Source organism: Notolepis coatsorum (assembly GCF_963971535.1).
Source record: "Notolepis coatsorum genome assembly, chromosome: 7".
NCBI lineage: Eukaryota > Metazoa > Chordata > Actinopteri > Aulopiformes > Paralepididae > Notolepis > Notolepis coatsorum.
In genome coordinates, this window is record NC_140171.1 from 12,660,262 (window position 1) to 12,732,350 (window position 72,089).

At 41.9% G+C, this 72,089-nt stretch overlaps 1 protein-coding gene across 1 annotated transcript; it reads right to left on the reverse strand.

Moving 5' to 3' along the window:
- Window positions 1-10,300: 10,300 nt before the first annotated feature.
- LOC311232626 (pentatricopeptide repeat-containing protein 1, mitochondrial-like) lies at window positions 10,301-34,025 on the reverse strand (the record flags this gene model as incomplete). Its single annotated transcript, XM_084319486.1, has 10 exons — window positions 10,301-13,766; window positions 17,202-17,384; window positions 20,112-20,228; window positions 21,443-22,168; window positions 22,350-22,451; window positions 24,016-24,234; window positions 25,404-25,544; window positions 26,926-27,024; window positions 27,311-27,493; window positions 33,861-34,025. The coding sequence occupies 10 exons, from the start codon at window positions 34,023-34,025 to the stop codon at window positions 13,524-13,526; spliced, it is 2,178 nt and encodes a 725-aa protein (XP_084175612.1). The 3' UTR covers window positions 10,301-13,523.
- Window positions 34,026-72,089: the final 38,064 nt, after the last annotated feature.

Genomic DNA, 72,089 nt, shown 5'->3' on the forward strand with positions numbered 1-72,089 from the left:
ACATTACACTGGAACAGACACAGGAAGTCACTACAGAACACACACCACACCTTACACTGGAACACACACACAGGAAGAGTCACTACAGAACACACACCACACCTTACACTTACACTGGAACACACACACACACACACACACACACACACACACACACACACACACACACAGGAAAAGTCACTACAGAACACACACCACACCTTACACTGGAACACACACAGGAAGGGTCACTACGGAACACACACACCACACCTTACACTGGAACACACACACAGGAAGAGTCACTACGGAACACACACCACACCTTACACTTACACTGGAACACACACACACACACACACACACACACACACACACACACAGGAAGAGTCACTACAGAACACACGCCACACCTTACACTGGAACACACACACAGGAAGAGTCAGTACAGGCCTCCAACAGTGTACTAGAACACACAGGAAGACAGTACAGGCCTCCAACAGTGTACTAGAACACACAGGAAGACAGTACAGGCCTCCAACAGTGTACTAGAACACACAGGAAGACAGTACAGGCCTCCAACAGTGTACTAGAACACACAGGAAAAGAAAAGAGAATTCAAATATGTTATTTCCATGGCCTATGAAAGTTCAATCCATATTTGTGAACATGGGCTCCTCTCTCTCCCAAAGCCAGAAACCAGAGAGGTGAGACTCAACCTTGTGATGTCATCAGGTAGAAATGGGAGACTGATTTTGTGGACCCACAGAATGTTTGTTTGAGTTTTATACTCCAATGAGCTTTATTCCATCGTAGCGTTTTCTAGGGCTGACCTTCGAATTTTCTTTTGGAATTCGAAGCTTCGGGGCAGAGATTCGATTTTAATTCGAAGCGTCGAGATAAAAAAATAAAAATAAAAATAATTTATGTATTTAAAAAAATAAAGTATGTTGTGGGACTTGTACAGCACTTTGTTCAACTTTGTCAGTGCTGTAAAGTTTAAACCATTTTAAATCTTAGACAAACGAAACACTTTGCTTTCATGAAATATTGTAAGCCGTCATGAGGCTTTATAAAAGCAGCACAATGAACACAAATCTGTCAGTGCCGAGTCCGACCTCATCTTAAATAACAAACAGCATTGCTTGTTGTAATTAACAAAGAGAGGCAGAGTTGATTTTGCACAAAAAAACTAAAATATATAGATTTTTCTCTTTTTTATATATTCGGATTTCGGATTTTATTTTCATATTCGAATCCCATGCCCATCAAACGAAGCTTCGAAGTATTTAAGACAGCCCTAGCGTTTTCACTTCTGAAACTGAAAATGTCTCCATCGCCCTGGGCGCTTTCAGTGTCAACCTTTACTATCTCTCCCAATTCATTGTCTATGGAGCAGCTCCAGACTTTATACTTGAAGTTTGAGTTTTAACAAGTCCACTACCACACTATAGAAGGTTAACCCTGATAGTTAATTGATTGAACATTTTATTAACAGATTGCAGAATGGGTACAATACAGTACGGCTCAATACACACAATTGTTAAGGGGATGCAGACCAGAGAAAGACTTTCGTCTTGTTTACATCAGGGTCCCCCATTTTCAATTCATCATAAAGGTTAAAAGTTAACCTTCTGTAGTGTGGTAGTGAAAGCGTTAACCCTTTGTAGTGGGGTAGTGAAAGCGTTTTTATGTTTTTGGATCAGGGAGGGAGTTGTTCTCACTAATATTTCTGGACCGTCTTAGACCATAGGAATAACACGTATGAATTGTTAAATTGGGTGTAGCTCCCCTTTAATCAAATGTCATCTTCCACATCTAGTTTTGTAATCCAACTGGTAAACATCATTTCAATGTCATCAAATAGCACGGCACCCCTTCAACCTCTCCCCAGAGGACCAACAACAAGCACCCATTCAACCTCTCCCCAGAGGACCAACAACAAGCACCCATTCAACCTCTCCCCAGAGGACCAACAACAAGCACCCCTTCAAGCTCTCCCCAGAGGACCAACAAGCACCCCTTCAACCTCTCCCCAGAGGACCAACAAGCACCCCTTCAACCTCTCCCCAGAGGACCAACAAGCACCCATTCAACCTCTCCCCAGGAGGACCAACAAGCACCCCTTCAACCTCTCCCCAGAGGACCAACAACAAGCACCCCTTCAACCTCTCCCCAGAGGACCAACAACAAGCACCCCTTCAACCTCTCCCCAGAGGACCAACAACAAGCACCCATTCAACCTCTCCCCAGAGGACCAACAACAAGCACCCCTTCAACCTCTCCCCAGAGGACCAACAACAAGCACCCATTCAACCTCTCCCTATGGACATTAGGGAGGCTAGATCACTACATATTTTTAAAGGTAAGCTAAAAACGTACCTCTTCACCTTCGCCTTTTAATACACTGTGCCGCTTGGGAACTATTTTATTGCACTGCACTATTTTACTCCATCGTATGCTCTTGAGATAATTTATGTCTATTTTATTGCACTGCTCTTAGTCTATTTTTATACTCACTCCTTTCTTTTTCATAGATTTTAACACTTTGGTTGCCTTGGGTTAAATTCATGATATACCATAGATTGCCAGCTCTATTTGTCTATGGAGAAGTACCCCTTCTTTGCAGGGCTATAACTTTTTAAATTCTATTGCTACATTGCCATTATTAGGGCCCATTCAAAGTCCTATATGTATTGTTCATTGTGTAGCAACGTTAAACTTTTTCATTCACATATTCATAGTAAAGTATGGTCTAATGTATAAGTATGTTTTCATCTCTTTCTGCAGCTTTCTCCAGAACGTGATCTATAGCCCCAAATGCATTATATTGATGATGCAATACAGTTTTATAGCAATCAGCGCGATATAAAAAATTCCAACTAGACGTACTTCTAGAAGTTACTACACGTCATCTGATGTTGACCGGATGAGCTAGGGGGCGTTTATAATTCCGTGGGCAGCGTTATACCAATCATCTAATGTGGGTCAAATGTTGATAATAGCCGTTAGTATCGAAGACGGTAACGTTACACGCTGAAACTCACCCCAGTCTCCGCGCGCCGTTGGGCGATCATCGTAGAGTTGAAATCTTATCATTATGGGATGTAAATTTACCCGGTCCATCTCCAGCTTGTATAATGGTATATACGTCCAAATCATGTTGTTTATCGAGTTATTGGCAATCGATCACTGTGTAGCGTGACGAGCCAGAGTCCCGGGACCTATAGCGAGCGCCCGGAAGTACTACGGACGTCTAGCACAACCTCTATGCCACTTCCTGTTAAAGCGATTGCGCCGATCGGCCACCAGATGGCGCTCCTGAACCGCCAGAGAGCTCAGTGGGTCCTGCTGGTGGATCTCAGGCCAGCGGAGGGGACATATGAATCCGATCGCAGATTTTTGAAATATTGATATAAGGACGCTGTACAGCGTCCTCCGGCAACTTGAGCATGGCCCGCAATGACGTCAAAACACGTTTCATGGCAGTCAAAGTGTTAATGACAGAAATCGATTACAATATCAATTATCTGCTAATTGTATGCCCGTCTACAATTATATAAAATGTTATTCAAATTGTATGCCTATGCCTAATTTGTCTCTACGTCACTGCTGTGGAGTACTTTGGGCTGCAATTCTTGTATGAAAGGTGCTGTACAAATAAAGTACATTATTATTATCCTCAGTTTCACTGGTAACAATTAACCTATCCCAAGCCCTGCCCTCTTCCCTTGACCCGCCTATCACAAGCTTTGCTTTCCTCGCCAAGAGAGGGCAGAGCTGTTGGGATTGGTCAATTAAGAGCGGTTAACCCTTTCACTGCTGCACTACCAAAACGGTTAACCCTTTCACTGTGACAATATACAGAAGGTTAACCCTTTCACTGCCACACGACAGCCGGTTAACCCTTTCACTGCCACACGACAGAAGGTTAACCCTTTACTATCACACAACCGACGGTCGCGTGGCAGTGAAAGGGTTAAGGGCTGACACAAGTATCATTGCACCACTAACACACACACACACACGCTCCCCGTCTTTCACTCACATGGATACACACGTACCATTGATGCTAGTTTGTCGCAGACATAGCAGAAGCATTGATCACAGAACAGCCGGTTACTGCCGACTGGACCGAGGACGTCGTGATCCGTTGGCCTGAGGACAGAAGAGACATTGCAACTACTTGAAGCCCTGAGGAAGAGACACACACACTTACAGACGGTGTGCTTGTTTAGCATGTTGCACATTTTGGGAACCTGTGCACTTAGGGCTGCATGATTAATGAAACACGGTCAACTGCGATATTGATTGTCTGCCCTTCTACATCAAATCAAGTGCTCCCCGTTCCTCAGGTACATTGTCTGACCATGTGCAGCTGGTCCTGTGCGCTGCGAGCTCCGTCCTGTTTAGGGTTGGGCACCGAAAACCGGTTCTAATAGGAACCGGTTCCTAACTTAAGTAACATATCGCTGCTGTCGGGACAAAACCTCATAACTCCATTTAATTTTTTTTTTTTTTTATATAAATCAACTCCGTAGATCATCCTCCATATGTGTGTGTGGGTTTTACAAAGTTTAAACAATGGGAAAGCATTAAACCGATCATCTGTCTAAACCTCCTAACTCTATTCACCCTCAAATCTGTGTTCGTTTTTTTCATCTGCTGAAAAGTTGGGTTTTTGGAGTTATGAGGTTTTGTCCCGACAGCAACGATATTTGCATTTCGATTCTTAATTTCGATTCTAAAAAGAAAAAAATTATTTGTTTTTTGTTAATTAATACCCTAGTTACAGTACAGTACAGCAACCAAATTAAACTGTATCAAGTCAACTGAAAATGTGAATAGTATGAAAAAAGCTGTGACCTGTACCTCAAAGAATCGGAATCGAGAATCGTTTAGAACAGGAATCGATATGGAGAATCGGAATCGGAATCGTTCAAATCCAAACGATGCCCAACCCTAGTCCTGTTGGCAGGTATTTTACATCAATGTAAATGTGCTAGAATTAGTTAATGAGCCCGTTTTCATCTGTAGTCCCTGCCTACCACCATGTGCAGCATGTGCAGTACCGTAAACGTAATTTCCATTGATCATACTTAATAATCCTGATCACAATATCAAGAATAATAAATGCAATGATTGTTTTTGTCGTAATCGTGCAGCCCCTACCTGCACTCGTCGACTGATCGGGGTCGGCCCTAATTTGATGGTTCCCATTGTGCCAGTCAACCTATATGGAGGGTGTGTGCCTGAAGTGTATTGCACTCACGTGAACAGGTGTGTGGTGCAGTCGTAGTGAGGGAGTATTCTACTCACGTGAACAGGTTTGTGGTGCAGTCGTAGTGAGGCAGTATTCTACTCATGTGAACAGGTGTGTGGTGCAGTCGTAGTGAGGGAGTATTCTACTCACGTGAACAGGTGTGTGGTGCAGTAGTAGCGTGAGGCAGTATTCTACTCATGTGAACAGGTGTGTGGTGCAGTCGTAGCGTGAGGCAGTATTCTACTCACGTGAACAGGTGTGTGGTGCAGTCGTAGCGTGAGGCAGTATTCTACTCACGTGAACAGGTGTGTGGTGCAGTCGTAGCGTGAGGCAGTGTTCTACTGTGGTAACATTGACTGTGTATTTCATAACTAATATGTGTGTATAAATTAGAAAACCAAAATGCAAGAAATCTGGGGTGCCGTTTGGAACAAACAGTATCAGGTTTCAGTGTTGTGTGACATTCTGGGGAGAGCCTTCAGGCCAACCTCCACACAAACAGATTACTCAACTGTTAGCAGATTTCAGAGACAGTCAACCAAACCCCCGCTGTTGTTGAAACTGTATTTAGGAAAGTCATTTCAACAAACCCCCACTCTAAACAAATGTACTCAACTGCTTAGAACAGAAGGAAAACAGCCACTCAACCCCCACTCGTGTGACGGAGGCCTGTATGTAAATGTGGCCACACCTAACAGATTACAGGCAGAGAAACAGAGGTCTGGTCACAGACCTAACTTGCTTTTGCTAAAGGTTCATGGAAATGGTCATCAACAAGATCATATTAATTAAACTGACGTATTAGATAAAAGGTATTTGAATGTCATTTAGAATGTCAAACTGATTGAAGGTAATAGTGTCATTTCACTCCTGGTGTAAACCATATATATAAAATAAGTCTCAATTACAAAGGTTTAGTTTGGTAAATCCATGTATCATGTTTAATATATAGACAAACTCCAAATTGGGTTAATGCTGAATACATATGTAACTTCTTACATTTAAGGTACAAATTAGAAAAGGTTTTAGTGTTAAACTGTCCATTCATAAAAAAGTCACATGAAGACCCCCCGCTGTTGATACTGGAAGAAGACCCCGAGGAGGAAGACAGGGGCGGACTGCCCCCAGAAGACAAACCTGATTGGACCAAAACGTACTACTAGACTGCTATTATTGGTGGATATCAGGGTATATAATAGAAAACGCAGTGTTAGAGAGACAGGCCAGACTCCCCCTAGGGTCTGCGTCTCTCACTACCGCCCATCCAGAGACTACTGTGAGCTGATTGCATGTGAGTAAATCATGGGAAACACCATTGTTGTTTAGGTTAGAGTAACATGTATACAGATATCCATCTGAAACCAGGTTTACTCATGTGTAATGCTCAGTAAGATTCTCTATTTCATTTGATAACCATGACTACTGTTTATGTGCATACTAGGTTTGATGTGCAAACCTTATTAAGCCTATGTACAAACATGTTTGATGTACTATGAAATAATTCTTGTATGTAAACAACAACCTTCTAATTCACATGAGTTTTAAACTATAGCTCTGTTGTCTGGTTGCACAAGCTTATTTTCTCTACTGGCTATATTTGAAGTCAGATGAGGAGACCATTCTATCATTATGATCTTCCTTCCTTTCCAGATAGCAACCTCATTGTACTGTAATAATCCTTGGGTATGTGCTTAGAATATACCACACTACTCATGTGAACAGGTGTGTGGTGCAGTCGTAGTGAGGGAGTATTCTACTCACGTGAACGGGTGTGTGGTGCAGTCGTAGTGTGAGGCAGTATTCTACTCACGTGAACGGGTGTATGGTGCAGTCGTAGCGTGCGTGAGGCAGCACCTCGGCTTTCCGAGAGAAGGTGATCACCAGGTCTTCATCCAACTTACTAGGAGACAACGTATAGTCTGGCACCATCACAGACACACACACAGTACAGTATAAATACACAGGGAGGGAGAGATGAATAGATATAGGTACTCCAGTGTGGGACAATGGTACAATACAGAGGAGGTGCATAACAGTGCTTTTCTGTGCATTAGGGCTTCAGAATAGTCTCTAATATATCACTACCTTTGTCTATAAAGACAAGTATATCATTAAGTTACTGGTCTCATTTCAAAAGAAAGTATAAACACGCCTATAGATATTTATACTATGGAACAACACACTGTGACATGACCCATAACAGCCCCCAAAAGAGCATTACCAACTTCAATTGACCTGTGCTCCTTTGACGCAAGCTCCAGGTATTGACAATGATGCTACCAACCCTAGTACCACAAGAGACACCAACGTTACCTGTGCTCTTCTTCTCGTCCACCTCCACGATGTCGTCTTCACTGTCGTCTTCACTGTCGATGATTATTAAGCTCATGTCCATGGTGAAACAATCAAGTGTCGGCTCCTTTTCTAGATGGGGTACTGAGCAGAAGAAGGAAGACTGACATCAGTCACACAGGTTGGCGCCGCGGTTTACTTTCAGTGGACAGCGTCAAGCAGGGTTGAGTTCAGTGGACGGCGTCAAGCAGGGTTGAGTTCAGTGGACGGCGTAAGGCAGGGTTGAGGCCGTAGATGCTAGATCCCAAGGATGTAGTGAGGAGAACATAATGGGAAATTAGCTTACCATCTTCTATAGTCCGACAAGAATATAGTTACCAATTTCCTCTCTGTGCGCTCAGTAGAGAGTGCTAAGCTAGGCAGCACAATGACTAGAAGCGGGGGGTTGGAGCGGCTAGCCTAGCGGTGGGAGTTTTAAGCTAGCTGCTTAATGCATATTGCTAGAACTAAATTAAAAGCTTGGGGAAACGGCTTAGTGAGGCAGCCTCAGCACACACACGTACTGTATATGTGCTAAATTAATCATTCCAGCAAAGTAGGCTTCTATTATTCTAATGACTTGTTTTATTAGGTATTATAGTAGTAAGTCCTACTATAGAACATGACATCTCATTTAGTAATGTCAATACTGAAAGACTGCACGATTGGCTCTTGACAAGCGTGCAGTAATTCAGTATTGACATTACTGAATGAGATGTCTGGGTTTCATCACCTGTGCATTGTAGGTTACTATTGCACTCTGGTTGGATGGTGTATTGTACTTGTGCTGTATAACGACAATGCATTTGAATCTAATCTAATTTTGAGATCAGTCGCAAATCGCTTCTGTGCTACCTGTTGAATGGGTCAGCATGGTGCAGATGCAATGTTCTGGTGCTCTGCTGTTTTGCACACGCCTCCTTCTCCTTATAAGGAGCTGGCGGAGTGTGTCTGTATGCAAATTCAGGTGTACGAGGACACGCTTTGCAGTTTAAGAATTTCTGAAGGTCCAGATTAACACTGAAAGTCTGCGTTTATTATTTTGTATAACTTATATATTGTTTATATATATAAGATATATATCTTTACGTCATCTGTTTGCCTAACAGTATTCATCATTCGCTTATTGTATGTCCCATTCTTAACGCCGTAGGCGCCAGGGCGCGCGCCCCCCTAGACAGGTTTTCAGAACATGTTCAGGCATGCCCGGACAATCGAGAGAGCGCATTGATCTGTACAGGTGAACAGGCTGAGTCCACAGGGAACTAATATAGAGTGTGTGGGGAGAAGACGTGCAGCGGCAGCATTAACAGGAAAACTAACAGAGTGAGAGAGAGGACGTCTGGTGCAGTTGTACACAGACCGAGAGCAGTGTATCGTTATAGAGAGCCGTATGGCTAATTAGATACCACTATAATATTGTCGAGCCATTATTGGCACAGTATAGTGACTTGTGTAAGCGAAGTAACGTGGAGAGACTTATAGTTAAACCCAGCGACGTTCTGGACATAACTACTCATTGGAGACCGCCTGCGGGTTAGCTTCCAGTACAGACGGAGCTAACTAGCTATAATCTATGCCAACGGGCTTTTGGATTAATAGCTATTAACCCTGCCATCGGGCGCTAGGAATACAAGGACCGGTTCCGTACGAGACCCCTTCTCCCAGCGACGACAGGATTATCCCAACAGTCTACAGTTTCTCTGGAGCCGGAGCTCTAGAGAGAACCACCGTCTCCAGCCACCATCTTGCTTTTCCCTGTGCAGCCTCGCTTCGTCTCACTCCATTCAGAGCTCCACCGGTCGAGTATCCGTAGTATAGGAACTATCGTTACCGCTGACTTTGTTGCACTGACATTCTATTATTAAAGGAGAACCGTGATAAATAATATGTATGTTTGCTATTGACATTAAAATTATGCTTGTTCAACTTGTATCCCTGTCCCCGCGCAGTCAATGGAGTGTCCGCCATTTTGTCTAACTGTACTGTCTGGCCATTAATATTCTTTAGTAGTGGTTTAATCTAAACAATCTAAATACAGTCAGGGTTGTGTAGCCCCTTAGCTACAATGAGTGACGTACTTCATTCATGGGAACCCAGCTGCGAAGATGTTGGCCACTTAGGGAGACCGTTTCAGGAATCCGGAGGATTTAAAAAAAATTAGGGCTGTCAGTTTATCGCGTTAATTAGATTAATTAATTACACAGCAAATTATCACGTTATGAAAATTAACTCAAAATTAATTACAAAAAAACTTTTTTTATCTCATTCATTCCATAAGAACGTAGAATACACATTTACAGACTTTTTTTTATATGGCCCATTTGCATGTTCTCTGATTCTAGGGACATTTATGGATCTCAGGGAATGTATTCCCAGTGTCAGAAATACTGTGTCTGTTACTATGATTGAGTAAATTGTAATGAACCAAATGAGAATATCAATAAAAAAAGATTTATCTTTGACTGTGAATAACACCATGCTCAAATTGACCAGACCAGAAAAATCTAAGCAAATTAATCAATGGAAGATGCTTAAACAGAAGGTTTTGTAGATACAGTACTATGAGGGCCGACATTCCACTCTACTGGTTAAAATTACTTACTCGTGAGTAGTACGTTCGTTGATAAAGAAAAATAATGTCCACAGCCGCTCCAGTGTAAAACAAAGATATCCAAATGGTTTATTTCTCTTCCACAGCGAAGTCTTTCTTTACAGAAGTGGTCCTAAATCTATTTACCTAAATATTCACTACTCACTACTACAAGGTAAGAAAACTGTATTTTCCCAGTCTCCAAAATCACCGCCGACTCGACACATGAAAATTCCTCCACACTGGAAAGCCGAAAATCTATGTTGTTTAGTCTATCTGTTCAGTACAGCTCAGCACGGTTTCAAGCTGCACACTGACCTGGCTGATACACAAATGTTCTAGATGGTTCGGTCATGACATCACCACAAATGTTCTAGTATGTTCAATGTTCTAGAATGTTCGGCTATGACATCACCACAAATGTTCTAGAATGTTCGATGTTCTAGAGCAGGGGTGTCAAACTCATTTTCACAGAGGGCCACATCAGCATTATGGTTGCCCTCAAAGGGCCAAAGACCGTATAAATGTTAATGTAAAATAAATGTAGCTATTCATTTACATATTGTTAAACATGTTGTTTCTGTATTTATTACTTATTCAAGTTATTACATATTGCATATGCATTTGCATAGATGTAAAAATATGTTAGCTTATGTTATTTTAACAAATAATTTTTGTTTATCAGAACCCCATATTACTCCATCAATCAATGATCAAACCATTCAAGTAAATAACAAAGAAGAATATCATCAAATACAAGCTATGACATTAAGTTTGTTCAAAACCTTTTTGTCACAGTCAAGAGGGGCAGAACTAACAACTGTGAGCTGCAAAGAACGTGTGGGACAGATGTAGCAGATGTTACAAAAACAAATGGCTGCACACAACCTTGCAGAGGCCATACATCCAACTAATGGAAGATTTTAATTTAATTAACAGATTGCAGAATGGGTACAGTACAGTACAGCTCAATACACACAATTGTTAAGGGGATGCAGACCAGAGAAAGACTTTCGGCTTGTTTACATCAGGGTCCCCCATTTTCAATTCGTAATGAAATTGCTATTATGTGTCTGCATGAACACACAACTGTAACTGTACTCAAAAATAACAAAATAAGGGTTGTCTCAGTTCACAACTATATTGGTCAAGTTTTGGGTGGGACTTGTTTGCGTCCCTACAGCTTCTTATTCAATTGAGCGAGATGCTCGGTTATGTCACACAGCCAGCTTGCATCTGACAGTTCAGACAATATTTCTTCAACCCTTTGTTACCTATTCCGCCTGGATCTTTTTTGTATTTTGGGCTGTAAAATTGTCAAAGAATGTCTGAGGAGTAAGTGCTTTTGGCTTTTTTCCTTTGTTACTTCATCAATACCTCAGATGTTCAACACACATGTATGTGTAAGAATGTGTAATAACTAAGGCTGTCAAAGCTTTATTAACGCATTAACCCACAATTATTTTAACGCCGATATTTTTTAACACAAGATTAATGTTAAAAAAAAAAGAAAAAAAAATCTTTTTTTACCAGAGCTCTTGGGGGGCCACATCAAATGACGTGGCGGGCCGCATTTGGCCCGCGGGCCATGAGTTTGACACCTATGTTCTAGAGAATGTTCGGCTATGACATCATCACAAATGTTCTAGAATATTCAACCATGACATCATACTGTGACATCACAAATGTTCTAGAATGTTCTATTATGACAATTATATAATACAATAACCTAAAATATATAGCTTTGGTACTGAATTCTGCCATCCGGACACATGCACTTTGAAATATGAATATAGAATATCAGGCATAAAATGGTTATGCAATTAAAATGAGATTAATTAATTTAATTAATTAATTAAAAATGTTGCTTTTCGCATCAAATATTGATATGCATTTAATTTAGATTAATTAACTAGTCTCGAATGATTTTCGATAAAAAAAAATTATCGAGTCCCACCACTAGTCACAATAGTAAGTGACTCCCTCTATTCATTTCTTCCTTAATTCAACAGTAAGTATAGACAGAAAACAGAAAACATTATACATAACATAACTACTGTATATACAGAAATAAGTGTCAATTGTTCACATTTATTTATTTGTAGTTTGTGTTCCAGGGAATCAAAGGCCTTATAAAATAGACTGAATGCCGTCTTCAGTGGTCTCCGACTGTGATCTTAAAATAAGTCATATGACACTTAATAGATAAGGTAGGCAAGAAATAGTGTCTGACCATAGTGTAATGAGTCTATCTCATGTCTCACTCACAAACAAACTCACCAAGTAGGCCTAGGTTATAGCTAGCTAACGTTAACTTGCCAGGTCTGATTGGCACAAACTCATTTATATTAGCGAAATCACGCCACAAAAAGGAGCCATCTAAGGCCAATACAACTTTAGGTTATGCACGTCTGGTTCCTCCATCGTGAGACTCCTCCAACTCAGTGGGTACAGCATGGCACTAATGACTCCACTTGTGGCTTCAAGGTTCTGTAAAGTGCAGTCATCATGTATTGAGAGGTTTCAAAAGAAGTACACGTGGTACACAGCGATAATTATATATAATCATATTCACAAAAATAACACAAGGCTCTTTGAATCATAAATACACTTACAATAGGTTACACAGTTTGATCAGTAGAAGCCACAAGGCACTGCTTTCTCTCCAACTTAGGCTACGCTGATGACACCCAACTCGACCTCAAAATAAACCCTACCCCATCCACAGTCCTGCCATCATCCACTCTGACCACCTGCCTGGAGGAGACTACGGCTTGGATGAAGCACAACTTCCTACAGTTAAACAGCTCCAAAACTGAAGCCATTCTCATTGGCACCCCACAGCAGGTCCGCTCATCCACCATCACCTTTTCCGGCCAGAACATCACCCTGTCACCAACAATCACCAACCTAGGGGTCAAAATGGACCTTTGAGGCGCACATCAGACAACTGTACAAAAACTCCTTCTACCACCTTAGGAACATCGCCAAACTTTGCCCCACACTCTGTCTGACGCCGAAAAGCTCATCCACGTCTTTGTCTCCTTCAGGCTGGACTACTGCAACGCACTCCTCATCTGGATCCCTAGCAAGAACATCCAAAGGCTACAAGGCTGTTTTTTACTCTTTTACTAGTTTTAGTCTTGCTTATTTTATAATCGGGCCGCTTTTGCCCGCAGTGTGAACGTAGCCATGGAGATAGTCTGTGTTTCCTGGTAACCAGGAAGCTATCAAAGAGTCCTACATACACAGCCACTGTCGCCCCGACTTAGGTGTCGGCAGGACACACAGGTCCGTTCGTTGTCTTGTGGAGACGAGGTCATCTCTCCTGTCCTCGGCGGGGGGCAGAGGTTTGTGTTAAGCGGGAGACGCGCCGCCGCTCCTCTGCTTCTTGCGGACGTTGTGTCTCCTGACCGCAGCCTGCTGGTTCCTCTGAGCCGCCGTCCGGCCGTCGTCCTCGGGGACCCCGTCCATCTCCGCCTCCTCGCCCTCCTCCTCCTCCTCCTCCTCGGCGCCCTGGCCGGGCATGGACCTCAGCCACAGCTGGTAGTAACCACGGAAACCGTCGATCTGAACCAAGTAGTTGTTCCTGGACTTGTGCTGGGATCGCAGGAGATGAATGAGAGGAGAGAGGGAGGGGGGGGGGTAGAGAGAGAGAGATAGAGGGAGAGAGAGAGGGGGGGGGAGATAGAGAGAGAGAGATAGAGAGATAGAGGGAGAGAGATAGAGAGGGGGGGGGGGTAGAGAGAGTGAATGAATGAAAACTTTATTTAACAGATTGCAGAATGGGTACAATACAGTACGGCTCAATACATACAATTGTTAAGGGGATGCAGACCTGAGAAAGACGTTTGTCTTGTTTCCATCAGGGTCCCCCATTTTCAATTCATATAGACATTTATGACATACACAACATACATGACATTTATGGCATAGGGACATATAGGTATTTAGTACTGATACATTTGTGACATAGGCGGTATTCAAATATACAGTACTGTTACCCCTAGATCCTGACAGAGTATATACATATGATGGGGAGGGGACTGTACATTAGGAGGGGGTGGGTGGGTGGGAGGGAAATATACATACGGCGGGGAGGGAATATATACATGCGGTGGGGAGGAGACTGTCTATTAGGAGGTGGTGGGGGTTTTGGGCATTTACGGTGGCCAGTTTCGAATTGCAGCCTCCCGTAGGTGCTCTTTAAGGGCAGTTTTGAATGTGGGCAGGGATTCACATTCCTTTACAGCTTTGGGTAGGGCGTTCCACATTGTTGTGGCATAATTGCGAAACGTGTTTAGTCCCTTGTTTGAGCCGAATCTGGGTTTAACATGATTTGTTGAGCTTCCTCTGGTGTAGTGGTTGTGGTATTCACTGACCTTTGGGAAGTATTTTGACATGTACATGGGCACCCCGGTCGTATAGTGTATCTTGTAGACCAGGCCCATTGCAAGTTGCTGTACTCTGTCGTCTACTCTAAGCCATCCTAGGTTGGCAAAGTGGGCAGGGGTGAGGTGGGTTCTGGGGTTCAGGTCAAGTAGTAGTCTGACCAGTTTGTTTTGTGATGTTTGTAATTTTGTTTTAAGCGCCTTTGAGGTGCTTTGGTACCATGAGGTGCACGCATAGTCATAGTACCCTTGAATGAGTGCTCCTGCCAGAGTCTTCAGGGTATTCTTGTTTACCAGAGAGGAGATCCGGTACAAGAATCTAGTTCGTTGGTTGACTTTTTTTATTACATTGGATGCCATTTTGTCACAGGAAAGATTTGCCTCTAGGATGGAACCCAGGTAGGTAATTTCGTCTTTCCTTGTGACAATATTGTCACCCACTGTAACTGAGAAGCCGTCGGTCTTGCTGAGTTTGTTATTTGAACCGAAGAGAATGGACTCTGTTTTGCCCATGTGTAATGATAGTTTGTTATCAGCGAGCCATATGCAGATTTTGCCTAGTTCCGTGCTGAGGGTTTTTTCAACCTGCAATTTGTTCTTGTCAGAGACCAGCAGGGCTGAGTCGTCCGCAAACAGGAACAAGTTGCAGTCACAGGCTGACGACATGTCATTTGCATAAATTAGGAAGAGTAGCGGTCCTAGTATGCTTCCTTGTGGAACACCACAGCTCACTGTGAGGGGGGGGGATAGAGTACCGTTTACCTCTACCATCTGTTCTCTCCCCTCCAGGTAGGATTGCATCCAGCTCACTGATAGGCTATCAAAACCAATTGCTTTTAGCTTGTCCATTAGAATGGAGTGATTGACAGTGTCGAAGGCCTTTTGTAGGTCCAGCATGACCATGCCGCAGTATTTGCCAGCGTCCACCTCTTGTTTGATGTGGTCGTTCAAATAGAGGAGGCATGTGTCAGTGGAGTGGGACGTTCTGAAGCCAGATTGGAATTCGTAGATTAGGTTTTTTTCCGCCAGGTACTTTTCGACCTGTTCGTAGACTATTTTCTCCATGACTTTCGAGATGGAGGTAAGAATAGAAACAGGGCGGTAGTTGCCTGGGTCTAATTTGCTGCCCTTTTTGTGTAGAGGGGTCACTCTCGCAATTTTGAAGTCCTTGGGGACGTGCCCCTGTCTTATAGAGAGGTTTATTATGTGTGTGATGACTGGGGTGATGGCGGCTGCTGCGTCTCTGAGGAATTTGGAGGGGATGTTGTCATGGCCAGTGGCCTTGTTAGGTTGGAGGGCGCTCAATTTTTTGAGTACCTCATCGGTTGTTACCATTTCAAGTTTGAAGTCGTCTTTGTGGACCCCTAGGTTTTTGTAGTATGCTACTATGTGTTCTACCCCATAATGCCCTGAGTGGGAGGGTAGTTTGTTTACCAGTGTTGTGGCTATGTTTGTGAAGAAGATGTTTAAGTAATTGGCTACATCCAGCTTGTCTGTGATGAGCGTGTTGTCCGTCTTTATGTTTATGTTTGAGAATCTGGTTTTAAGTTTTTTACTGCAGCCTAGTTGATTATTGAGTAATTTCCAAAGTTCGCGGGGTTTGTTTTTGTTTTCCTCAGTTTTGTCGTTGATGAAATTTCTTTTTGCGGTTCTGATCATGGTGTTTACGTCATTTCTTAGTCTGTTTCTTTGGATTTTTAGTTCAACCACGTGGGCTTGGAGTTCACTGTTTGAGCTTTTGGAAAGCTTTGTCTGACTTTTATGAAGTTCAGAGAGGAGTGGTAGGGAGGAAGAAAGGGAGGGTGACATTCAAAAAGAGAATCATTTATTATCAGATGTAGCTAATTCTAAAAAAGGAGCTTCCTGGGTGCTTTTGAACGTTTTTATGTTTTTAAAGTAAACGGTACACGACACGTGTAACTGTAAAGTTGAACAAACTATGTACATGTATCATGTACAATAACGCTGTATATACCGTATCCGTCTGTACATACCTGTATATAATCCCTTTTACTAATCCATTTTGCAGTTACTATATCTATATTATCTGTACATATCCCTTACTAGTTACGCTGCTGGCCAGTATGACTACTACAATAGTGTCTTTATACCTGTATCACTGAACATGATAATACTATAACATAATAACATAATTTTGAAACAGCACTGTGCAATACTACACCTACTGTAGACCTCAGTATATTTTTTACTGTATTTATTTACTGTATATTTGATTCCATTTTTATTCTATTTTATTCTACTATTATCTTAGGCAATTTAATTTGTTTTGTTATTCTTATTCGTGACCTGTTCCGTCTAAATGTTTAATGTTGAGCGATTTGCAGTGTCAAATTTCCCTCAGGATAATAAAAGTATTACTATTCTATTCTATTCTAGTACTAATTTATATATTTTATATACAGTTTAATCACCTGTATATTGTATATTACTATTGCACTTTGCCGTTACTTCTTTTTTCGTTGTACTGTACTTGTGCTGTGTCAGTGTGATGACAATACATTTGAATCTAATCTAATCTAATCTATATCTTGACACAATACACTGGGGCAAACAAAACGCAAATGTTCCTATCTCAAGGGGTCCTCGTCAGGTGGTAGGTAGGCACATTTAAAAATGAACACACCTGGTCGTAGTTTGGTGGATATTGAGCCGCAAACTCCAGCTGTTTGATGACGACCTCGTTAGGCCACACCCCCATGTCCTTCATGCTCTTGAGGAGAGTCTTAAGGTAGACGTAGTCCAGCCTCCGAGCGGCTCGGCCAATTAGAGCACTGAACACGTAGACGTTAGGCATAAGCCCCGCCTCCTACAGGAAACGGGAAAGGATTAGGTGCATAAAGATGGGGCCTCCAGCACTGACTGAAATTCCATCTTGTGCTCGTTGTTAATTTAGATATCAAAACTGTGTGCAAACACATCATAACATCATACTTTCAACCAGATATAATTGCTTTGAAAGATGATAAATTATAATATTTAAATTATTACATAGCATACAAAGAGTTCATGTTCACAGACAATGAACTGTCCTAGACCATAATAATAACAAGTAAAACATTGAACTGTCCTAGACCCTAAAGGCGCTCCCATAGTCCAGCAGACTGTACACAGAGCAGACTCCGCGGAGGTCCGCGCGGCTCTTTGAGCCTTCATAGTCGAGCAGATCTCAGCGGACGTCCGCGGTCTATTTCCTACATTTCTCGCACCAGTTTTACTACATTTCCCACAAAAAAAGTTTTACGCACTTGAATAACAGGTAGCGAGATGCAATGTACCGTATAGGCTTGAGGTGGACAGCGCGTGGTGCTGAAATGAAACACGCATTGCATGAAATAAAAGCACCAGTTTTATTTAAAAATATTGGAAACGGAGATAACATTCTATGTTATCTCCGTTTCCAATATTTCGAAATAAAACTGGCAATTTTACACACTTCATTTAGAAAAGCCATTCAAACATCTCTCTTGGCAGTTGGCACGGAGCGAGTGGTCAGAGTAAAATGCAGATCGGCGTCACATTAAATGCAGTTCGATGTCAACCAAAACGCCGAGCAGCGTTTTGTGTGACACCAAGTCAGCGGCGCGGATGTCCGCGCGTCAGAAAATAGGCGCTTCGCACCTGTGGGTCTGCTGTCCGCTGAGATCAAAGCTCAAAGAGCCGCGCGGACCTCCGCGGAGTCTGCTCTGTGTACAGTCTGCTCGACTATGGGAGGGCCTTTAGAATAACAAGTAAAAAACAGAACTGTCCTAGACCATAAGAATAACAAGTAAAACACTGAACTGTCCTAGGCCATGAGAATAACATGTAAAACACTGAACTGTCCTAGGCCATGAGAATAACATGTAAAACACTGAATACTGGTATTCCCCTTCACATATTGAGACAGAACACTAGTGACTTGTCTTACCTCCATGTCTTTGAGCAGCTGTCAACACTAGTGACTTGTCTTACCTCCAATGCTTTGAGCAGCTGTTAACACTAGTGACTTGTCTTAACTCCATGTCTTTGAGCAGCTGTTAAAGGAAAACTCCAACATTTTGGGAAATTAGCTTATTTAACATCTTCCCTGGAGTTAGACAAGAAGATACATACCTTTTTTGTCTCTGTGCATGCATTAGGCTTAGGGAACAGCCGCTCCGTTAGCGTAGCTTAGCGTCATTCACTGGAAGTGGGGCAGAGTTGTAGCCTGACGTTCCCTACAGTGCCCTACAGTCACGAAATACACTCCAAATACAACTCCAAAACGTTCCTGTAAACATGTTGTGACCTGTGTATTTACCACGTGGAGAAATAAAAAATAATTGAATTAGACAATTACGTTTTCTAAGCAAATATACTCTGAACTATTTTTTGCCTAACCACTCCTCTCTGGGCGCAGTCAGTGATTTCTACGTGAAGCCGTGTTTGTTGACATTCTCATTCAGTCAAAGGATCCGAACCGATTGAAGTTTATGGATACCATGACTTAAAATCCTCTTACCTTGACGATTAAAAGCCTCCCCAATTTAGAAAACAGTATTCCAATGGCTGGTCTTGATAGGCTGCTAGCTAACGGAGCTAACCAACAAACACAGAACCGGGCGGACACTAAAGCAAATAACGAGAGCAATGACTTCCTTTCTGGGGGGTTTCAAAATAAAAGAGCGACGTCTATAGCAGCGGAAATACGTTTATTTTGTAAATTATCCAACGTTAACACGAACCTAAACTAACGTTACAACTAACCTAAAGTTAGTTTAGGTTCGTGTTAACGTTAGATAATGTACAAAATAAACGTATTCCGCTGCTATAGACGCCGCTCTTTTATTTTGGAACCCCCCGACCGGAAGTTAGCCTAGTTATCTGCTTTAGTGTCCGCCCGGTTCTGTGTTTGTTTGTTAGCTCCGTTAGCTAGCAGCCTATCAAGACCAGCCATTGGAATACTGTTTTCTAAATTGGGGAGGCTTTTAATCGTCAAGGTAAGAGGATTTTAAGTCATGGTATCCATAAACTTCAATCGGTTCGGATCCTTTGAATGAATGAGAATGTCAACAAACACGGCTTCACGTAGAAATCACTGACTGCGCCCAGAGAGGAGTGGTTAGGCAAAAAATAGTTCCGAGTATATTTGCTTAGAAAACGTAATTGTCGAATTCAATTATTTTTTATTTCTCCACGTGGTAAATACACAGGTCACAACATGTTTACAGGAACGTTTTGGACTTGTATTTGGAGTATATTTCGTGACTAGGGCACTGTAGGGAACGTCAGGCTACAACTCTGCCCCACTTCCAGTGAATGACGCTAAGCTACGCTAACGGAGCGGCTGTTCCCTAAGCCTAATGCATGCACAGAGACAAAAAAGGTATGCATCTTCTTGTCTAACTCCAGGGAAGATGTTAAATAAGCTAATTTCCCAAAATGTTGGTGTTTTGACTAGTGACTTGTCTTACCTCCATGTCTTTGAGCAGCTGTTAACACTAGTGACTTGTCTTACCTCCATGTCTTTGAGCAGCTGTTAACACTAGTGACTCGTCTTAAGGACGTGTGTTACCTCTATGTCTTTGAGCAGCTGTAGGCCATCCTTCTCTTGCGTACAGCCCAGTGCCAGACTACCGTAGGTCTGAACATCCACACTGACATGTCGCTGGTGCATCACACGCAACACCGCCTGGAATGAGAAAAAAATATGTATTGCCGTTGTTGGGTGCAAACCTAACACATCCGATTTGGCTCATATTTAATGTTTTCATGCGATTCTCTATGTTAGGAGTAAGTCCTAAGACCCTAAGCACCATGATACCCATATCAAAACCCAATGTGTAACTTCTAAAATACAGTACAGGCCTTTCCCCAGAATTTTCAAACAAGATGGTGCCGAGTTTCAATTAGGGGGTAAATGGTAAATGGCTGCATTTATTTATCCAAAGCGCTTTACAATTTGTTCCTCACATTTTTACCCATTCACTCACACATTCACACACCGAGGCCGGAGGCAACCATGCAAGGTGCCGACCTGCTCATCGGGAGCAATTAGGGGTTAAGTGTCTTGCTCAAGGACACTTCGACATGCTGCCCTGGGGGAGCGGGAATCGAACCGGGAACCTCCAGATAACCAAACGACTGCTCTACCTACCGAGCCACTGTCGCCCCCATATGTGGCCCCCGTCCGGGAGGCAAAAAAAGAATTGCAATAAAGAAATCCATTTGCTGTAATTTCCTGCAACTTTAAAAAACACAATTTCAATAAAATAGCAACACAAGGGTAAGTTCCAAATAAGTTAAGTTCCAAATAAGTTATTTATTTATGTATGGTATATAAGATTGCACAATAGTTTAACGTTGAACACAAAAACACACGCATACACACACACACTGGACAGAGGACAAAGCAATCACATATTAGACATCCGTTTCTAAGCTAGCCCCAAGCTTTCACTGCAAAAAATTTATCAATAAATATACAGTATATTATATATTTCTTGTTTTTTTATACACATGGTGGCGCTGGTGCGTTGTCATAGTGGCGCAACCACGCCCCCTATAGCATTGTTTAGGGAACGCCCTGCAGTATGTTCATGCCAATCTGAAAATGAGGTGGTTTTAAATTATTATGGATATAAAACTGCTTGAACAGTAAACCCTGTGAACAAGGGTGTAGGGATGGACGAAGGGATGGTAAGGATGGATGAAGGGAGGGTAAGGATGTATGAAGGGAGGGTAAGGATGTATGAAGGGAGGGTAAGGATGGATGAAGGGAGGGTAAGGATGTATGAATGGAGGGTAAGGATGGATGAAGGGAGGGTAATGATGAATGGGGGGAGGTTATGGATGGATGAAGAGAGGTCAAGGATGGATGAGGGGAGGTTAAGGATGCTTGTGTACCTTTGCACCATCCAGGTCACCAGCTCTGGCTGCCCGACGAATCACAGAGTTGAAAAAGGCCACGTCCAGCTTCACCTTGTGTTGCTTGGCAACCTGCAGAAGGCTCTGCAGTGACTGGTAGCTGGGCTCCATGGTGTCAGCCAATAGGGTTAGGGTTTTGAGGTTGGGATAGAGTCCATCGGCTGTCATCCTTTCCAGGAAGCCCTTGGCCCCTCCTATCAGAGCTAGCCTATCGGACGCTCCGCTCACGGCGCCGAGGGACACTACGGCGCTCCTCTCTCCGTTAAAAAGGTCCAGCAGGTTTGGGGCCACGGCGCCTGGCTCCAACTGGCCGGCGGGGGAGACCATGGGGATGTTTGGTCTTTCCTTTTCCAACACCAGAAGACTGGAGTCCTGTCTCCTGCCGGGTTCCTCCTCGGCTACTGGCAGGACCACGCCGTCTCCGTTGCTGCCGTCGTCTTGGTGACGGACGCTGTTGCCATGGTGACCAGGCTGGACGAACAACTGTTTCTCCAGGAGGTCAATGTCTATTGGAGGCTTGCCCCGTGACCATGGCTTTGTCTTAACTATCCGCCCCCTCCCACTCTGGCCCGTCCAATCGGAGCTCAGCAAAAGGTCAGAGGCCTGGGTGGGATCACCAATCCCACAGTCCCTCGCGCTACGCAGGAGAAGATTATAATTCGTATAATCCGGACGAATACCAGACCTCAGCATCTGCCGCCAAATCTGAAAAACAAAAACATTTGGCCCATTCTATCATTTTCAGGCCCACGTCACAGTGTTTTACATGAACCCAGCTGTAGAGCCGGTGTGAAGCCTGTTTCTATATGTAACCATGTATGAACCCACCTGTAGAGCCAGTCTGAAGCCTGTTTCTATATGTATATGTAACCATGTATGAACCCACCTGTAGAGCCAGTCTGAAGCCTGTTTCTTTGTCCTTCACACATCCCATCAGTAGGTAGTGGAATGTCTCCTGTGTTACAGCATGCCCGCCCTGCAACATCTCCTAAAACACACACACATTAACACTTTGAGTGCCACTCACGGCTTTTCTCTGGTTTACGCCCCGACCGTTGAATGCCACGGTCACGAGTATTCTCGTTTTTTTTTTTTTTTTTTTTATTATTATTATTAGCGATCTGAAATCATATTTCATCACGCGAGCCTACCGTTGGAGATCCAGGGACCGCCGGCGCTCAGATGTGGAAAAAAGCGCCCCCTATCGTCTCCCAGATGGTAAATCACCCTTTTGGAATGGACTCAATGAAAGTGAATGGGAGAACGGATTTCTGACTCCACATTTTACTTCTCACTGATGCAGCCGGGGTCTATGTGTTGTACTGTACACACGATGGATCAATACATTTATCGATTTTTTCGAATGGCGATCGGAAATTGGAATAAACCATTTGGATACCATCTGACCTCAGGTAAGGAATCTATGTTATCAGTGTTAGGATAATCAGACTCGTTTTTACGGACATATAAGCGTTTATGTGATATGTGATATGGCTGTTTTGACTGTAAAAGCCATGAGGAAATAAGAGCAGCGATTATCAGCGCACGCACGCTCGCACACATATACTATCGATCATCTAGCGTTTATTTGAAAACGATTCATAAATAGGCCGACAAATGACAACGTTCTGGAATATTCCAGTAAAAGGCGATTATCATAGGCATGGGTTGTTTTTCCCCGGAAAACGGGTGATTTACAAAATGCTATCAAACGGAAATTAAGCGATAAAAATACAATCTGCCTTGCCAATGTTGACTGGAAAATGAGTCTTTGATAAGCGACGGGCAGATTAGACACATAGCCATAATTTAAAACATAGATTAGGCGATATTAACGTTAACATTGGCCGCGGATGGTGGCATTCAACGGGGTAAAAAGGAAAAGAGTGCTACTATGAGGTTACATCGTACCTCAAAACAAATTACTTTATTAATTACTCTCTGGGGAAAGTAATTGTTTACGCTACTTGGTTACATTACAACAATATCCATACTCCAAACATGTATGTACTCACTGAACTAAGGCTGTTCCCGAAGCCTGTTTTTGGGATTCGAACTTTGTTTAAAAAAAATACTTTAAAATAAATAAATAAATAAAGATTTTTTATTTTTAATAATATATATATATAATATATATATATATATTTTTTAAATATCCTCAAACTAAATCCTCAATTTGAATAAAGTGATTAATCTGATTAAATTAGTCTTTTTCTTTTTATTAAATCAACTTTCCAGCCCCAGCCCAGGGAGAAGCCCCAGCCCAACGAAAGCAATTAAATCAACTTTCTTTAATGAATATAACTCAGTTTCTTTTAATACTATAATATTAGTGTAGCCTAATCTTTATCTGCAACTGTGAAGAAAAACCCCATTGGTTTAAACAAAATTAATAGAAAAAAATATTTAAAAAAAATAAAGAATTAATTAAAATAATTTTTATTAAAAATGTAAAATTCAAATGTTGATTTAGAATTCGAATGCCAACATAACGGACAAAGGTTTGAACGTTTGGGCGCGCGCACGCACACACACACACGCGCGCAGTGTACCCTGAAGGTGTGGAGGCAGGCTTGAAGGTGATTGGTCAGGGCGTGCGTCTTGAGGAGGGCGTGGTAGGTGATGTCACTGAGGCGGTGGTTCTGGCGACGGAGCTCCTGCTCCAGCTTCAGAGCGTGCTGGAGGCCCTGCTCCTTCACCCGCGTCTCGGCACAGGCGTTGAACAAGGCGGTGTAGGTGGCGTCGGTGGGGGCTAGACCTCGCTTCTTCATCTGGAACACACACACACACACTTTATCTTTATTTTTATTTCATTTATTTAACCTTTATCTAACCAGGTATGTCATTAAGAACAAATTCTTATTTACAATGGCGAACTGGCAAAAGGCACAGCCTTCTGAGGGATAGGGGGCAGCCAGGGGGTAAAATAAATGCAAAAGTTAAAACAGAACTAGATTAAAACAAGTTATTACATGGCGTTTTCACATTCGCCGAAATGCTTGCTTGTGATTGGTCAATAGCGCTCGTCGGAGGTCCGATATTACTCGATAACGGACCTCTGCCGAGCAATAATGACCGCTGTGCGCAGCTGTTCGCAATTAAGGCCACTGACACACTGCATCAGTGCAGCCAATCAGACACACCTGCTGGCTGCACTGACAGCGGAGTGTGTGTGACGATGACAGCGGAGCCAGAACAGAACTGCGTCTGCATTTGATCTCGTCTTGTCGATGTAAAATGAATTAGGTATATTGTTAGTAAGTTAGCCATGTAATAAGCGGGATAATGTATAGCTATACTCGATCATTGTCGCAAAATAATTGACCTTCACTGACGTTTAAAACACCTCGGCGCTGCGCCTCGGTATTTTAAACTCTGTGTCGGTCAATTATTTTGCGACAATGACCTCGTAGCTATAAATTAGCCCTTACTTAAAACATGGTCAGACAAACAGGAAAACAGACGGCATGTCTCAACAAATGCGCATGTTTGGTGTATTCATTAATGACTGTGTGCCATTATTACTATCAAATGTAATGATTGTGAAATATTACTGTAATGAGTGGTACTACGTGTATGAACCAAGCATGGAAATAAGTCCTGGACTTTTCGTTTTTCTATCCCTGACAAAGCAAATACTCATGTGATCTGTATATGTTTATTGTCTAAATAAAACTACCTACTACCTACCTACCTACCTAGACACAGCAGGCTGGCAGATACAGGTGCTAGTTTAGGAGTAGTTGCTGTGTGTGATGGTGTATCTATCCATACATCGTTGTAGATTCTGAAGGCCTTCTTACAGAGAGGTAACGGTGTTTACAGAGGGCTGTGTGTGAGGGTGTATCTATCCATACATCGTTGTAGATTCTGAAGGCCTTCTTACAGAGAGGTAACAGTGTTTACAGAGGGCTGTGTGTGAGGGTGTATCTATCCATACATCGTTGTAGAGTTTGAAGGCCTTCTTAAGGTGTCCAGCGCGACCACAGCCTCCTATTAGGATGGTGTAGTTGCTTTCTTCTGGCTGCAGCCTCTCTCCCTCCAGCATGTCTTTGGCAAACACATCCAATGCCTCCTGGAGCTAAAGAGGACACAGGAGAGGAGGAATGAGACAGAGTGGCTGAGTGAGTGGCTGGGTGGGTGGGTGGGTGGGTGGGTGGGTGGGTGGGTGGGTGGGTGGGTGGGTGAGTGAGTGAGTGAGTGAGTGAGTGAGTGAGTGAGTGAGTGAGTGAGTGAGTGAGTGAGTGAGTGAGTGAGTGAGTGAGTGAGTGAGTGAGTGAGTGAGTGAGTGAGTGAGTGAGTGAGTGAGTGAGTGAGTGAGTGAGTGAGTGAGTGAGTGAGTGAGTGAGTGAGTGAGTGAGTGAGTGAGTGAGTGAGTGAGTGAGTGAGTGAGTGAGTGAGTGAGTGAGTGAGTGAGTGAGTGAGTGAGTGAGTGAGTGAGTGAGTGAGTGAGTGAGTGAGTGAGTGAGTGAGTGAGTGAGTGAGTGAGTGAGTGAGTGAGTGAGTGAGTGAGTGAGTGAGTGAGTGAGTGAGTGAGTGAGTGAGTGAGTGAGTGAGTGAGTGAGTGAGTGAGTGAGTGAGTGAGTGAGTGAGTGAGTGAGTGAGTGAGTGAGTGAGTGAGTGAGTGAGTGAGTGAGTGAGTGAGTGAGTGAGTGAGTGAGTGAGTGAGTGAGTGAGTGAGTGAGTGGGTGGGTGAGTGAGTGAGTGGGTGGGTAGTTGAGTGAGTGAGTGAGTGAGTGAGTGAGTGAGTGAGTGAGTGAGTGAGTGAGTGAGTGAGTGAGTGAGTGGGTAGTTGAGTGGGTGGGTGGGTGGGTGGGTAGTTTGAACTGCTGCGGTCAGGCAAGTGATACCGGAGTCTCATGGCCAGTACAGACTCAGAAGGAGCTTCTATCCCCAGGCCATCAGGATGCTCAATGACAATAACACTATGTAATAACAAACCATCAAATACACTCACAGCACACATCCACACTTACTTTAAATAAACAACTCACTGTAGCACCCACTTTAGACACTTTAACACACTTTATATTTATTGGTAAAGAGATTTGCACTACAACTCATACCTCATTGCACCTTATCCCATTTCTGCATTGTACTGTATATTGTATTGTAACTCAGTTACTAATTTTTTCTACTCTGTATTGTATATTGAACACTTTTGTTTACACTTGTTTTTACGTACTTTTGACTTTCTATTTTATACTTTATCTATTTTTTATCTAGCACACTCTCAGGAGCAAAACAGAAAAAAAGCATTTCATATAAAAGTATTCTGTATTTTTGGATGACAACTATCAAAGAAACTTGAACTTGTTGAGTGAGTGAGTGGGTGGGTAGTTGAGTGAGTGGGTGGGTAGTAGAGTGAATGGGTGGATGGGTAGTTGAGAGTGAGTGGGTGGGTACTGGTAGTTAGTTGGGTGGGTAGTTGAGTGAGTGAGAGACGGATAAGTCAGACTGACCTTGTTCTGCTTTATGAGTTTCTTGCACTGTAAAAAGTACCACTGTGGCGTGTTTTTCGTCCTGTACTTCCAAGACGTCACCCGCGCCTCGTCATCCTCCTGATTGATTGATTTGAAAACTTTATTAACAGATTGCAAAATGGGTACAATACACAGTAGTACAGCTCAATACAAACAACTGCTAAGAGGATGAAGACCAGAAAAAGACTGTCGTCTTGTTTACATCAGGGACTCCATTTTCAATTAATCACCTGATTGATTGATTGATTGACTGATTGAAAATAGTATTAACAGATTGCAGAATGGGTAATACAATACAGTACAGCTCAATACACACAATTGTTAAGGGGATGCAGACCAGAGGAAAGACTTTCGTCTTGTTTACCTCTTCTTGGTACTGTAGATTCTGCAGCTCTGGGCTGCTTTTTTTAAAGGACCTCCTGGAAGCCAGATCGGCGGACAGCGTGCCGAAGTGCTCCCCGGGCTCGTCCCTCTCTGCAGCGACGTCCACACCCCTGCTGCTCTGGGAACCTGCGAGGAACACAGATCTGCTAACTGCCCTCCGAGACTGAGACCCGGTTGGCGAAACGTGCAACCAAGGAGAAGATGGCTGGAGTGTTCTGGATGAATGAATGAATGAAAACTTTATTTAACAGATTGCAGAATGGGTACAAATACAGTACGGCTCAATACACACAATTGTTAAGGGGATGCAGACCAGAGAAAAATGTTTGTCTTGTTTACATCAGGGTCCCCCATTTTCAATTCATAGTGACATTTATGACATACACAACATACATGACATTTATGGCATAGGGACATACATGACATACAGGTATTTAGTAGTAGTTACATTTGTGATATACGATATTCAAATATACAGTACTGTTACCCATATGTGGATGGACGGGTCGCATGATGATGAGCCCGTGAGAACTTTGCAACATCCTGGATCAAGACATGTCTCCCATCATGTCGCATCATGCAGGAGGAGCGAGCGAGGAGCCGCAGCATCCTGGAGAGTGAACCTGCAGGCTGTCGTGATCAAGGTTATAGTAAGCTACAGTAGCTGAGGCAGCTAGGAGCGAGCTGAAGTTAAATACAGCTAACTGGTTAGCTCCCCAAACCACACATGGTGCTGTTAACGTCGGAGAGTGCCTGACAGTCGAGAGTAAATTACATTAATTCAGTGTTTTAGACTTGTATCTCACAAGGCGTTTAGCTGACGTTAGTTAGTTAGTCTGGTGTCTGATGCCATGCGTGCTGCATGTTGTCATGACGAGCCGACCTGAGGAGTAGATCACCGATGCTGCGACTGCCTCGAACCAAGCCAGCCTGAATAGTAGATTATCGACACAACGCCCTCGAACCAGTCAAAGCGTGAATAATTTCCCCAAGGTGGTTGTCCTTCCGCGTTCGGTTTGCGCGGCCTGATTGGCCACTAACGCCCAATCGCGTTACTCCTAACGCTCGCTCCTAACTTTCAGAACTTCTCTCAGTTCCACTCAGTGGCGAACTGGGACACAAATTCAGCCCGGGACATTCAGACGCACCAGCCCACACACCGGCCCACGCACCGGCCCACACACCGGCCCCGAAACCGGCCCACACAACGGCCATTATGAAACACTTGTCCACTTTTAAACAACCCAAGGCTGTGGCTAAGGAGTCAAAATCAGGGAGACCAAATCTACACACCGCCCCTAGATGTGCACTCATGCACAGTGCACACACACACACACACACACAGATACACACATACATATACCGTTACTTCCTGTCATTGGCATATGTTTTTTTCTTTTACTAACATCTTAGTGCCTCATTAGCCTAGGGATTAAGGATACATGAAGTATTAACTACACCATAATAATATTGAGGTTTTGATCCATAGAAAGTAGGGATGTCCGATATTATCTGCCTACCGATATTATCGGCCGATATCGGCATTAAAATGTGATATCGGAAAATATCGGTATCGTTTTTTTTTTTTTAAATAGTTTTTTACATTTCTATAACCTTTATTTACCCAGGCAAGCAAGTAAGAACAAATTCTGATTTTATTTATTGTCAAAAGTATGCATAATGTTGTGTTAATTCCACAACAAGAGATATGTAATGTTAATGACCTGAAATTATTCCATTTTTTGGGGCGGGAAACCCTGCATATATCGGTATCGGTTGATATCGGTATCGGAAATTAAGAGTTGGACAATATCGGTATATCGGTATCGATAAAAAAGCCAATATCGAGCATCCCTAATAGAAAGGTCTGTGCTACACAATTTCAGTTAGATTGGATTTATTGTCCTTTAATTTGGCACTCATGACATTAGTTGCTTGCCGTTTAATCAACATCGAAAGACCCCCCACTTCCTCCCAGACACCCATTCCAAGAGCCTGTTTTCTCTGGCTTGAATTCATACAGCGTTTTTCAGCCTTTTGAAAACACCCAAAGTAGTAGTAGTAGTAGTAGTAGTTTATTCAGTCATCATCTCACACAATACAATATACACCATCATTTAACAATATTTGATTTTACAGTGACTGAAAAGGTACAGACTGAAGCATAATGCTTATATATGCCTGCCCTATATTCTTAACAAAAATTAAAAAAATTAAGACTCCAAAACAGTATTCTAAAAGAAAATAGCAAAAGAAAACAGTATTATTCACCCTTGTAGTTTTCAAAAATAGCTTTACAAACCATTTTCTTAAAAACCAAAAGCGAATTACTCATTCTTAACTGTATCAGCATTGTTCCACAAAGCGCTTCACAGAAACCATCAAGCATTCACACTCACACAGTCATACGCTACTGGTGGTCGTGAGCAGCATCAGCAAACACAGCTGCCCTGTGGCAGACTGACAGAATCATGTCTGCTAATCAGCGCCAACCACCATCAACAACCTTCATAAATACATTCAACATGAATGGAATAGGCTAACTACCAACTTAGCTGTAGCAGTTAGCTGTTATATGCAATCACATTTGTTTAACTACGGGGTAGTAGTTGACCTAGTTGTTAGCTTAAGCTAGTTAGCTGTGGTTATTTACAAACATGTAGATGAGACTAATCATATACAGATCGAGAACATGGCTAACAGTTGGGAATTCTAAGGTACATCTTATTTAAGCATGTAAAATGGCAACTAATCAATTCAATCAATTAGATTACCAATATTACATCAACATGAAAATTTGGAAGGGAACATAATAGTATTTTATTTGAGTATTTACTATTATAATATTAGTAGCCGATTAATTTGCAGCCCGTCCTAGGTTCTGATTGGCTCTCTAGGTTAGCACTTTAGCTTCTGATGCTGTGGTGGGCACTAGTCCTAACATTGCTAACTAAACTTTTAGTCAGAGAAAAAACGTCACGAGTCACGACTATTTACGTCCACGTGCTGTAAGGAATCAGGAATACGGAAAGCACATTGTCTTGTAATAGAATGACTGAAATCACTGCAAGAGCTAGTATAGGCTAGCTAGCCCTCATGAACCGGCAGATACCAACAGTAGAATATGCACTAGGCTACTGCACGCACCTGTCATGTTACTGTTGGTTCCTTCCACTTGAACTTCATCATCATTAGCAGCAGCAGCTATTCTAACGCCAGCCCTTCCTCTACTAAACATGTCTGTAATTTTAGAACATTGTTCTGCGTCTTTTACTAGCAATTTTAGTTTTTTTATTCTAGCATTTTCAGCTCCACCCTTTCTTTTTTTGCATTCTCCATTTCTGCGCTTCTAGGCCTACTCGCGGTTGGGAGGAAACGTGAATCTCATTCACTGATGTCTCATGTCTCATTCAAGACTGGCTAACAAAAGCATGTCTTTCACTTAACACCAAGAAAACAGTGTGTATGATGTTCACAAAGTCACCAGTAGAGGTCACTCACTCTAATGTGTTTCTGGGAGAGGCGGAGCTGGACATTGTACATTAATTCAAGTATCTTGGGGTCACATTGGACTCTACATTGACCTTCAAAAAGTCATGTGAAGAAAGTGACAAACACAGTCAAGTTTAACATCGAAAACTTCAGGCAGATCAGGCCCTGCCTGCCAGTTAATGCTGCAAGGATGTTTCTGCATTCAATGATTTTATCACACATCGAGTACTGTTTTATCAACTGGTCTCTTTCATATGTCACTACTCTTACACCAATAGAATTACTCTACAAAAAAGCCATAAAAGTATTTGATAGGAAACCAATTTCATTTCATCACTGTAATGTTTTAGAAAAATATAACATGCAAATTTTCGAGAATTTCCAAGTTTTCAAATATACTTGCTTCATGTACAAGGTTCTGCATGGACTTGCCCCTCCCCCATTGAATGAGTTCATCCAACAGAAAGCAGACACTGGCATTACCACCAGGGCCATCAGTAGAGGGGACTGTAAGGTGCCTTTTCGGTATACTACCATTGCAAAAACTGTGTTCTCTGTTAAAAGTGGTAACTACTGGAATAGCCTACCAGTTGTGATTAGAGAGTGCCCTACATACTCCATGTTCAAGACCCATCTTAAACTGCATCTTAAGGCAAACCAGAACTGTGATAATTTTTTATCTGATTTAGTTTATGCAACTTGTTTATTGTTTTATTGCCGGCCCACACACTGGCCCACACACCGGCCCACACACCGGCCCACATACGGCCCACACACTGGCCCACACACTACACCGGCCCACACACTACACCGGCCCACACACTGGCCCACGTTAGTGGCCCACACACTGGCCCACACACTGGCCCACACACCGGCCCACACACTGGCCCACATACTGGCCCACACACCGGCCCACACACCGGCCCACATACTGGCCCACACACTGGCCCACACACCGGCCCACACACTGGCCCACATTAGTGGCCCACACACCGACTCACACACTGGCCCACACACCGGCCCACAGACTGGCCCACATACTGGCCCACACACCGGCCCACATACTGGCCCACACACCGGCCCACACACCGGCCCACATACTGGCCCACACACCGGCCCACACACTGGCCCACATTAGTGGCCCACACACCGACTCACACACTGGCCCACACACTGGCCCACACACTGGCCCACACACCGGCCCACATTAGTGGCCCACACTCTGGCCCACACACTGGCCCAAAAAAAAAAAAGTAAAAAAAAAAAAGTAAAGATTTTTTTTTTTTTTTTTTTTTTTTTTTACCAGTCCACTTTGGTTCCGGCCCATCGGGATTCGTCCCGAACGTCCCGATGGCCAGTCCGCCACTGGTTCCACTACTCGTATATATAGCATACACAATTCGTTTTAGATGTTTACCCAACTTAAGTTGTATTAGGTAATTTATTAAAAGTACTTATTATTAAAAACTACTATTTTGGTAATTAAAAGTAACCAAAAAGACATCAAAAGTATAATGTCATTATATTTAAGCACATCTTAAGTACACCTTTTAACACACAAAGTAGAACCTAAGTGGTTTAAATTTAACAGACCTTTAGTGTACTTTCTGAATACATAAAAAGCATCCAAAGTATATTCTCAGAAAGTATACATTGCATTATAAAGACTATTATCTATATATAATAATAATAATAATAATAATAATAATAATAATAATAATAATAATAATAATAATAATAATAATAATAATAATAATAATAATAATAATAATAATAATAATAATAATAATAATAATAATAATAATAATAATAATAATAATAATAATAATAATAATAATAATAATAATACAAAGAAAAATGTATATTTTCTGTGTCTGGGTTGAACTGCTGGAGAAAACTGAACCTAATATTGCTGCCATCATGGGACGTGTAAAGATATCAACCGCTGCCATCTAGTGGTGATACTAAGAAACACACGCTTGCACAGTTCAACAGGAAGGTGAGGCAGTTTACTTTATTACCATGTCTGATAAGTCTCTCCCATCATGCTGATATGTGTTCATTCTCTCCATGTGCGTCTGTCTTTCTGTGGGTCCGTCCACCAAGATATATAGTATTTGCATCTGTTCAGTCGAGCCAGGCAGCAGAAAGAAGTGTCCAACAGCTCCTCTCTGTATTGATCAGCTGATCCAATGTACAGTTTCTTCCCCTTTGGATGTATATATATATATATTTTCTTCTCACACAGTACTGTATATTTGTATGTCTTGTGGAATGGAGGACCCTGATGTAAACAAGACGAGAGTCTTTTCTGGTCTGCATCCAGTAGTTGTGTGTATTGAGCCGTACTGTATTGTACCCATTCTGCAATCTGTTAATAAAGTTTTCAATCAATCAATCAGCTGTGCTCACTGCTGGTCTCTTTAGTAAATGGACTGCATTCATGTAGCTCTTTTATCCAAAACATTTGTCCCTCATCACATGAACATTTGTCCCTCACATGATGTACAAGATGATTCAAGATTCAAGAGATTCAAGAGGTTTTTATGTCTATACAAGACATATAGTGAAATGAAGGTGGCCATGCCCGCCTTGATTGTGCAAAAAATACAATAGAATAATAGAATAAAATAGAATAGATAATAAAATAGACATGATCAAAAGTACTAAGATAAAATACAATACAATGCTAAGCTTACGATTTAAAAGGTATGTAAAAAAAAAAAAAAAAATACTAACCTTCTACTATCATGCACTCACTCGTCCACTAAATAATCTTCCTTGTCTATATTACTACCTACTATACTAATATGTCTCTACTACTATGCACTCAACACGGCAGCGCCCACGTTTCAACACTGTTTCATGAACATTGTTACTCAGCTGCCAGAGTTGTGCCCTTACTGTTGACTTGTCGTCCAGAACTTGTAAGTCGCTTTGGATAAAAGCGTCCAGCTAAATGACTAAATGTAAATGTAATTGAGGGAAACCTCAGTTGCCTTTAAATAAAGGTTTGAAATTCACCCATTCACTCACACATTCATGGGCATTCGAAGGCGACCACGCAAGGTGCCGACCCGCTCATGGGGAGCAGTTAGGGGGTTAAGTGTGTCGCTCAGGGACACGTCGACGTGCTGCCGGGAGGAGCCGGAGTCGACAGGTCTGAGATGATTATGTGAGTTCGAGGTCAGACCGGGGCCCATTAGTTATCATGCTTCTACGAAGGGCAGCCGGGAGCAGACATGGGCGTGGGCCGCCCCCCGTCCTCATGTGCTCCTGTCCGTCTTCGTCAGGGACGTGACAGCGCTAGTAGAGGTGTAACGATGCGACCTCACAACGATTCGATTCGATTGCGATTATTCAGGCGACGATTCAATGCATCATGAAATCTCTTCATTTGACCTCGATTCGATTCGATAAATCTTCGAAACATTTTAGATACATTTTCTATCAGTTAATTCCCCAAATTATTATTATTATTTTTTATTTCGATTAATTTAGATTATAATCGATTCTAACATATCCAAATCGATGCATCGTTACACCCCTAAGTGCTAGTGATCTGTTCCGCATGTTTTTCCATTGGGTTTATCTTTTCGGGAGGGGAAACCCTTGTGAGCACAGGGAGAACATGCTAACTCCACACAGAATACCCCAGATAGCCCACCTGGCAAGGCGGCAACCTGGTCCCCAAGCGGGAATCGAACCAGGACCTTCTAGCTGTGAGGCGACAGTGTTAACCACTACACCACCGTGCTGTGAGGAGACAGTGTTAACCACTACACCACCGTGCTGTGAGGAGACAGTGTTAACCACTACACCACCGTGCTGTGAGGAGACAGTGTTAACCACTACACCACCGTGCTGTGAGGAGACAGTGTTAACCACTACACCACCGTGCTGTGAGGAGACAGTGTTAACCTCTACACCACCGTGCTGTGAGGCGACACTGTTAACCTCTACACCACCGTGCTGTGAGGAGACAGTGTTAACCACTACACCACCGTGCTGTGAGGAGACAGTGTTAACCACTACACCACCGTGCTGTGAGGAGACAGTGTTAACCACTACACCACCGTGCTGTGAGGAGACAGTGTTAACCACTACACCACCGTGCTGTGAGGAGACAGTGTTAACCACTACACCACCGTGCTGTGAGGAGACAGTGTTAACCACTACACCACCGTGCTGTGAGGAGACAGTGTTAACCTCTACACCACCGTGCTGTGAGGAGACAGTGTTAACCACTACACCACCGTGCTATGAGGAGACAGTGTTAACCACTACACCGCACCGTGCTGTGAGGAGACAGTGTTAACCACTACACCACCGTGCTGTGAGGAGACAGTGTTAACCACTACACCACCGTGCTGTGAGGCGACACTGTTAACCTCTACACCACCGTGCTGTGAGGAGACAGTGTTAACCACTACACCACCGTGCTGTGAGGCGACACTGTTAACCACTACACCACCGTGCTATGAGGAGACAGTGTTAACCACTACACCGCACCGTGCTGTGAGGAGACAGTGTTAACCACTACACCACCGTGCTGTGAGGAGACAGTGTTAACCACTACACCACCGTGCTGTGAGGCGACACTGTTAACCTCTACACCACCGTGCTGTGAGGAGACAGTGTTAACCACTACACCACCGTGCTGTGAGGCGACACTGTTAACCTCTACACCACCGTAATGTGAGGAGACAGTGTTAACCTCTACACCACCGTGCTGTGAGGCGACACTGTTAACCTCTACACCACCGTGCTGTGAGGCGACACTGTTAACCTCTACACCACCGTGCTGTGAGGCGACAGTGTTAACCACTACACCACCGTGCTGTGAGGAGACAGTGTTAACCTCTACACCACCGTGCTGTGAGGCGACACTGTTAACCTCTACACCACCCACCATGCTGTGAGGCGACACTGTTAACCTCTACACCACCGTAATGTGAGGAGACATCATAGGGGTGGATCTCAACTCGTTTTTCATTAGGACCTTTACTTTGGCTTTGGGGTCATGATGACATGACTACACATGGCACCAACACCATTATCAAGTTTGCAGACGACACAGCGGTGGTGGGCCTCATCAAAAACAAGGATGAGTCAGGGAGGAGGTCCAGCACCTGGCGGGGTGGTGCGCCGACAATAACATGGCCTTCAACACCAAGGAAACCAAGGAGCTCCTCGTGGACTTCAGGAAGACCAGAGTCGGCGAGAGGGAGGTCGAGCGTGTCCACGTCTCAGAGGACCTCTCTTGGAACCTCAACACCTCGTCACTGGTCAAGAAAGCTCTCCAGCGCCTCTTCTTCCTGAGGGGACTGAGGAAAGCCCACCCGTCTCCTCGGATTCTGGTGACCTTCTACTGATGCGTTTGATTGATTGATTGATTGAATTGATTGATTGATTGATTGATTGATTGACAATTTTATTAACAGATTGCAGAATGGGTACAATACAGTACAGCTCAATACACACAATTGTTAAGGGGATGCAGACCAGAGAAAGGCTTTCGTCTTGTTTACATCAGGGTCCCCCATTTTCAATTCATCATAACATACATGACATACAGATAGACAGTACTGCATACATCTAGACATTTATGACATACCAGATCTACAAATACAGTACCGTTTGTGATACAAAAAGAGTTTAAGAAAGAGAGTATATACATTTGAGGGGGAAGAAACTGTACATTGGAGGAGGTTGGGTAGGTCGGGTGGGGGGGGGGGGGTACATTGGAGGTGGTTGGCGTCATAGAAAGCATACTCACCAACTGCATCACAGTCTGGTACGGCAACTGCACTCCCTCAGACCGGAAAGCACTGCAGAGGGCACCGCCCAACGCATCACCGGTACATCACTTCCTGTAAATGTGTCTATCCATCACAAGGAAGTGTCTGAGGAAGGCATGTAGCATTGTCATGTACACCTCTCATCCCAACCATGGACTGTTTGTCCTCCTCCCCTCCGGGAGACGCTACAGGAGCCTCCGCTCCAAGTCAAGTTGAATGCCCCCCACTCCCCAACCATATGAACTCTGACTCCATTGCCTACACTCTAGGCTCTGTTACCCATACTGTACGACTCTGAACTCTGTTGCCTACTCAATTTATTGACTAGTGCTTTCACTGTCTACAACTGCCCTACACTGTAATCATAGTAATTCTAATCATCTTAACTACCCACCCCACTATTGTCTACCCATATACTCTATAAGATACATAAGATGTACAACAGTGCTGTGTATATCGCATATATACATTATATATTTACTACACATATTATATACATATCCATATCTGTTTGCATATAATCCTCCTATATACCTACTTATACACCTGCATATAACCCATATAACTCTGTATGATAGCATGTACAATAATGCTGTATATACCGTATATATATATTTATTCTTACCGTATATATATATATAATATCCACCTGTCTGGACAACCGTTACATTTGCACTCTGGTTGGATGCCAAACTTATTTTCATTGTACTGTACTTGTGCTGTATAATGACAATACATTTGAATGTAATCTAATCTAATCTAACATAAAACAGTGTTTCTGACCTTATCATGTGTTTGAATGTTATCAAAATGGGCCATGACCAAGTGGCCCAGTTCTGGGACCTGACCTGACCTCACCCACACACACACACACACACACACACGCACACACACACACACACACACACACACACACGCGCACACACACACACGCACACACACGCACAAATTACCTGTCACTGTGGCATTGTAGTCTAGTTATCTTATCGCTATGTCTGCTACTGATTTGCACACACTACACCCATGAGGTTATTATTATCTTAAAGTCTACAGCTGTTTTATCATCGATTCTACTGCCACGTTGCACTCACTGTGACAGTGAGCATTACACTGTGACAGTGGCTCAGGAGGTAGAGCAGTCGTCTGGTAATCCGGAGGTTCCCTGTTAGATTCTCTCTCCTCCCGGGCAGCGTGTTGAAGTGTCCTTGAGCAAGACACTTACTTAACCCCTAATTGCTCCAGATGAGCAGGTTGGCACTTTGCATGGTTGCCTCTGCCGTCGGTGTGTGAGTGAATGGGTAAAATGTGAGGAACAGATTGTAAAGCGTCATATAAATGCACCATTTACCATTTTATTATTGTATTATAAATTAGTGCTATTTTGATCATTGAGCATGCTGCTATTTTATAAATTTTTTATTGCTTTCTTTTTTTTGGTCCTACTTTATGTTGATGCTGTTCCTAGGCGGAGGAGCCAACAACAAAATAATTTCACCCCTCTATGCTGATAACATAACAGTAATGGAATATGGGACAATGATTTGGTCTATTAAATAATGCAAATAATGTACTGAGCTAAAGCAAAGTTACTCCCAGACTGTGTGCAAAGGTTATTTTCAATACAGGAGAGCAAATATGATTTGAGAGACGTTTGTAAGTTTACTGTTCAAAAAGCTAAGAAAGGGATTGAAAGATGTATTTCTATTGTTGGGGTTAACTTGTGGAACAATGCTGATATACATTTAAGAATGAGTCATTCACGTTTGGTTTTCAAGAAAATGGTTTTAATAGCAATGTTTTGAAGGTTACAAATGTGAATAATTCTTATTTTGTCATTTTTAGTTTTAGTTTTGGAGGCTTAATCTGATAAGAATATAGGACAGGCATATATCAGCATTATGCTTCAGCCTGTACCTTTTCAGTCACTGCCAGAATCAAAGACTGTTGACAGTCTGGAATGATTATGCATATTGTATTGTGTGTGATGACTAATGATGTGATAAAAACGACTGCTACAATAAAAACTGATTGTGAATCTGAAATCTGCCTGAAGAAGTGGAGTCAGATAATTATTAATAATAATAATAATAATAATAATAATAATAATATAATAATAATAATAATAATAATAATAATAATAATAATAATAATAATAATAATAATAATAATAATAATAATAATAATAATAATAATACATAGATCAGATTTATATAGCGCTTTTCTGAATGCTCAAAGACACTTTACAAAACAAACAATACAATACAGTTTTAGTAGAAAGAAAGTTTTATAAAATACAAAAATAAAGCAATAAAAAATGTAAAAGGTGAGAGAGGAAGGAGTTCATAGTGGTCACATACTGGCACCTCTGTCATGTAACCAGCAGGTCACATACTGGCACCTCTGTCATGTAGGACAGGTAACCAGCAGGTCACATACTGGCACCTCTGTCATGTAGGTACAGTACCCAGCAGGTCACATACTGGCACCTCTGTCATGTAGGTAACCAGCAGGTCACATACTGGTACTGTGCCTCTGTCATGTAGATCAGTAGAAACATTATAGTATATTACAGTATATTACATATATATTTACATTATATATAAATATCACGTCTTACTTTAATGTATTAAGCGCCTTGGGTCTCCTGAAAGGCGCTATATAAATTTAAGATATTATTATTATTATTATTATTATTATTATTATTATTATTATTATTATTATTATTATTATTATTATTATTATTATTATTATTATTATTATTATTATTATTATTATTATTATTATTATTATTATTATTATTATTATTATTATTATTATTATTATTATTATTATGTTAGAAAGAAGTTGAAGCTCTGACTAGGATTTTACTTTAGAAAAAAGTCTTACTTTTCTTTTGATGTGAAACTGAAACTGGTCGAGTCTATACCTTTTAAAAAAAAAATTAACAATATATGTATTGGGTTTTACAGTACACAAGTCTGGTTTTCATTGCCATCAATTATTTTTAGTTCCTTTTATACAAGTATACACAAGTATACCCACATACCCCCCTCCCCTTATCTCTCTCTTAGCATCTTTAAGTCCACTTTTACTGTTATCATATAGAAATAATACATATATTCAATGGTACCTCCAGTAAGATAACTTGTACATAGATCAAAATAAGTGACATCTTTACAACACCTTCAATGACATGCTTCCGCTCTCCCCCGGGGTCAACTGAGTCTACCTTTCTACTTGTGAGTGATGATGATGGTGATGTGTTCTATATGAACGCCTCTGCTCACTGTGAGTGATGATGATGATGATGATGGTGATGTGTTCTATATGAACGCCTCTGCTCACTGTGAGTGATGATGATGATGGTGATGTGTTCTATATGAACGCCTCTGCTCACTGTGAGTGATGATGATGATGGTGATGTGTTCTATATGAACGCCTCTGCTCACTGTGAGTGATGATGATGATGGTGATGTGTTCTATAGGAACGCCTCTGCTCACTGTGAGTGATGATGATGATGATGATGGTGATGTGTTCTATATGAACGCCTCTGCTCACTGTGAGTGATGATGATGATGGTGATGTGTTCTATAGGAACGCCTCTGCTCACTGTGAGTGATGATGATGATGATGATGGTGATGTGTTCTATATGAACGCCTCTGCTCACTGTGAGTGATGATGATGATGATGATGGTGTGTTCTATATGAACGCCTCTGCTCACTGTGAGTGATGATGATGATGATGGTGATGTGTTCTATATGAACGCCTCTGCTCACTGTGAGTGATGATGATGATGATGGTGATGTGTTCTATAGGAACGCCTCTGCTCACTGTGAGTGATGATGATGATGATGATGATGGTGATGTGTTCTATATGAACGCCTCTGCTCACTGTGAGTGATGATGATGATGATGATGGTGTGTTCTATAGGAACGCCTCTGCTCACTGTCTCCACGTGCTGGACAGCGTGTAGCATGGGACTCTGAGATTTATTACAAACTGATCTCTTACTCAGCATTGTGTGTTATATTTAATAGTGAACTGGTCTACAAAAGTATTCTGTATTTTTGTATGACAACTACTAAGAAACTTGAAACTCATGTGCATGTCGGCTCAGTCACTGGTACGTTCTGATTTACAGGGTCATCCTTGGCATGTTCTGGTCTACAGGGTCATCCTTGGTATTGGTTCTGGTCTACAGGGTCATTCTAGGTATTGGTTCTGGTCTACAGGGTCATCCTTGGTACGTTCTGGTCTACAGGGTCATTCTTGGTACGTTCTGATTTACAGGGTCATTCTTGGTACGTTCTGGTCTACAGGGTCATCCTTGGTACGTTCTGGTCTACAGGGTCATCCTTGGTACGTTCTGGTCTACAGGGTCATTCTTGGTACGTTCTGATTTACAGGGTCATTCTTGGTACGTTCTGGTCTACAGGGTCATCCTTGGCATGGTTCAGATTTACCTTATCGTCTCTTTTTAAATTTGAACGATGGAAATTAATCTAATTAGAAGGACTAATCTCTGTTAGAAGGACTTTCTGCACTCTGTCGTTCCAAAAGTCTGAACAGAAACAGGTTTTTCTGCACTTACTGCTTGGAACAATCTTCAGTCTGATCTTAAAACTCAAAGCTTGGTGACCCTGAATGTATCTAAGGCTGATGGTGAAGCCTATTGTAACCAGGTTTTCTGTGTGTAAATGTTTTATCAAGATACAAGATACAAGAGTTTTATTTGTCACGGCATACAGGTATACAGTGAAATGCGGGGGGTCTCGCCCGCAACGATGTGCATAATACAAGTAATAATATAATATAAGAGTCCAACCAATAGAGCGACATAGTGCAATAAACAAGTAAACAAAGTAGGCATATCAGTATCTGTACATGAGCTATTTACAGAGCATGCCACAGGTCCTGTGGCAGTGCAGTACACGGTTAGCTACGGATGAGGCATTGGGTCTTTATGTACACTGCAATGCTATTGTTGGGGAAAATGTGTATACGAGGGTGGAGGTAGGAAAGGGGTTAGTCTTGACTAGTTTAATATAGGTCAACTAGCAGGGCTCAAAGACACTAGGGCGACAGTCTGGCTGATGTTCTTAAAACAGCCTCAAGATAGTAGATGGACATTTCAGTACATCATATCGTGTGTTCTAATCTTGTGTCTTTTCTCTCTTACACACATACACAGCACACACACAGACACAGCACACACACACAGACACACACAGTCGCACAGACATACACACCGACACACACACACATTCCCTGTGTCACAATACACACATACAATACACACACGTCTGTACACAGACGCACACACACACAGACACACACACACATACACACACACACACACACATATCTCACTCTCTCTTCATGTTCTTAATGTTTTACATCATATCCTGTGTGGATATCATATCTTGCTTATCTCTCCTCATGTTCTCTCTCTCTCCAATGTTAAATCTACGTATCATCTTAATGTACGTCATGTCAGATCTGACATGATGTGACACGTCATCATATCTGTCATGGGGGCAGGACTGAGAGGGGATTTAGGGACAGGCAAAGGGTTCCAGGACAGAGTGTTTTTGTTCAAGCTGTGGCGATCATCTTTGACCCATAGCTCTTGCTGTTAACGAACTTCTTTTCTTAAATAAATTACCTATTTGTTACAATTGGAAATATCGTCTCCTGCTGTGTCAAACAACCTTTCCACAACACTATATTATACGATCTCAAGCTATACTATTCTTAAAGTGATCTTTCCTTCTGTAAAGTGTCCATAGTGTGAGCGTGTGCAGCACGAACACGATTCTTGTACCGGATCTCCTCACTGGTAAACAAGAATACCCTGAAGACTCTGGCAGGAGCACTCATTCAAGGGTACTACGACTATGCATGCACCTCATGGTACCAAAGCACCTCAAAGGCGCTAAAAACAAAATTACAAACATCTCAAAACAAACTGGTCAGACTACTACTTGACCTTACTCCTAGAACCCACCTCACCCCTGCCCACTTTGACAACCTAGGATGGCTTAGAGTAGACGACAGAGTACAGCAACTTGCAATGGGCCTGGTCTACAAGATACACTACACGACCAAGGTACCCATGTACATGTCAAAATACTTCCCAAAGGTCAGTGAATACCACGATCACAACACCAGAGGGAGCTCCACAAATCATGTTAAACCCAGATTCGGCTCAAACAAGGGACTAAACACGTTTCGCAATTATGCCACATCAATGTGGAACGCCCTACCCAAAGCTGTAAAGGAATGTGAATCACTACCCACTTTCAAAAACACTCTCAAAAAATACCTACGGGAGACTGCAATTCTAAACTGGCCCCTGTAAATGTCCTAACACACCCCCCCCCCCCCCCCCCCCCCCCCAATGTACAGTAAATGACCAAGTATGGTCTTGTCAATATTCCAATGTACAGTTTTGCTTGTTCAGTTGTACAGTGCCCCCCCCCCCCCCCCCCCCAACCTCCTCCAATGTACAGTTTCTATGTCAAATGTATATACTCTCTTTTCTGGACTCTTTTCGTATCACAAACAGTACTGTATTTGCAAATCTGGTATGTCATAAATGTATAGATGTAGCAGTACTGTCTATCTGTATGTCATGTATGTCATATATGTTATGATGAATTGAAAATGGGGGACCCTGATGTAAACAAGACGAAAGTCTTTCTCTGGTCTGCATCCCCTTAACAATTGTATGTATTGAGCTGTACTGTACTGTACCCATTCTGCAATCTGTTAATAAAATGTTCAATCAATTCAATCAATCAATCAATGAGTGTGTGTGTGCTCATGTTAAAGTGGCTGCTAGTGTGTGAGCGTGTACAGTGTGTGTGTGCTCATGTGTGCTTGTGCGTGGAGAGTTCAGTGTATCTGATCATGTTGTAATGTGACATTTATCTGTCTGTGTGTTTATTGTGAAACTCTGTGTTGCTGCTATTCTTGGCATGTAGGTATCCCTTGTAAAAGACATAAGATAAGATAAGATATTCCTTTATTGATCCCCTTGGGGAAATTTCAGTGACACACACATACAGCTCATCGTCTCATTAACAACCTGGTTAAAAAAAGGCTAAATTATTTTTACATTATTATTATTTATTTTCTTTTACTTTAATGACATGTGTTGCTGGGCTGATGTTACCCTGGAGTGGGTGGGGTCTAACTCTGAGGCAGTGGCTGTCTCAGAGAATATTATATCTGACCCCAGTATCTCAGTCAGAGCATCTATGTCTGTGTGTGGAATGGATCACCAACTTCCACTGACTAATGCCGGAGGTCGCCTCCTGTGGGCACAACAGCAAAGACAGCGGGAACAATGGACTGAGTTGAGACTGCAGGGGAAGATTGCGTGTCTCCCTGCTGCGGACCATTCTGTCTCTCACTCTGTGTTCAAAAATGTTGCCATAGATGAGTGCATTGTTATCTTTACTCTGAAAGCGAGATTACAGGTTTTACCATCTAAACTGAATCTCTCCATCTGGTTTCCAGGCAGTCATGCTCCTCACTGTATTCATCATGACAATAACCAAATAGCTGAAACCATGTCCCACATCTTAAATGGTTGCCATGTATACAGGGGCCTCTACATAAGTAGGCATGACAGAATAGTAGATTTGATAGCGAAAGATATCTCTTATTTTTAGGTCCTCCATCACGCTGTATAAGCATTCTATCTATCTAGGTCGTCCTCGGACGGGCCCTCCATCGGTGCTTCCAGTCATTCCGATCCTCCATGCCATCTGGCTAGCTCGCCGTGCATTCTGTTCCCGCATCTCTCCTGAGTACGTCCACGTAGGTTAATGTGGGACGTCCTCGTGATCGATGCCCGTGTGTTGGTTCCCACAGCACAGTTGCTGGTTGGCATCTCATGATGTCTCTGGCAGTGATTGCCAGCCTCATTCTCCTGACTTCCACTTTCTCGCTCACCCTTAGCACCCCCCATACAAGTTTGCATTAGTGACATGCTCATCCCTGTTGATGTTGAGCACCACACGCATCATTCTGGTGTAGCACCCATCCAAGGACTTCTGCAGAGTGGGCTTCAAGGCCAGCATTCACTGCCATACAAAAGGACAGACTCAACTGTTGCATGAAAGAAGTGAGCTTGATTTGACGGGGAGGTTGGATTTCCACACACTGGTCATGCCGTTCAGAGCCCTCCACGCAAGCGCCTTCCTCACTTTAAGGTCTTGCTCGGACGAGTTGACCCACGAGCCCAGGTATTTGAAATCACCGACTTCCTTTAGAGCAGAGCCTCCTGTGACCTTAGAGGTGGATGATCCGGGAGGATGTTATACATTATGACCTCGGTTTTCTTGGCATTTAGCCTAAGGCCAACCTTGGCGCACTCCGTCTCCACTCTGCACAGGGAGTTCCTGTGCCTGCTCCACGTGGTCACTGTGAAGCCAAGCATGTTCAACCTGTGCAATGATGATTCCATGTTCTCTAGTATTACAGCTAACACCCCTGATCAGTGGCGGACTGGCCATCGGGACGTTCGGGACGAATCCCGATGGGCCGGGACCAAAGTGGGCTGAAAAGAAAAAAAAAAAAAAAAATTATACTTTTTTTTTTTTTTTTTTCTTTATTACTTTTTTACTTTTTTTTTTTTTTGGCCAGTGTGTGGGCCAGTGTGTGGGCCACTAATGTGGGCCGATGTGTGGGCCAGTGTGTGGGCCAGTGTGTGGGCCAGTGTGTGAGTCGGTGTGTGGGCCACTAATGTGGGCCAGTGTGTGGCCGGTGTGTGGGCAGTGTGTGAGTCGGTGTGTGGGCCATAATGTGGGCCAGTGTGTGGGCCAGTATGTGGGCCGGTGTGTGGGCCGGTGTGTGGGCCAGTATGTGGGCCAGTCTGTGGCCGGTGTGTGGGCCAGTGTGTGAGTCGGTGTGTGGGCCACTAATGTGGGCCAGTGTGTGGGCCGGTGTGTGGGCCAGTATGTGGGCCGTGTGTGGGCCGGTGTGTGGGCCAGTATGTGGGCCAGTGTGTGGGCCGGTGTGTGGGCCAGTGTGTGGGCCAGTGTGTGGGCCACTAATGTGGGCCGGTGTGTGGGCCGGTGTAGTGTGTGGGCCGGTGTAGTGTGTGGGCCAGTATGTGGGCCATATGTGGGCCGGTGTGTGGGCCATTATGTGGGCCGGTGTGTGGGCCAGTGTGTGGGCCGGCAATAAAACAATAAACAAGTTGCATAAACTAAATCAGATTAAAAATGATCACAGTTCTGGTTTGCCTTAAGATGCAGTTTAAGATGGGTCTTGAACATGGAGTATGTAGGGCACTCTCTAATCACAACTGGCAGGCTATTCCAGTAGTTACCACTTTTAACAGAGAACACAGTTTTTGCAATGGTATACCGAAAAGGCACCTTACAGTCCCCTCTACTGATGGCCCTGGTGGTAATGCCAGTGTCTGCTTTCTGTTGGATGAACTCATTCAATGGGGGAGGGGCAAGTCCATGCAGAACCTTGTACATGAAGCAAGTATATTTGAAAACTTGGAAATTCTCGAAACTTAGCATGTTATGTTTTTCTAAAACATTACAGTGATGAAATGAAATTGGTTTCCTATCAAATACTTTTATGGCTTTTTTGTAGAGTAATTATATTGGTGTAAGAGTAGTGACATATGAAAGAGACCAGTTGATAAAACAGTAGGCCTACTCGATGTGTGATAAAATCATTGAATGCAGAAACATCCTTGAACAGGGCCTGATCTGCCTGAAGTTTTCGATGTTAAACTTGACTGTTTGTCACTTTATTCACATGACTTTTTGAAGGTCAATGTAGAGTCCAATGTGACCCCAAGATACTTGAATGAATGTACAATGTCCAGCTCCGCCTCTCCCAGAAACACATTAGAGTGAGTGACCTCTACTGGTGACTTTGTGAACATCATACACACTGTTTTCTTGGTGTTAAGTGAAAGACATGCTTTTGTTAGCCAGTCTTGAATGAGACATGAGACATCAGTGAATGAGATTCACGTTTCCTCCCAACCGCGAGTAGGCCTAGAAGCGCAGAAATGGAGAATGCAAAAAAAAGAAAGGGTGGAGCTGAAAAAGCTAGAATTAAAAAACTAAAATTGCTAGTAAAAGACGCAGAACAATGTTCTAAAATTACAGACATGTTTACCCGCTGCTGCTGCTAATGATGATGAAGTTCAAGTGGAAGGAACCAACAGTAACATGACAGGTTCATGCAGTAGCCTAGTGCATATTCTACTGTTGGTGTCTGCCGGTTCATGAGGGCTAGCTAGCCTATACTAGCTCTTGCAGTGATTTCAGTCATTCTATTACAAGACAATGTGCTTTCCGTATTCCTGATTCCTTACAGCACGTGGACGTAAATAGTTGTGACTCGTGACGTTTTTTCTCGGACTAAAAGTTTAGTTAGCAATGTTAGGACTAGTGCCCACCACAGCATCAGAAGCTAAAGTGCTAACCTAGAGAGCCAATCAGAACCTAGGACGGGCTGCAAATTAATCGGCTACTAATATTATAATAGTAAATACTAAAATAAAATACTATTATGTTCCCTTCCAAATTTTCATGTTGATATAATATTGGTAATCTAATTGATTGAATTGATTAGTTGCCATTTTACATGCTTAAATAAGATGTACCTTAGAATTCCCAACTGTTAGCCATGTTCTCGATCTGTATATGATTAGTCTCATCTACATGTTTGTAAATAACCACAGCTAACTAGCTTAAGCTAACAACTAGGTCAACTACTACCCTGTAGTTAAACATATGTGATTGCATATAACAGCTAACTGCTACAGCTAAGTTGGTAGTTAGCCTATTCCATTAATGTTGAATCTATTTATGAAGGTTGTTGATGGTGGTTGGCGCTGATTAGCAGACATGATTCCGTCAGTCTGCCACAGGGCAGCTGTGTTTGCTGATGCTGCTCACAACCACCAGTAGTGTATGACTGTGTGAATGCTTGATGGTTTCTGTGAAGCGCTTTGTGGAACAATGCTGATATACAGTTAAGAATGAGTAATTCGCTTTTGGTTTTTAAGAAAAATTTGTAAAGCTATTTTTGAAAACTACAGGGGTGAATAATACTGTTTTCTTTTGCTATTTTCTTTTAGAATACTGTTTTGGAGTCTTAATTTTTTAAATTTTGTTTTTTTTTATCCACTTTTTCTCCCATTTTCTACATTTTCTCCCATCCCAATTTCGTATCATCCAATTCAACCCTCCCCTGTCACGAACGCTGTTTCTTGCCTCCCACAAGCCGGCTGCAATGTGGACTAAGTCATACATAGCACAAGTCCCCTCCGGTACTTGAGGTAACAGCAGTCGCATCTTTTCACCTGCGCAGCTCGATCTCTCAGTGGCGAGGAGTAACGCGTGGGAGGCTCACGCTGCCCCCGACACTTCCTGATTCTACTGCGCAGGCACACCAACCGACCTGTAGGAGTCGCTGTCCACAACGCCCAATCCCCACCCATCAGTTTCCCACCCCCTAATACGGCCAATGTGTATTAGTATGAACGACCAGCTAAACTGAAAGCAATGCGAACAGGCGAGCCCAGCGTCTCCAGTATTTGTGGCGAGCGCCTTGCCCACTACGCCACGTAGCCGCCAATTTTTTAATTTTTTGTTAAGAATATAGGACAGGCATATATAAGCATTATGCTTCAGTCTGTACCTTTTCAGTCACTGTAAAATCAAATATTGTTAAATGATGGGGTATATTGTATTGTGTGAGATGATGACTGAATAAACTACTACTACTACTACTACTACTACTTTGGGTGTTTTCAAAAGGCTGAAAAACGCTGTATGAATTCAAGCCATTATTATTGATTGCTGATGTTCTTCTTATGCAGTTGACTCTGAGGAAAGAGAGAGAGAGAGAGAGAGAGAGAGAGAGAGAGAGAGAGAGAGAGAGAGAGAGAGAGAGAGAGAGAGAGAGAGAGAGAGAGAGAGAGAGAGAGAGAGAGAGAGAGAGAGAGAGAGAGAGAGAGAGAGAGAGAGAGAGAGAGAGAGAGAGAGAGAGAGAGAGAGAGAGAGAGAGAGAGAGAGAGAGAAAACAGGCTCTTGGAATGGGTGTCTGGGAGGAAGTGGGGGGTCTTTCAATGTTGATTAAACGGCAAGCAACTAATGTCATGAGTGCCAAATTAAAGGACAATAAATCCAATCTAACTGAAATTGTGTAGCACAGACCTTTCTATTAGGGATGCTCGATATTGGCTTTTTTACCGATACCGATATACCGATATTGTCCAACTCTTAATTTCCGATACCGATATCAACCGATATCAACCGATACCGATATATGCAGGGTTTCCCGCCCCAAGAAATGGAATAATTTCAGGTAATTAACATTACATATCTCTTGTTGTGGAATTAACACAACATTATGCATACTTTTGACAATAAATAAAATCAGAATTGGTTCTTACTTGCTTGCCTGGGTAAATAAAGGTTATAGAAATGTAAATAAAATATTATTTCTTTAAAACCGATACAGATATTTTTCGATATCACATTTTAATGCCGATATCGGCCGATAATATCGGTAGGCCGATAATATCGGACATCCCTACTTTCTATGGATCAAAACCTCAATATTATTATGGTGTAGTTAATACTTCATGTATCCTTAATCCCTAGGCTAATGAGGCACTAAGATGTTAGTAAAAAAAAAACATATGCCAATGACGGGAAGTAACGGTATATGTATGTGTGTGTCTGTGTGTGTGTGTGTGTGCACTGTGCATGAGTGCACATCTAGGGGCGGTGTGTAGATTTGGTCTCCCTGATGTTGACTCCTCTGGACAAGTGTTTCATAACGCCCGTTGTGTGGGCCGGTTTCGGGGCCGGTGCGTGGGCCGGTGCGTGGGCCGGTGTGTGGGCTGGTGCGTCTGAATGTCCCGGGCTGAATTTGTGTCCCAGTCCGCCACTGCCCCTGATGTATTTGTGGTAAATGAACACCTTAGGTGTCCATTTTTGAGGTTGGCTGTACTTTTGACTACAGCTTAGAAGAAGCCTTCCTAACCAAAATGCTGAAATACCAACAGCTACAGCAGACCATCTCACAGCTAGGCTACAGATGTAAACTCCTAGTTTTTATCTTTGGCAGCCTAGGGCATGTGCACAAGTTGGTTGTGAGGGGCCTACAAATAGCCGGTCTCCCCAAAAGGAAGGCCAAGCAGTTAGCCAGGTACTGCTCAGTATCAGCAATTATAGGAAGCCGCTCAATTTGGAGGAGGCGCTGTTACCTTTTCCCATGATTCTGCCGTCCATGCACCTTGTACCTGACTGTTCTTCATAATTTTCTGATTGCACTCGCATTGTTTATGTCCTTTGTATGAGGCTTCCTTGTACTTCTGTTTATGTGGACATAAATAAACATTTCAAATGTGTGTGTGTGTGTGTGCCTCCCCTCTCTCCGTCTTTCCCTCCTCCTATACTTCTATTTCTTTGGCCTGAGCCAGTTGCTTAAACAGACAAGCTTGTTTACATTAGGGCAGATCACTTCTTCTGAACAATATGCCCAGACAATGAAAATAACCTCTCACATGGTAAAATGACAATATTTGTAATTTTGGTTATTTATTTTATTTAATAAATATCCCTTTAATTTTGAACAGATATAAATGTGTGATTAATATGCAATTATTAATTATTATGCATAGTTAACTATGGACAATCGTGCGATTCATCAGAAATTAAATATTATAATCGATTGACTACCCAAATGTAAACCTCTCATCAAGTTAGATGCCAAGATATATTTAGTAACTCTCTCAGTGTTAGATCCATTTGTAGTAGTAAACAGAATGAACTGTTTTATCTGCATTAAGCACCAGTTTAAGATTAATAAGAGCATAGGGAAAGCAGCAGGTTATCAATGGCTAGCTGTACACAATCAGCAATACAATACACAAGTGTCGTCAGCATGAAGATGGACTGTCACTTGACCACCACTCAACGAAGAGACAGTATCATTAATATGAATTGTGAAAGGGACATCACCTAAAATTGGACAGGCCTTTCCGTCTAAACCAATGGTAACCTTTGTAAGAGCAAACTGTATGAAACACTTTTGACAGAATGAGCAGCACAATGTGTCTTGCTGTTCAAAGTGGATATTGTTTTTAACTAATGTAATAGCAGAAATAGTGCTGTGATTGGCTCTGAAACCAGATTGGTGGGGACTTAAAACAGAGTGGGTCTCATTCCCGAAAATTTATCTGTCTGTGTGTTTATTGTGAAACTCTGTGTTGCTGCTATTCTTGGCATGTAGGTATCCCTTGTAAAAGACATAAGATAAGATAAGATATTCCTTTATTGATCCCCTTGGGGAAATTTCAGTGACACACACATACAGCTCATCGTCTCATTAACAACCTGGTTAAAAAAAGGCTAAATTATTTTTACATTATTATTATTTATTTTCTTTTACTTTAATGACATGTGTTGCTGGGCTGATGTTACCCTGGAGTGGGTGGGGTCTAACTCTGAGGCAGTGGCTGTCTCAGAGAATATTATATCTGACCCCAGTATCTCAGTCAGAGCATCTATGTCTGTGTGTGGAATGGATCACCAACTTCCACTGACTAATGCCGGAGGTCGCCTCCTGTGGGCACAACAGCAAAGACAGCGGGAACAATGGACTGAGTTGAGACTGCAGGGGAAGATTGCGTGTCTCCCTGCTGCGGACCATTCTGTCTCTCACTCTGTGTTCAAAAAAGTGTTTAAGATTAATAAGAGCATAGGGAAAGCAGCAGGTTATCAATGGCTAGCTGTACACAATCAGCAATACAATACACAAGTGTCGTCAGCATGAAGATGGACTGTCACTTGACCACCACTCAACGAAGAGACAGTATCATTAATATGAATTGTGAAAGGGACATCACCTAAAATTGGACAGGCCTTTCCGTCTAAACCAATGGTAACCTTTGTAAGAGCAAACTGTATGAAACACTTTTGACAGAATGAGCAGCACAATGTGTCTTGCTGTTCAAAGTGGATATTGTTTTTAACTAATGTAATAGCAGAAATAGTGCTGTGATTGGCTCTGAAACCAGATTGGTGGGGACTTAAAACAGAGTGGGTCTCATTCCCGAAAATTTTTCAAAGATATATTCTGGAAGACTTATCTTGGAACCACTGAGACATAATCAATGACAAGTTCACTCTGAGTCCTGAACGTGCTGGTAATATGTCTTAAGTGGCTGAAAAAGTCGCACAAATTATATGATCTGATATCTGCTTGGAGAATGGCATTCTGTCTTAAACTCGAAAGCGCATTCCCGTTCAGGTCATTTGCATACAAAACACCGCCTCCAGAGCTCCTTATAAGGCAACTAGTGACGCAGCTGTGTGCAATTGGAATGGCGGAAGTGCTTTGCGAGTCTTGCGAGCCGCGTGATTACGAAACCTAGCGTCAGTCAGTGCCAATCAGAGAGCGTCTCCGAGAAATGCGGCTAGGTTTCGTAATCACGCTTGCGTGCCATCAAAACTAGATTAGATTAATGTATTGGCATCATATACAGCTCGCGGTACACCTGCCGCAGCGCGCGCGCACACACACACGCAGTACTGTATATGAATGAATGAATGAAATATAATATATATAGCCTACGGCAGGCGTAATGAATGAACGCAGTATGGCTTATTATTCCATAATTAAGCCTATAGGCTACTGTTCATTCGTAGGCGCACACAAGACTTGTTATGGAATATTAATGCAGTATATTTCCACCGATTAGCTTTAGTTCTTATTTATTTATCCACTGTCATTTCAGTGTTGGTATAGGCTATATATAGTGTATTTCAATATAAGTTTAATTGATTAATGATATATTCGAAGGAATGCAGGTTTATAGCTATATCAACCCCCTCCAATGTACAGTAAATGACCAATATGGTTTTGTCAATATTCCAATGTACAGTTTTGCTTGTACAGTGTAAGTCTATCCCCCACCCACCCCTCCTACCCAACCTCCTCCAACAGTTTCTACGTCAAATGTACTCTCTTTTCTGGACTCTTTTTGTATCACAAACAGTACTGTATTTGCAAATCTGGTATGTCATAAATGTATAGATGTAGCAGTACTGTCTATCTGTGTCGTGTGTGTCATATATGTTATGATGAATTGAAAATGGGGGACCCTGATGTAAACAAGACGAAATTCTTTCTCTGGTCTGCATCCCCTTATGTAATTGAGCTGTACTGTACTGTACCCATTCTGCAATCTGTTAATAAAGTTTTCAATCAATCAATCAAACAAAGGTGTCCCATTGTATACCAATCAATGGGATACATTGCATGTTGATCTGCATTCTTTCAAATGTATATAATTAATCATTAAAACAGATGTGTAACAAATAAGAAATACAAATTCCACAGAAGGCATTAAATAATTATTATTTTCAATCATTTCACAATAATTGCATAATTGTGTTTGAATATCTGAGTAATTAAAGTAATTATACATTTGTCCAAAATAGCTGGTTCAGATATGGTTAAGCAGCTGCCCTGTGATCAGATGAATCCATATTATTTATTTATAAACTGTGTAATTTCTTATTGTACAAATATTGTCATATTTATTTTAATTGTGATTAAGTAATTAATTCCAAGGAGGCCTGTAGCGTTGACGTGAAGGAATCACTATGAGAACACAGTCTGTCAAGTTATAATGAAATTTTAAATTAGTCAATCAATCATGAGATTTGATCATGGCTGAGAGCAGATTTAAGAGTGCTCCTCAGCACTCTTAAATCTGCTCTCAGCCACGATCAAATCTGATCTCAGGAAAATTTGAAGACTCCGTCTCCCAGCCCTAATATGTCTTAAATGGGCCGAAATCTGGCTAAGACGAAATGTTTTGTCGTAACTTCGTTCGGGAATGAGACCCAGTGTCTAGAAAGAAAATCTTTGAGTTGGTTATTTAGATTAGATTTACCAGAGATTCCAAGGTTTTACCTATAGGCAAAGTAACTTGGAAATTGGTCTGTAATTATTTAAATAATTTCTATCACCACCTTTATGTAACATGTCATTAAAGTAAAAGAAAATAAATAATAATAATGTAAAAATAATTTAGCCTTTTTTTAACCAGGTTGTTAATGAGACGATGAGCTGTATGTGTGTGTCACTGAAATTTCCCCAAGGGGATCAATAAAGGAATATCTTATCTTATCTTATGTCTTTTACAAGGGATACCTACATGCCAAGAATAGCAGCAACACAGAGTTTCACAATAAACACACAGACAGATAAATGTCACATTACAACATGATCAGATACACTGAACTCTCCACGCACAAGCACACATGAGCACACACACACTGTACACGCTCACACACTAGCAGCCACTTTAACATGAGCACACACACACTCATTGATTGATTACACATCAACCCTGGTAATATTTCAACATACTGAAAATGCGTCACCTGACCTGAACCCGGTGGACCAGACATTACACACCAGCCCTGCTGAAGCTCTGAGATCTCGTCTAATGTCGGCTAAACTGGATTAAATTCCCATTTTTCTTGGAAGCAACAGTAGTCTACATGCTACATGAAAATCAACCTTTGAGCTGGACTACGTGCTTACTCCTAAACTCCTGCTTGCTGCTACAATAGCTGAGTCACTGTCAACTGAGCTGTGAGTTTGTCTGATTGATAATCAATCAATCAGTCTCTGTTTTTACCTCGACTAATGTCGGCTGAACTGGATTAAATTCCCAATCATTTTGTCTGGAAGCAACAGTAGTCTACATGCTACATGAAAATCAATCTTTGAGCTGAACTACGTGCTTACTCCTAAACTCCTGCTTGCTGCTACAATAGCTGAGTCACTGTCAACTGCGTCTGACTAAACACCACCAAGCATCACCACCAACTGTGCTGCTCTTCACTCCTCTCCTATAATCGGTCTGCTCATCTCACACTGCTTGCTGTTCCCGGGCCTGGCTCCGGGTCTAGTCAACGACCCCTTACCCCTCTGCGATCCTCTCATACCTCCCCCTGGTCTCGTCCAACTGCTACCCCTCGAATCCCCTACCCTCTCGTACACATTTGTGTTCAAAGCCGTTCTGTTGTGCATCGAACTTTTGCTGAAATCATGCGTGTTGCGTTCGCTGTACTAACTCTGTTCTATTTGCTAACACAAATGGAACAGCAAGGAAATGGACTTGGTGAACTTTTCTCATCCCGTTTATCACTCCAGCACACAAAATCCACTTGGACCTTTCTATCTAGGTTCAGGTGTAGTAGACCTACTAGAATTGTGACTTTATCCCCAGATCAATTGTCTGTTACCATGATATGTCACTATGCACTAAAAAACTATTTCACTATGTCAACGGACTCTCTTTTCTACTCCATTCTAAGCTCTGATGTAAATTCAAAGTGTAACTCCCCTAAAATGGCTAAATTAAGATGCATGGTTGTGTTACTGCTGATGATCTCTGGTAATGTTCAACCAAATCCTGGTCCTGATCTTCATTGTATTCAGACTCCTTCTGACTTCAATGCAAGATCTGGACTTGGCATCATTCATGTAAATGTTAGAAGTCTCTTGCCGAAAATTGATTTTGTTCGAATCTGGGCGCAGACAACGGGAGCTGATATCATTATAATTTCTGAGACTTGGTTAAACAAATCTATTTGCGATAACGACATTTCCATTGATGGCTATAATTTAAGTCGTACTGATCGTCCTAAACGTGGTGGTGGCATAGCTGTCTATGTTAAATCCAAATACCACACCAAAGTGTTAGTAACGAAATCTATACCTAAGCAGTTCGAAATAATCGCCTTACAAATTGAATTATCAAAGGGTTGCAATGTCACGGTTGTCGGCTGTTACAGACCTAATTCTGCTGTAAAGGAAACGTTAGCCGCAATATCTGACATTATTTCCCAATTAACGGACAATGAAATAGTCATTGTTGGTGATTTCAATTGGGACTGGTTATCTCCGGCGTCAGATGAATTTAAAGCATATTGCAATTCAATGAATTTTACGCAATTAATACTCTCCCCAACTCGCCCAAATCTGAAATGTCCTGAAAAATCTACACTTATTGACTTGTTCTTAACAAATAATCCTCATAAGTATACCTCGATAGGCATGTTTCCTAATGACGTGAGTGACCATTGTGTTATTGCGGGTGTTAGGGATACAAAGATATCGAAGTCAAAACCTCGCTACATTATTAAACGTGATACAAAGCACTTTTTTGAACAGGGATTTTGGCAGGATATGTACCTAAATGATTGGAGCAGGGTCTCTTTAATACCTGACGTTGAATTAGCATGGAATCTCTTCCTGGATATGTTTTTGCCAATTGTAGACAGACACGCCCCCTTTAGGAAGTATAGAGTTAGGGGCAGGGATAACCCCTGGTTTTCTAAAGATTTATCCAACCTCATACGAGAAAGGAATCTCATCTGGGCCAAGGCAAGGAAGGCAAACTCTGAAGCTCTCTGGACCACTTTTAGATGTTTAAGAAATAAATGTACTTCCTTAGTAAAGAAGGCCAAATCAAGTTTTTATCTCACTCTCACAACAGAAAACCTAAATAACCCACAGAAATTTTGGCAGACAATCAAATCCTTATCCCCAAATAGCACAGCTGGTCTTCCACCCTGTATTGTATCTGGTCTATCTACTGTGTATGAGAAAACTGAGATGCTCAACTGCTTTAACAAACACTTTGTCTCGTCTGGGTTTCTCTTTGATCAAGTAACAAACAATACCACAACACAGGTCCCACTTGAAACTGAGCCCCCATCACATAATACATTTGATTTTCAGCCCTTCTCTATTGGTGAAGTGCATAAAGCCCTTAAGAATTTGAATCCTAAAAAACGAGCTGGGCCAGACAAACTGGATCCCTATTATTTAAAGCTTTCTGCTGATTTTATTGCAGAACCTCTAACTTATATTTTTAACTTAACCTTGACTTGTAATGAAATACCCAAGATTTGGAAAAAGGCTTATGTTCTACCCCTGTTAAAAGGTGGTGAGCCTTCAAACCCCAACAACTACAGGCCAATTTCTAATTTGTCAGCTTTAGCCAAGATACTGGAAACTCTGGTAAGTAATCAGCTGAAGGAGTTCTTATATAACAATGCTATTTTATCTTGTGATCAATCTGGTTTTAGGAAATGTCACAGTACCGTTACAGCAGCTACAAAGGTAGTAAACGACATAATTGGGGCTTTAGATAGGAAACAACATTGTGCTTCCCTTTTTATTGATTTTTCAAAGGCATTTGATACAGTGGACCATAATATAATGAAGCATAGGCTAATTAATGTAGGACTGTCTGACTCTGCTGTTGGCTGGTTCTGTAATTATCTTGCTGACAGGACTCAATGTGTTCAGGCTGATGGTTTTTATTCTGATGTTTTATCTGTCCACAAGGGGGTGCCACAAGGTTCTGTTCTAGGACCATTGTTATTTACAATCTATATCAATAATCTAGGCAAAAATGTTCCAAATGCAAATTTTCATTTTTATGCTGATGACACTGTCATTTACTGTTGTGCTAATACGTTGACAAAAGCTCTGGAAAGTTTGCAAAATATGTTTAAAGAAATAGAATCCCAACTTCAGCAACTAAAGCTTGTTTTAAATCCGGAAAAAACAAAAATGATGATTTTTACTAAATCCAAAACAAAAATGCCTTGTCTTGCCTCTATACACACATCGCAAGGCATTCCTATTCAGATTGTGTCGACTTTTAAATACCTTGGCTTTTTACTTGATGACAGCTTGTCTTTTAAACCACACGTTGAAAGCCTGGTCAAGAGGCTAAAAGTGAGGTTGGGTTTCTTTTTCAGAAACAAATCGTGCTTTTCTTTTAATGCAAAGAAGCAACTAGTTGCTGCCACTTTTTTACCAGTATTAGATTATGGTGATGTTTTATACATGAATGCCTGTTCCACCTCACTACACATGTTGGACACTGCTTACCATGGTGTATTAAGATTTATTTCTGGATATAGATCACTTACCCATCATTGCACTCTGTATGCTAAAGTTAACTGGCCGTCCTTGACTGCCCGTAGACTGCTTCATTGGTACACCTTCATTTATAAAGCAATTATTGGTCAGCTCCCTTTTTACCTCGGTTCATACCTCACCATCACATCAAACCCATTTTACAGCTTACGATCCCAGGACTATTTATATGCCTCAGTACCCAGAACCCGCACAGAGTTTGGGAAAAGGGCCTTCATGTTCTCTGCTCCCTCTGCCTGGAATGGACTTCAAAAAACTTTGAAACTGCAGGCCCTCACTACCATATCTGATTTTAAAGTTCAAATTAAGGGCATTTTAAAGAATGAGATGGGAGAATGTCGCTGCTTCACTGCATAATGTGCTGTTATATTTTATGTTTTTAACCTGACCTTCTCTCCCCAGCAACCTCCTGCAGGGCCTCACCTTCCATCCTCTTTCTACCTTTTTACCCTACCCTCCAATCTCCCCCAATCCCATTCAATCTGATTTGCTGCAGCTCAAATGTATCCCCTTGCCCCACTTTGCCTTTTATGTCTTTGTCTGTGTTTTGTGTATTTTTGTATGTTTGTTTTTTGTTTTTGCTGCCATTTTGGCCAGGTCTTGCTCGAAAAAGAGATCTTTGATCTCAAGCGACTACCTGGTAAAATAAAGGTAAAAAAAAAAAAAACACACACGCAGTACTGTATATGAATGAATGAATGAAATATAATATATATAGCCTACGGCAGGCGTAATGAATGAACGCAGTATGGCTTATTATTCCATAATTAAGCCTATAGGCTACTGTTCATTCGTAGGCGCACACAAGACTTGTTATGGAATATTAATGCAGTCTATTTCCACCGATTAGCTTTAGTTCTTATTTATTTATCCACTGTCATTTCAGTGTTGGTGTATAGGCTATATATAGTGTATTTCAATATAAGTTTAATTGATTAATGATATATTCGAAGGAATGCAGGTTTATAGCTATATCAACCCCCTCCAATGTACAGTAAATGACCAATATGGTTTTGTCAATATTCCAATGTACAGTTTTGCTTGTACAGTGTAAGTCTATCCCCCACCCACCCCTCCTACCCAACCTCCTCCAACAGTTTCTACGTCAAATGTACTCTCTTTTCTGGACTCTTTTTGTATCACAAACAGTACTGTATTTGCAAATCTGGTATGTCATAAATGTATAGATGTAGCAGTACTGTCTATCTGTGTCGTGTGTGTCATATATGTTATGATGAATTGAAAATGGGGGACCCTGATGTAAACAAGATGAAATTCTTTCTCTGGTCTGCATCCCCTTATGTAATTGAGCTGTACTGTACTGTACCCATTCTGCAATCTGTTAATAAAGTTTTCAATCAATCAATCAAACAAAGGTGTCCCATTGTATACCAATCAATGGGATACATTGCATGTTGATCTGCATTCTTTCAAATGTATATAATTAATCATTAAAACAGATGTGTAACAAATAAGAAATACAAATTCCACAGAAGGCATTAAATAATTATTATTTTCAATCATTTCACAATAATTGCATAATTGTGTTTGAATATCTGAGTAATTAAAGTAATTATACATTTGTCCAAAATAGCTGGTTCAGATATGGTTAAGCAGCTGCCCTGTGATCAGATGAATCCATATTATTTATTTATAAACTGTGTAATTTCTTATTGTACAAATATTGTCATATTTATTTTAATTGTGATTAAGTAATTAATTCCAAGGAGGCCTGTAGCGTTGACGTGAAGGAATCACTATGAGAACACAGTCTGTCAAGTTATAATGAAATTTTAAATTAGTCAATCAATCATGAGATTTGATCATGGCTGAGAGCAGATTTAAGAGTGCTCCTCAGCACTCTTAAATCTGCTCTCAGCCACGATCAAATCTGATCTCAGGAAAATTTGAAGACTCCGTCTCCCAGCCCTAATATGTCTTAAATTGGCCGAAATCTGGCTAAGACGAAATGTTTTGTCGTAACTTCGTTCGGGAATGAGACCCAGTGTCTAGAAAGAAAATCTTTGAGTTGGTTATTTAGATTAGATTTACCAGAGATTCCAAGGTTTTACCTATAGGCAAAGTAACTTGGAAATTGGTCTGTAATTATTTAAATAATTTCTATCACCACCTTTATGTAACATGTCATTAAAGTAAAAGAAAATAAATAATAATAATGTAAAAATAATTTAGCCTTTTTTTAACCAGGTTGTTAATGAGACGATGAGCTGTATGTGTGTGTCACTGAAATTTCCCCAAGGGGATCAATAAAGGAATATCTTATCTTATCTTATGTCTTTTACAAGGGATACCTACATGCCAAGAATAGCAGCAACACAGAGTTTCACAATAAACACACAGACAGATAAATGTCACATTACAACATGATCAGATACACTGAACTCTCCACGCACAAGCACACATGAGCACACACACACTGTACACGCTCACACACTAGCAGCCACTTTAACATGAGCACACACACACTCATTGATTGATTACACATCAACCCTGGTAATATTTCAACATACTGAAAATGCGTCACCTGACCTGAACCCGGTGGACCAGACATTACACACCAGCCCTGCTGAAGCTCTGAGATCCAGATCTAGACACTGCTATGAAATCATATAGAAACAAGTGTTCAAAAGGTTAACTAACTCATGTCATACACATGCATTTGTGGCGTGAAAAGTGACATTTTATGGATGAATACGTGATATCGATATTTTGCATGCAGTTCAACTCCAAATGTGTTGCCATGATGGGGATGCAGATAAACACTCATTAAGTGCATTACATAACCCCTATGGTCAAGATATTTCAACATGCCGTGTTTCAGGTGTAAACCGGGTGCATTGGACTTTGTGTGTGTGTGTGTCCTCATTAGGTGACGTGTGTAGTTCCTCCCTATATGAATTGAAAATGGGGGACCCTGATGGAAACAAGACAAACGTCTTTCTCAGGTCTGCATCCCCTTAACAATTGTATGTATTGAGCCGTACTGTATTGTACCCATTCTGCAATCTGTTAAATAAAGTTTTCATTCATTCATTCCCTATATAATCCCAGCCGGCGGTGCAGCGAGTTACAGACAACTTTCAGAGACGCAGGTAAGCATCCTTTGAAGGCAATTGTTAAAACAATGTCTAACATTTTTATATATATTATATAAATAATACATGTAAATATTTAGGATACAGCTATTTAAATTTAATGAGTTTTCTTTTAGTTTATGTCTTTGTACCAATTTCAGTTGTGTAAACTACTTAGAAATATTAAAATGTTATTGAAATCAGACATATAACCGATTTGAATCTTTTATTGTTATTTCTTTGTAGACATGAACGGAAAATACATCTTGGCGCTGTTCCTCGCTCTCCAGGGTAAGGCAACACGTCGCTGATTATAATGCGTGAACTGAATTATTTTAGCTTGATGCATTGAAATATGTGGCTGCATTCATACAATCAAACTGCACTTTGGAGAACTCTATAATAACCAAGCACACAGGAAGCGATCAAATGTATTGAATGACTAACCAATTCTAAATTGGCTGTGCTGCATCTGTTGTAGTAAGTGGAGATTTGCGTTTCAATTTCAGTAATGTGCACATGAATAGCAGTGAATATAGTGTTTGAGGGGCAAGTTGTAGCTGTCACCTATGAGGCGCCGTTTGGGACAAAAGCCTGTCGAATACAAGACACCGCCTACAGTGGCGTCGCGTGGGTAAAATAACAGGGGATGCCAAAAAAAATGTATTAAATATTTTTATTAATATTTTATTTTTTTATATTTAAGTCAAGCAGTCACCATGTACACTATGGCTCGGCGGCCAGTCAAACTTTATTTTTATTTATTTAACAGATTGCAGAATGGGTACAATACAGTACAGCTCAATACACACAATTGTTAAGGGGATGCAGACCAGAGAAAGACTTTTGTTTGCATCAGGGTCCCCCATTTTCAATTCATAGTGACATTTATGACATACACAACATACATGACATTTATGGCATAGGGACATACATGGGACCCTGATGTAAACAAGACAAAAGTCTTTCTCTGGTCTGCATCGCCTTAACAATTGTATGTATTGAGCTGTACTGTACCCATTCTGCAATCTGTTTTCAATCAATCTATCTCAACGCATACATTTGATCGTAGAAATCGTGACGTCAGAGTGTCTTCGAGAATGTTGGGGGTCCTTCATTCCCGTATGGGAATTCTTATTGGCACCATCATCATCATCATCATCAGTATCAACTAACATTACAAGGACATTAGAGGAGGACGTTTCATCACACGTTTCATCATTAAATGGCAGCAGATAATCAAAACGAGCTAGTATGATGATTGCTATAGCTTAAAAAATCGAATCAGTCAGTCGACATTTTGGCAGTCTAGTCCATGGCAATGTAGCTTTATTTTTTTTATTTTTATGAATTTGAATACAAAAACATACAGACTCTTATACAATTTCACACTTCATATAGCTACAATGAATGTAATAATTAACTAAATGTTTTAATACTCACTTGAAATAATGAAACTGCATGCTATTAAGATAATAGAGCATATCTATTAGCATGTCCATATAGTGGTAAACACACAAGGAATATACACGTAATGTAATAATAATGTACATTTAAACCTTCATATACTAACATTACCATTTGTAGACCATAATATGAACTTGTACACATGAGTACATGAGAAGCACTTTGTTCACTTCAAGTAAAGGGATACTTGACTTACTAAGGTTTATTTTGTCACATACATACCAGGGCATACCGTTTTTTTTAAGCTATAGCAATCATCATAGCTCGTTTTGATTATCTGCTGCCATTTAATGATGAAACATGTGTCCAACTTCCTCCTCTAATGTTCTTGTAATTTGTATTACATATTTTATCACATTCTTGTTTATGTTGTTAATTTCATAACCTTTTCATATCATTTGATTTGAAAATATTGAGGTCAACATGGCATTTCACTATTTCGAAAGCCTTTCTGGTGATTCTACGTGCATAAATTAAGGGGTACACCACTTTATTCTTTTAAGTGTTGGTCCGCGAGCGATACCCATCTGGGCCTCTCGCGCGGACCAAAACATGTCGGCGCGCGCGGACCAACTGGATATGCGGTGTCTTGTATTCGAACCAAAACATGTCGGCGCGCGCGGACCAACTGGATATGCGGTGTCTTGTATTCGAACCAAAACATGTCGGCGCGCGCGGACCAACTGGATATGCGGTGTCTTGTATTCGAACCAAAACATGTCGGCGCGCGCGGACCAACTGGATAGGCGGTGTCTTGTATTCGACAGGCTTTTGTCCCAATCGGCGCCTCATAGTCACCTGCACTGCAGTATACTATATAATAACAGTTTATGTCAAGGTGATGCAGGCTTTGAAAACTGATTTGAGATGACTTCTGAGTGAGAAGACAATATTTTCAAAGGTCACATTTATCATTATCCTTAGTCCAAGAAGGCTCTTAACCACAGATAAACACGTGACACGCTACACATCTTTTTTAAATGAACACACTGCAACGATGCATTTTAATCTATAATAGATTATCTATTGCCTTGACGAGCATCCGCGTGCAGAGTGAATGAAGACATCTCTCATCTTGTCCTCTTTCATGTGCGCTCCAGTCTCCGTGATCCTGTGTGAAATCCCCGCCCCCGACCCCGAGCTGGTCGCGAAGGTTGAGGACATGAAGAAGACCTTAAACAGCAGATTGCGTGCCGCCGTCGTCAAGGTAGAAAGAGCTGCTGCTCCCTACGTGGAGTCGGCCCGTGAGAATGTACATTATAAGAGAGCCATGGTCTTCTATGCTGATGAGGTGATGAATGCCCAGTTCCAGGACCATGGCACGTTGTTCACGTTGTTGTGAGTACGAAGCACCTGAGCTTACCGTTTGTTTGTATGAGTCACTGTCTGTGATATTTCACTGACTCCAGTGTTACATGATGCATTCCCTTCCCTTTGGAGCAAAGAGAGTTTCTAAATTCTTGTTTCTGAATCAAGATATGCACAAAGCCTTATGTTGTACAAGGTAATGTCGGACAAGATGGTTCGCATCTTACGTCAGTCGTCAGTACAGGACTAACATTGTGTATAAGTGCAAGGTCCAGTCTGTGACTATTCTGTCTGTACTGTTCTGTGCAGTGCTCTGGCTTTTGGTCTGGTTGGAGTGGCTAGTGATCTGGTTGGAGATGTAGCGCATGCCGTAGAAAAGGCCGAACGCTCAGCCCTGGGCCTCTACTCTGTGTACCTGCGCCCCCAAGTTGGTGAATCCCTGGAGGCTGCCGTCGCCGAAATAAAGAAGTTCCTGAACGTGTACCTCCCCGCTGAATAATAGAACTGAGGCAATCGTGACTGGGCTTCGCGGTACCATCCGTTACATGTTCAATAAAGATTCAACTTGTAAATGAGTATGTGTTTTCTTTCTATGTTGGAAACTACACACACACATTCGAAGCTATAACACACAGAATGACATTAAACCAAAACATAAATATGAGATACCTGTTTACTATCCAACGACTTGGAATTGAGGCGACACAGGTTCCCTAACTTGGACCATATTGGTGCAGATGCCAGAACTCTCTGAGACCTGTGGTAACAGCTGGACCATTACATCACAGATCACAGTACAACTTATTTCAGGTCAAACTGGACCATATCGGCTAGAATTTGAACTGTGGGGAAAAAGGTCCAGTATATAGTTCAAAACGTGTAATCCCTGTCCGATCGGATGAATGAATGAATGAAAACTTTATTTAACAGATTGCAGAATGGGTACAATACAGTACGGCTCAATACACACAATTGTTAAGGGGATGCAGACCTGAGAAAGACGTTTGTCTTGTTTACATCAGGGTCCCCCATTTTCAATTCATATAGACATTTATGACATACACAACATGCATGACATTTATGGCATAGGGACTAGGTATTTAGTACTGATACATTTGTGACAAACGGTATTCAAATATACAGGATCAGACTTAGAAATCCCATATTTTGTGATGCAGGACAGCATCTCAGCCAAGTTTGTCCTGGTATTTCAAAGCAATTCAGGATAGGATCACCCTGATCCACATTCAGACTTTTCAAGATGACCAAATCCTGAATATCAGTGCTTTAATCTTACCTATGTCCACTTATTGGATATGAAGAACAACATAAAGGAAGGACAGTAGCTATAGCCATTCATTAAAGGATATAATGATGAATCATATTCTCCAAGTACATAACACTTGCTTATAATCCAAATGGAATTGTAATAACATACAATGAATCTAATAGGGTAACAACAACTGAGCCACGTGCTCCTGCGGGTGATCCAGGCCCACTTGTGGATTTTCCTCTAAATGAGAGACTGAGTGGTCGTTCAATGTCAGATACTATTGTCCACAATTACTTTTGAAGGTTGATCACAGATGATGGACTTGTGCCTATTCTGTTGAAGATTAAATCAAAATCACATTTCTATTCGACAATCCTTGAGATAATTTTCATAAAATATAACATAATGTTATATTTTAGAATGGGTACAGTACAGCTCAATATACACACAATTGTTAAGGGGATGCAGACCAGAGAAAGACTTTCGTCTTGTTTACATCAGGGTCCCCCATTTTCAATTCATAGTGACGCCCGAATTCCCCCAAGATGGTCAATAAAGGTATATCTTACTTTAAAACTATGCAACGTTGGGCGGCTAGGTGGTGTAGTGGGCAAGGCACTCGCCACCAGTGTGGAGACGCTAGGATTCGCGTGTTCGAATCCAGCTCTCCATTGTTTTCAGTTTAGCTGGTCGTCCGCAGTAATACACATTGGCCGTATTACGGGGAGGGAAACTGAAGGGTGGGGATCGGGCGTTGTGAACAAGCGACTCCTACAAGTCGGTTGGTGCGCCTGCGCAGTAGAATCAGGAAGTGTCGGGGGCAGCGTGAGCCTCCCACGCGTTACTCCTCGACACTGAGAGATCGAGCTGCGCAGGTGAAAAGATGCGACTGCTGTTACCTCAAGTACCGGAGGGGACTTGTGCTATGTATGACTTAGTCCACATTGCAGCCGGCTTGTGGGAGGCAAGAAACAGCGTTCGTGACAGGGGAGGGTTGAATTGGATGATACGAAATTGGGATGGGAGAAAATATAGAAAAATGGGAGAAAAAGTGGATCAAAAAAAAAAAACTATGCAACGTTACTCCAGAGGCAGTGAGTTGAGCTTTTAAACGTCTGGCTGTTAGAAATACTTGAACCTCTTGCCTCAACTGCTGGTGAGACTGAGGCTGCGGTTAGACTGACTGATGTTTTCGTTTCGTTTTGAAGATGAGTTTCGCTTTTCCAGGTCGCAACGTAGCGGTAGGCGAGTCAGACATTCGTTTTGCAACCTGAGAACTTTCGTTTTGTCACCTGAGCACAGTGATGTAGTACACTGCCAAAGCAGTAGGTGGCAGTAGGTGGCGAACATGAAGGCAATTTTCAACCAATCAGAACTTGAATGTGCCAATACACTTCCTGCAAAGAAATGTCAACACGCCGCCATCTTTAAATGCCTCGGCTATTTAGCCAATGCAGCACTTATTTTTCAGCAAAGTGTAATAAAAGTGCAATAAACAAAACGGATACATTCACTGTGTTCTGCCTCTCATTTGTTGATGAAACAAAACTATCAACACAATTGACCACCAAGAGCGGAGTTTAGTCTCATCGGCGCTGATTTTGTTAGCTTACATGCTAACGCGATAGGAATATGCCATTATAACAGTATAGCATTGTGGCTAGAAGCTAACGTTAGCTCACGTTAGCCAGCCAGCACCAAACTGATGATATCGGGAGCTATCAGTAGCTAGATAACATTAGAGACAACGCTGTGTGTATTAAACAAAGGTGAATAGATGACTGGGCCATTTTGTTTTTTATGTTGAAAGATGAGCTCTGAGCTAACAGGGTCTGGTAGCTACGGTAGGTAGCTAACGTTAGCCAGCTGCTCATGCAATCGTTAATGCTAGCAGAATGAATGGATGTAAACTTATTTTTAACATATCGCAGAATGGGTACAATACAATACGGCTCAATACAAACAATTGTTAAGGGAATGCAGACTGTTGTAGCTTGGACTGGGGTCCTTATAACAATAACTTGACAACACATGGTAGCTGCAGCTATAGCTCTGTTGTCACCGGACGTTGGTGAGGGCACGCAGATGTGGGTATCTACTGCGCATGGGCGTTGAGCAACAACGGCTCCGCACAGATTACACGACACGTTGTCGGCGAGTATCCAAAACGAAAACACCTTTTCAGCGTTCACACTAGGGCAACGCGTTTTCCTGCCAAAACGGCATTTCTATGTAACAGGGACGCCTGTTCCTTAATGATAAGCAAGCAGTGCAAGAATGCGGAAGCATTCTACCGTAGTGGCGTGCGGTAATGCGCCTTTCATTTTCCGCCGCCCAGCGCCCAGGTGCGTGCACCGGCGGCGGCGTGCTCGCTCAGGTGCGTGCGTGCGCCGGCGTGCTCGCGCGAGGTGCCCGCGCATGCGCATGAGATCCCGCCTTGGTTCGACACGAGCGGAGCTCAATATATATAAGTCACCGCCCCTTATTCAGTATCGAGAAATAGCTCAATTGGCAACACTGCATGGCTGTGGATCCTACAGCTCGTTTGCTGGCGAGTTCGAATCCCATAAAATATATTTTTTTTAACGTGATTTTTTTTTTAACGTGTATTCTTTCGCCGGTTAAGGTTAGGCATGGTTAAGGTTAAGGTTAGGCATTGTTTCGGAGTTGGTTAAGGTTAGAACGGTTAAGTTTAGGCGCTGTTAAGGAGCTGGTTATGGTTAGAGTTTGTCAAAGAGAATGGCAATATTCTTTCTATGGTTAAGGTTAGGCATGGTTAAGGTTAAGGTTAAGGTTAGGCATTGTTTCGGAGTTGGTTAAGGTTAGAACGGTTAAGTTTAGGCGCTGTTAAGGAGCTGGTTAAGGTTAGAGTTTGTCAAAGAGAATGGCAATAGACAGCCTATTTCCGCGCGACAGCTCCCAAAGCGGGCCTGAAAAGAAAGGCGCTTTACCGTAGTGGCGTGCGGTGACGAATGCTTCCGCATTTTTGCACTGCTTGCTTATCATTAAGGTAGACGCAACAGGGACAGCAAACGTATTCAAAACGTATTCAAAACGAAAACAAAAACACCTAGTCTAACCATGGCCTGAGACTTTAATAATCATCTCTGAAGAAGCTCCAGCTTTTCCATCCCTGCATCTGATCAAAACACTCGACGACAGAATAGAACTTGGACTGAAGTGGACATGCATTTTATTTTACATTTAACGCTAGACTAGGGAACTAAAAACAAATGGTTTTGACCCAAAAAAAAAATCCATGAAAACTAATTGTTGACAACAAGTAATAAAGAAAACAAATGCACATAAATACTTACTAGAGTTGCATGTCTTGAATGAATGAATGAAAACTTTATTTAACAGATTGCAGAATGGGTACAATACAGTACGGCTCAATACATACAATTGTTAAGGGGATGCAGACCTGAGAAAGACGTTTGTCTTGTTTCCATCAGGGTCCCCCATTTTCAATTCATATAGACATTTATGACATACACAACATACATGACATTTATGGCATAGGGACATATAGGTATTTAGTACTGATACATTTGTGACATAACGGTATTCAAATATACAGTACTGTTACCCCTAGATCCTGACAGAGTATATACATATGATGGGGAGGGGACTGTACATTAGGAGGGGGTGGGTGGGTGGGAGGGAAATATACATACGGCGGGGAGGGAATATATAAATGCGGTGGTGAGGAGACTGTCTATTAGGAGGTGGTGGGGGTTTTGGGCATTTACGGTGGCCAGTTTCGAATTGCAGCCTCCCGTAGGTGCTCTTTAAGAGCGGTTTTGAATGTGGGCAGGGATTCACATTCCTTTACAGCTTTGGGTAGGGCGTTCCACATTGTTGTGGCATAATTGCGAAACGTGTTTAGTCCCTTGTTTGAGCCGAATCTGGGTTTAACATGATTTGTTGAGCTTCCTCTGGTGTAGTGGTTGTGGTATTCACTGACCTTTGGGAAGTATTTTGACATGTACATGGGCACCCCGGTCGTATAGTGTATCTTGTAGACCAGGCCCATTGCAAGTTGCTGTACTCTGTCGTCTACTCAAGCCATCCTAGGTTGGCAAAGTGGGCAGGGGTGAGGTGGGTTCTGGGGTTCAGGTCAAGTAGTAGTCTGACCAGTTTGTTTTGTGATGTTTGTAATTTTGTTTTAAGCGCCTTTGAGGTGCTTTGGTACCATGAGGTGCACGCATAGTCATAGTACCCTTGAATGAGTGCTCCTGCCAGAGTCTTCAGGATATTCTTGTTTACCAGAGAGGAGATCCGGTACAAGAATCTAGTTCGTTGGTTGACTTTTTTTATTACATTGGATGCCATTTTGTCACAGGAAAGATTTGCCTCTAGGATGGAACCCAGGTAGGTAATTTCGTCTTTCCTTGTGACAATATTGTCACCCACTGTAACTGAGAATCCGTCGGTCTTGCTGAGTTTGTTATTTTATCTTACGTTTTCAAAACATCCGCCAACGTATTTCCCCATGAAAACCGAACGTCCCAGACGTTTTGGTCCTCTAACATTGGTTTATGTCTCTTTCCATGTCCAACTTGTCTTCTTAATAATAAACAGTGCGGTGTAAAATACTCAAAAGGTACAGGTTATATTCCAGTATGCCATGGTGGTGGTATTCATTTGTTCCTAACGCAGCAAGAGGATATTGTGCCGAATTGCACAAACAATTGACTATTGGGGGAGGGGGAGGTTGTCCCAGGTGTCCTGATGCTGTGCAGTCCTGCGCATTGCAACACATGGAGGTGTTAAGTGGTGGACGTGGGGGGAGGGGAGGCTTCAGCCAGGTCAAGACCAAGTTAGTTGGGTTGATGTCCCATTACATAACATGAGTCTTTCCTCATAATCTTTGTATCTTCTCCACCCTCCATATATGTGAATCTAAACCAGTCTTTGGTTTTGGAATTTGTAATTATGGCCTACAGAGGGGGGGGGGGGCAGACAAACAGGCAGGTTTTTGATAATCTGAGTCTATATTACTACCTAGTACTACTATGCTAATATGTCTATACTACTATGCACTCAAGTTCAACACTGTTTGATGAACAATCTTACTGACATTTAGCTGCCAGAGTTGTACCCTTCCTGCTGACTTGTTGTAATAATAATACCTTTTATTTGAAGGCGCCTTTCAGAACACCCAAGGTCACCTAAAGGGCATAAAAACAAAACAAGACAGTCAAAGTTAAAAACAGTGATCTTGGCAAGTGAAGTTAAAAACAAAACAAACAGGAAGTATAAAACAGTGACACACAGGGTACAGTATGCTAGCCTGTTTTTTAACAATAATTTGTGATGCCATCACAAACACTGGCATTTAAAGGGTACAAATTAAAAGATTCCTGCACCAGAAAATCAATTAAGTCTTTGTAACAAAACATTTCCTGGTGGGGGACCCCCAGACCACCTGCTTAAAAAGTGGCCTGATAATGGGGCTATATTTTGCACTATATTTCCTGGCCTGAATGATTTCCCCAGTCCGGCCCTGGTTAAAAGCCTCCAATGCTTATTAGTGTGTGTGCGTTTGAACGTTTGCATGTTTCAACCATACATTTCCATTTATTAAAAAAAAAAAAAAAAAAAAAAAAAAAAAAAAATCAGGGGTCGCGGCCTGAAAACTTTGGGAACCCCTGGCTTATAGAAGAAATCTGGATATTGGGCCACTGCAAATTCGCCCCCTACTGGCCATGGAAGGCATCAACATTATTAGATCACTTTTAGGGGGGCTGTGCCTTTTATCTTGCTTTTATCACAAAACGCACAATTCTGTTGAACATTTGAGCTAAACTGAACCACTATTTATGCTATTAATTAAGTTCTCACCTATTTTTAGAAATGTAATTGGTCTGCTTTAAAAAATAAAATTTATCTCAAACCTCATTTTAATTGGTCTACTGTATAAATTAGCTACAGTAGATTTAGCTAGGCCTATCCTAATGGTAGAGCTGGCAGTTAACACCCTATTATGCTAAAACATGCATTTGTTTGTTGTCCACTAAGCTTGCTAGGTAGGTTAAAATCACTGATTATTGGAATACTAAATCTAAAGAAAAGGAAATGATCAGAATTCTTTCACTCTCAATCAACCAAAAGGGGGCCCTTTGCCCCAATGAAGAGGGGGTTATTTGCCACAAATGTGGTCACTACTAAATGTTTTAAATCGTTTTTTTCCTTCTTTTTCTTAGTGTATTATTTCTCCCAAAACCTTTGTAATAACATAATAATCATTTCAGAGCTATGGTATTATCACATTACGCTGCAATCCTTTTAAAATGATAAATATTAGATCAAGGACTGCGTTTCTTGTTGTTCTTGCATGTTACCTACCAAAGTCGGCCCATGTCACCCAACTTCTTAGGGACCTGCACTGGCTCCCCATTGCTGCACGAATCCGCTTCAAGGCCCTCGACCTAGCATACTGTGCGGCAAAGGGAGCCGCTCCCGCCTACCTCCGGTCAATGGTCTCTAACTACACACCCTCAAGACCCCTACGCTCTGCATCTTCTGGCCGCCTCAGACCTACTCATATCCGAGCTCCAGGAGGGTCATCAAAGAGAAGTCGCCTATTCTCAGTCCTTGCCCCACAATGGTGGAATGAACTACCCACCCCAGTTAGGACAGCCAAAACCCGTCCAATCTTTCGCCGTCGACTAAAGACGCACTTCTTCAACCATTATCGGAATTAAAAAGAAAAAAGAAAAAAATATCTAACCCTAACTAACCGTACTGTCATGCACTTGTCCTAATAAACTAACCTACACTGTAGCACTCAACACTTTGATGAACATTGTTACTCAGCTGATAGAGTTGTGCCCTTCGTGATGACTTGTCGTACAGAACTTGTAAGTCGCTTTGGATAAAAGCATCAGCTAAATGACTAAATGTAAATGTACTCGAGTACTATCCTATCAGAGTATTTTTTACCTTTAACCCTTTCGTTTAACCATCTGTTCGTGTGTTTTTTTTTATTACGTTTAAAAATTATATTTGTTTGTATTGTTAATCTGTTCACCACCAAAATCTTTCGTTTTTATCGTTAGTATCGTCAATGTGTTGACGTTTTACAAAAGGAAATGCGTGTGGACTGGAGTTGTGGACAGGCTTCAGACAGAGAGGTAATGAAACTTTTGTATTATTATATTATAGAATGCAACAATCTATTTAATAAGCAAACATGTGTTAGTACCGGTGGAGATATAGATATCGGTGGTGATATCGGTACAGGTGCTGGTATAGATACCGGTGGTGATATCGGT